Here is a 67,047-nt window from a genome sequence, read left to right on the forward strand (position 1 = left end):
AACGCCCCCACCTGCTCCCTCTCTGCTCCGCAGCCGGGATGCCCAATTCTACGATGCCTTGCAGTCGCTGCCCCTGTGACCCGGGAAGGGTCCCCCTACCCAGTCCTCGCTTGCTCCAGGGACTGAATGAGACACCTTGGTCCAGGCTTGGGTCGTGCTGGGTTGGTGGTGGGGGGGTGGGGTGCAAGACCCTGGCGGGAGTGTGGGTGAGCTGAGACACTGCTTGGGCGGAAATCCGTGGATGCCTTTATTGCTGTCGTTTGGCGCCCCCATCTGTTTTCCTCGCGGTTTCGTCTGCTGTGAGTTGGTTTTCAAGTCGGAGACGCAGTCATTGGAACTAAGGTGAGGACTGACGACGCCCTCCTCTATCACTCAGCCCAAGGGTCTCCCACATCTTCCCTTCCTCTGGGACATGACGCCTCTGGTCCCAAAGGCTGCGCCAAACCGGACCTCAGTCTGTTGAAAGGGAAAACACTGTTTCTCAGCAACACCTTCATTCATTAGTGGCTTTGAAAACTATTTTTGCACCTTTTAAATTACACTGATATTGCATTTCTAGCACGTTTATTACAAAAAAAACATGTCAGAGACCATGTCAGCGAAACTACTCACAGTAAAAGACACCTATAATGTTTCCACTAAACTGGGTGTAGCAGGCAATAATGTTTCATGGGGTACAGTGACCATTCCATTCCAATATTTAATGTCCGTTTATTTATTTAGAGATTCCACACCCACTAGTAGTAATATTGGCTAACTTATATGAAGCTCTTACTATGCAATTCCAAGTGCTTTTTACATGTTATCTCAGCTAAGGTTCACAGCAACTCTGTGAGATTTGAACTATTATCCCTTTTCCAGAGATTATGAGCCAGAGGGGTTCAGGGACTTGCTCGTGATTTAAACTTATATCCGATGACAAAGTCAAAAGGGTTGTTTAAAGCCTTGGGCAGCATTTTTTAGGTTAATACTCTCATTTTGCCTATGTCTTATGTAAATACAGGCCTACCTCAAAAACACTGAACCTATATAGAGGGTAGTAAGAAGAATGCAGTTCCCTTTATTTGTGTGTGTGTGTGTTTTGTTGGTGGTGGTGGTAGTGGTGGTGGTGGTTTTTGTTTGTTTGTTTTTAAGACAGAGTCTCACACTTGTTGCCCAGGCTGGAGTGCAGTGGCAAGATCTCTGCTCACCGCAACCTCTGCCTCCCGGGTTCAAGCGATTTTCCTGCCTCAGGCTCCTAAGCAACTGGGATTACAAGCATGAGCCACCATGCCAGGCTAATTTTTGTAGTTTTAGTAGAGACAGGGTTTCACCAAATTGTCCGGGCTGGTCTCGAACTCCTGACCTCAGGTGATCCGCCCGCCTCAGCCTTCCAAAGTGCTGGGATTACAAGCGTGAGCCACCGCGCCCCGCTCTATTGATGTTTTTTGATGAAATACCCAAACTTGCACCTCTCCCAGAATGTGAAGACCAAGGCTGGGAACAGGCCTGTCAAATGTTCCGGGTGGTTTGATGCAGCCTCTGTGACCGTCAAGGCCTCTTACCCACTACCAAGGTACAGAACCCACTAGATAAAACAAGACAAGAATCCAACCTAAGCGTGCATGCTTTGGCAGAAATTTTTAAGATGCTGTGGGGAGTACAGGAAGGACTTCCTTCGCATGGACTGAAAAGCCCTTTTTGTTCTAAAGGGGTAATGACTTTGAAGAGGCCTAATTTTTTGGTTCGGCTTCCAGACTAAATATTTGTTTCTTGAGCAGCAGCGGGTCCTCTGAGGTGAAGTGGTAAACACTTTTGGCCTATGACTGCGGGTAATAAAAATCTATCCAGGCCGCCCGAGGGGAGGGGCGCCGGTAAAGCCGGAGCTGCAGCGAAGCCCGGGGTCTGCCGCTGCCGAAGCCTGGCTCTCCTCTTACGCTGGGGGCTACGGGCAGTTGGGGCCGACAACCTGCGAGCCCGCCTTGGGACGCATGCTCGCTCGACAGCTGGGGCTGCAGGGTGCGATGGGACAGTAGGACCGCGAAAGCCTGGGCTTCGAGCCTCGGGCTCCCTGTCTTTAGGCAAAGTGCGGTTTCCACGGCTGCAGGTTTCGCTGCATAAGGGAAGACTTGGATTTGGCGACTCCAGTCCTCACTTCGCGGTGGCAACTTTATGCTCCCATCCCTCGGTAGGCCAGCTTCTAGCTCTCTGTCCCTTCCGCGTCTCTCCGGTTGCTTCTGTCTTTTCTCCTCCCTCTTCCGTCGCAATCCCGCGCCCCACGGAGGACGGTCGTGGTGCGGGAGTTGGGGGATACCTTCTTCCTGGGCTCTGGGGCTACGCAGACCCGTCGCCTGCCTGGAGCTCCTGTGCCCTCAGACGCCACGGGAAAACTTGCAGGGACATCTAGCGCCAAGCGTGGGGAACTGCGCGCCGCCGGGCTGGGAAGTGGAGCCGAACGCTGCCCCTCCGCCTCCCTCTCGGCTCCCCCTTCATACTTGGGTACTTTCCTCACCTTCAAGCCTTTGCCCTGCCGGTAAGGACAATGTGGATTCCCCATAGAGACAACGGACTCTGCGGAATGGAGATAGGTAGGTAGACAGACATTTTCTTTTATCTCAAGCGACGGACAGAGTGAGAATTTACTGGACTTAACAATGGTTTTGCTAGGGAAGTGTATTCCAGGGACAACCCCTCACCTTGAGACGTCGGATAAAACTACAGCAAATTAGGGTCCTAGCTTTTATTTTCCAAAAAAGGCAACAAGTTACTCTGGGCCTCCAGCTCCTGCCCCACCCTCCTGCGTCCCTTTCACAGTGAGATTAGTGCTTCTCTTCAAAGGAAAAAATCCTCACTGTGTTTGATTTTCTCCAAGGCTGGAGAAGTTCTCTCCATCCCAAAGAAGAGCCCACTGTCCTGCACGAGGCAAACCTGGTTCCAGCAAATAATGTTTCTGGTTTGGAGGGGGTTTGGGACTGTTGTTGCTGCAAATGATTTTCATTTGATAAAGCCTAATCGTGTTGTGAAACCCAAACGGAACATGTCTCCAAGGTAGAAAAGGTACTCAAATGTGGATTCCATTGTCTGGCTGTTGCTGGGGTCTCCTTTTTTCACACTAGGTTTTGTTTGTTGTTATTTCTTTTGATATTTCCAGGCTGAGTAAAACTCAGTGTTGCCTGGAGAGGGAAAATTAGCTCCAAAGTTGGCAGAACACAGATTTGGTTAAGGACACTCTCCAGCCATTTCTGCTAGACTTAAGATTTTACTTTGGAATTAAGACTCTATTTCTACACCAAATATTTGACTTCTTACAAGTTAATTAGGAGGGTGTCCTGCACTTCCTGATCTTGGCCATCAAGACAAATGCTTTCAAAGGAGTCCCCAGGACCCCACTCTGATAGAATCCTGTGATCCTGGCCTTAATGGCCACTGATTATGTGGTTAATTGAGCTCATTGCTGTCTTGGCAAGCAGAGCAACTTCAATAAATCTAAATCACAGCCTGTATCTGCCCGTTCCCCCAACCTAGGACAAGAGCAAAATTTGAAAGATCATATACTAGGATGAAAGGAGAGAATATGACCTCCAGAACAGCACTGATGCTTAAAAAGGATGCCTCTGGAGGAAAAGGAGGAAGAGGAGCAAGTGATGGGAGAGTACAATGGGACTTTGGGCACCAAAGGGCCATCCTGAGTTTTTCACCAAAATCAGGAACAGCAGCAAAACTGGTTTCACTGAAGAAGACATGGATGTTTGGAGACATGTGTAGTCTCCAAGGATTTTCACTTAACAAAGCCCATTTCTGTTGTTAAGACCCCTGCATAATGCACCCACGCACAAACACAAGGCTTGGTCTGTGCTCCTGGCCGGCTAAAGAAACTGATTCCCATTAAGTTTAAACCTGAATGAAATGTTTCTGCAAATTCAGTCTCAAAATTCCTCCCCTACCTGGCTTCCCCAGCTTGTAAACTATGTGTCTCATTAGTTCATAAACAAAGCAGCCCTGACTTTGCCTGGTACTCAGCCACAGCCCCAGTATCCAGTAGCATTTGCCCTGAGGTGCTGGGCTTGGGGGCCCAAGTGGACCAAGTCAGACCCCCTTTCCTCAGGGCAAAGCCCTCCCACAGGACTGGGACCCCAAAGGCTATGCTGGAAGCAGGTTCAGCAGCAGGATATCAAGGGGCAAAGCTCCTAATTAAAAATCTTCCTGGCTTCTGAACGTTCATTAGGATGGACCTAGAAACCTTTTGCCCTGCTCTGAGAGGGTCCCACAGGGCTTTTGGAAGCAGAGCCACCATTGAGAAATCCCTTTCAACCTGAGTAGTAATTCAGATTTTTCTCCCACTCCTGCACAATTTAGTTTGCTGAATAGAAAATTCAGCCAAAAGTGATGGGCTGCTTGAAATCAACAAAACTTGACACATTCTTCCCATTTTCATTTTACTTTATTTATTGTTAAACACATAATTGATCATTAAACTGCACTTATCAGTGAGAAAATGAAGCAGAAGCCCAAGGCACAAAACCACAAGGATATTTAATTTTAAGAGACTGTAAGTTTGTTGGTTCTAGTTATGTCTTAGAAATATTTCAACGAATTTGTTTTTTGGAGTCATAAAAAGTTAAAACTATCTTCATGTTTTCTCTGAGGAAGAAAAAATGAGACAAAGAGAAAATAAAAGCATTTCAGGGTGGCCCATGGTTGGTGGTTTGGTACCAAAATTTTTTCATAAAGACCCAGCCAAACCCTTTTTAAAAGTTAGCAATCCCGTCGCCTCGCCACGGTTAGCCTTTTTAAAATGTCGGTCGAACTTTCATTGCTGACTTTTGCCTTGTTTTCCCAAATAGTGAAAAAATAGTTCTCATCAGCAAACTTCTATTTCCTGTGATTTCCTGTAAAATTCAGGCCCCTCCCATCTCAGATTTGATCATGAAGATGTCAAGAACTTCAAAAACATGAAACGAATTTTCTTGCTTTTCCTTTCCAACACCCCTCTCATAACTTTCCCCTTTATTTGAGCCTTTTATGGTTACTGCGTTTTGCGTGTCAACACTCCTAACACCAGCAGCCCACCCTGAAATGCCAGGCCAGGCCAAGGAGGGCCTCCCTGGCTCTCTTCCTCATCTTACTCAGGGAGTCTTTGGTCGGGGGAACAGTGGTGCTGGGTGACAAGCTCTCACCAATCACAGGCTTAGGGGAGTGATTTTCTTGGAGATGGGCTGGCTTGGGGAGTGTGTGCCACAGAACCAAATGGGCTCTGAAGGATCCCATATCCACCCCCAGAATTCTGGGCTCATTGGATCTAATATTGTTCCTAAGGCAGAGCCCCACAGTCACAGCAGGACTCTCATTGGTGCCCCATTAGTTGCTGAGATTGAGGGATGGTGGGCTGGAGCTCTGAGGCTGAGGAGCAGCAGAAAGGGATGATGAGGGATAGGGCTGTAATCCCTAACACCCTGGCAGTATGGTTCCAGAGCTGGACCTAGCCCCACCAGCACTGCCGTGAGCCCACCTGACCCCTTGAAGTCAGACCGTTTGTCTGGGCTGCTCCTATCACAAACTCCAAATTTGCTTGGAACAAGCGCCCTCTTAATTTGCCCCTCTCAGTTCTCTGCAGTTGGCAGCTTGGAAAAGGAAGCGAAACAAAGGTCCCTGGGAAAGTGAAGTTTTCAATTAATTTGGTGTGAGGAACGGGCGGGAGTGGGTGGTGACTGCAAAATGCGAGGCCGGTCGGCTGCTGGAGAGACACAGAAGTTTCACGGCGGGCGGCTGAGTGGCTTTCTTCCCCGGCGCCCTTCTCAGGGTCTTTCTGCGGGTCGAAGAAGGACCCGTGGGATCTGAGGGGCCCAGGTCGGAAGTGACTCCCGGCTGGCCCAAGAGTAGAGGCCAGTAGCGTTGAGTAGGCATCCATGGACTTTTCTCTCTGGCACAGATTGTCAGGCTCACTGCGCCGATGCTTGTCTTTCATCAGTTTAAGTCTCTGCCGCCAGCCCCAAGGGCGCTTTGTGGGCATTTTCCAGACGGACAGCGTGTGTGTATAGGAAGGGTCTGCTCCAATGCTTCTTATCTGTGTGAAATGCCTTTGCCGGGTACCAGTGCGCAAGGTAGGGCAAATTAGCCACTCAGATTTGGGGTCTAGAGGTCGACTAACTGAGGGATTCAGCAACAGGATAAAAAATGGGCTGAGGGATTCAGCAACAGGATAAAAAATGGGCCTGTTTTCACATCATTCTGATCATCTCTGTCCTTCGTCTTCATTTTGCTGTGCAACTCGGGTAGCCGAGGAGAGGTGGCAAAAACAGCGGTTGCCGAGACAAGGCGCAGGCCTCGGCGCCCGCCTCAATCGCAGACAGGGCCTGGGATGGGCCGTCGCGCAATCAACTCGTGGGGGTGGCTGCAGCGCGTACGCCTGGGTCGGGGGGAGGGCGGGAATGGGAGGTGGACCCTGCAAGGGGCAGGAGAAGGGTGGGGACCGGAGTGGGTGGGTCCAGCCGGGAGCCAGGCTCCCCCGCGTCCCTACCCCCACGTGGCCGCACGCAGCCAATGGCACGCCCCCGGCGGGCGCCCTCGGGGCGGGAGGCGGCCCCCCGACCTGCCCAGGCCCCCTCCCAACCTGAACTTCGTTTTTATAAACGTCCCGCGATGAGCTAACCTGTTGGAGGGCGGGAGGGCCGGAGGCGGGAGGCTCACAGAGGGAGAGAGGGCTAGAGGAAGAGGGCGGGAGCGAGCGAACCAGAAAGAAAGGAGAAGAGGGAGGAGGCGCGCCGCGCCATGGTGTCCTGCGCGGGGCCAGGGCCAGGGCCGGGGCCAGGCCAGGCCGGGCCATGAGCCGCGCTGGGAGCTGGGACATGGACGGGCTGCGGGCGGACGGTGGGGGCGCCGGTGGCGCCCCGGCCTCTTCCTCCTCCTCCTCGGTGGCGGCGGCGGCGGCGTCAGGCCAGTGCCGCGGCTTTCTCTCCGCGCCTGTGTTTGCCGGGACACATTCCGGGCGGGCGGCGGCGGCAGCTGCGGCGGCGGCGGCGGCGGCAGCGGCAGCCTCCGGCTTTGCATACCCCGGGACCTCTGAGCGCACGGGCTCCTCCTCGTCTTCGTCGTCTTCTGCTGTTGTAGCGGCGCGCCCGGAGGCTCCCCCAGCCAAAGAGTGCCCAGCGCCCACGCCTGCTGCGGCCGCTGCAGCGCCCCCGAGCGCTCCAGCGCTGGGCTACGGGTACCACTTCGGCAACGGCTACTACAGCTGCCGCATGTCGCACGGCGTCGGCTTACAGCAGAATGCGCTCAAGTCATCGCCGCACGCCTCGCTGGGAGGCTTCCCCGTGGAGAAGTACATGGACGTGTCAGGCCTGGCGAGCAGCAGCGTACCAGCCAACGAGGTGCCAGCGCGAGCCAAGGAAGTATCCTTCTACCAGGGTTATACGAGCCCTTACCAGCATGTGCCCGGCTATATCGACATGGTGTCCACTTTCGGCTCCGGGGAGCCTCGGCACGAGGCCTACATCTCCATGGAGGGGTACCAGTCCTGGACGCTGGCTAACGGGTGGAACAGCCAGGTGTACTGCGCCAAGGACCAGCCACAGGGGTCCCACTTTTGGAAATCTTCCTTTCCAGGTAGGGGCGATGGAGAAAAGGGACCTACACGAGGGAGGGGGAAAGAGAAGAAGAAAAGAAAGGACTAAGAGTATTCGCCCCTACTTGGGAGTGGGTGCCTGTGCTCTACACCTGACCGGGGTTAACCCAGTGGAAGTTTGTCCAGTTCGTGTGAAATCTGTAAATTCCTCCTCTGATTTCAACTGCCTCCGTCACTGCCCTTTCTTTCCTTGTGTGCAGCGCAGACACGTTTTTCTCCTAAAATTGAGGGTCTCTGCGTGCCGTTTCTTCGGACCTCTCCCTTTTCTCCTAAAGAGGCCTTTTTCCTAAGAAGCCTCACAGAGTTGCAACCCCCCCTCCCATTTTCAAAGACATCACTGCTCCAAGATGACCACTAAAGCTTGTTAGATCAAGCCCACAAGCTCCAAAAACAGGAACGCAGGAAATCAAAATTTGAGCAAAAGACCTGAATTTGTATGTGTCTATGTATGTGTGTTTGTTTTTATACAACAGACATTTGCAGAAACTGTCCTCATGAACGTGCCCAATAACCATACCATAAAATTGCAGGCTTGTTAAGATGCCGGTTTGAGAAACTATGATAATCAATCGAATTAACTTTTGTTGTTAAGTGCAAATAATATTTCTTTAATAACGGGTAAGTAATATGTCTATGTATATAATAAAGACCAAACAGTGTGGCTTTTTTTTATTTCCTGCACCCCTGAAAACACACAGACACACACACAGACACACAGACACACACAGTCCTCAACTAGGTGCTCCAAATATCCCAGCCTAATTTTTCTTGTGCTTTTGTTTGTATCAGGGGATGTGGCTCTAAATCAGCCAGACATGTGCGTCTACCGAAGAGGGAGGAAGAAGAGAGTGCCTTACACCAAACTGCAGCTCAAAGAACTGGAGAATGAGTATGCCATTAACAAGTTCATTAACAAGGACAAGCGGCGGCGTATCTCGGCTGCTACGAACCTATCTGAGAGACAAGTGACCATTTGGTTTCAGAACCGAAGAGTGAAGGACAAGAAAATTGTCTCCAAGCTCAAAGATACTGTCTCCTGATGTGGTCCAGGTTGGCCACAGACAGTTTAGAAGCCATTCGGTTGTCTCCAAAAGGCCTTTGGAAAGACTTGAATATGTATTTAATTCCTCCCACCCCTGCCAATGGTGGCAAATTTTGTGAATTGTTTTTCTCTCTTCCCCTTATCTGGCTCTAAAACCTTCTGCTGCCCAGCCTGACTGTGTAGTTCTGATTTTTACTTGTTTATTATTGGTTTTGTTTTTGACTAGGATTTTTTTATATGTTTTAAATGTTCTGTTTCTCCCTCTAGGCCAGTATAAAGGGACTTGAAGTATTTTTTAATAATCCCCCCCAAAATGAATTTCAGAAGCGCCATTCTGATTTAAGGTTTCAGGTTTTTTAAAATTACTTTATTTGTTCGTTCCCAGCACTGATTATCTTCATAATCCATTAGGACAGAATGGTTTTCAGTCATTCATATCCTGTAATTAGTTAATTGAATCATTAGCTCTCAGCAGTTGCCCTGAGGCAAGTGGAAAGGCAGGCAGTGCTCTGGGGTCACCAGGAAAGTCTAAAAACAGGAGGCTGAAGGTACTGTGATGGCTTTAGATGTGGCCACCTTATCAAATAGGGTTTGTATCAATATTGAAATGAAGACGATCTTTCCAACTTTGGGTGTTTTGCTTGCTGTTTTAATTGTATATTTTTTAACATTTTGTAGGTTTGTGTTTTCATTTTAATTTGAAACTCATGTGTCCTCATGGATCGTGGATGCCTTCATTTCTTGAGCTCTCAATGCATATATTTAAATGGCTGCAATCAGTAGAGTGACCCACGGATGGCATAAATGCACCTCCTTCTCTTGGCCTTGAATCTATGGGTCTGGGATTGTGGCTATCTCCTCAATCCTCAAAAAGAGGCTGAATGAATGTGGCCATGGGTGGGAACTTACATACAGAACCCAGTGAAGAACCTGACTGTCTGAATAAATGCATTGGGCCTCTCATGGAGCTGTAAAGCGTCCAACAAATATGAAAAATGTGAAGTTCCAAGGTCCAAGAAGAAAAATAATGATGTTTCTGAAAGTGATGATAAATAATTACTTTTAAAGTGCTGCATATTTATACAATTGAGAGATTATTTTTGTAGATGTAATGTCTGTGAGCTGGGATACATAGGCAGTGCTTCAGGCATTTAAAAATCACTTTTTACTCCTAGGGAGATGCCAATAAACAGAACTCTCTTGTTTCTTCTGAGTCCTTATACATTTGTTTTATTTTTTCAAGTTTGTGTTTCCTCTTGAAATGATTCTTATTTATTACAAAATCTTGATATCTTGAACACAGTTATGTTCTCTGTGGATGAAGGAAACTCAACATTAATTCTGGTTTCTGGAACCTTCATGCTCTCCACTTTTGCCCCCTTCCCTCTCTTTTGCCCATGACTTTAACGTAAGTAGTGATGTTTAAAAATGAGGATATAATTTACAGTGTTTAAAATGATATTTTTTACCAGGCCAGCTCAAAAAACAATAAAATTTTACTTTTCTTTCACTATTGTCAATTTATTTATATAGTTCTATTTTTTGTTAATCCATATGTATTTGTATGCCTGTGCATAGAAAAACTTACTCACTTGAAAATTTTTAACCTAGAAAGACCATTATAAATATCTGGACTAGGAAGGTCTTGAAATTAGAAAGACATATCCATATTTGGCAATCGAAAAAGAAACATTTCAAGCTTATCCCATATCACCTTCTCCGGGCAGTCTGCACAGAGCAGTTGACAACTGAAAACATAATTATAAAATCTAAACTTTCAGACGCAATTTTTAGGCACTAGAATTTTCTGTTTGAGATCTTTTTGCCGCTCAGGGAAATGGCCGCTGAGGAACTGGATGACTCCTCAAGGTTAGCTCCCCACACAATCAACTCAGTTGTTGCTAACGTTTTCGTGTGTAAGTTAGTTACATACTGATATTTAAAACCTCAGTGAGTGTGAAAACTCTCCTGGTGGGAGGGCTCCCTCATGACTTTGAGAGAGAAAACGCAGAGACCTAAGACTTGGAGCTACTTTCGTTTTCTCTGTCCCAGCTTGATTTCTTTCATATCTTACTGCCGACAGTGGACAGCTAACTTCGTTTTTGAGGGGGAGGGACAGAGACGGAGAGACAGAGAGAGAGATTTGATGGCGATTCAATCTCTGCAGAAGAAATAACCCATGTACAATGGGCCATGCCATCCCCCACCTTACACTTCGGCAAGGGTCGTTAGCGTTTTTGTGGTTTTTCTCAAAATATATGTTTTCATGGGAAACGGGCACGTTTTTCCTTTCTCCTCATCGCCAACCTTCCCCTCCATTTTTTGTGAGTCCCACACTCCAGAGCGTCACTCCATTTCCAGGTCTATTTCTCGTTTCCCATCGTGGGTAGGGGAGATTGCCTCGAGGTTTTCCTTTCATCTCTAGTTTGCATGTCAGTACCCACACTCCCCCAGCCTTGGAGAAATAGTAGGTTTGCTGAAGATTAAAACTGTACTCAAACGCTCTCTGGAGGAATTTGGATTAAGAGCTAAATCAATAACAGAAGGAGGCTTTGTTATTTATATGCGTTTCCTTTATATTCCAAATTGCGGAGGGAGGGAAGGAACTGGAAAGTGACCCAAGCACCAGGAGGGAGGCCCTCGGGGAGCCCGGGAGGCTAAGAGGGCTTGGAGAGAGGCCTTTCCTTCTGTTGGAGACAGGCGGCAGGAGGGTGCCTCAGAAACTGGGCAGGTTTTTAGAGCCGCGGGTGGGGGAACAAGGCCCCCGTGTCGCGTGATTCAAGAGGCGAAGGAAGCACTGGAGCCGGGACCCACGGCCAGACAAAGGGCAACTGCAATGCTTCCCCGCCTCTGGCAGCCCCCTGGGTCCCTCTGGCTCCGCTGTCAGGGAGCCAGTGTCAGGGGCGGCCTTGTCGCCAAGATCTCCGACTTTCGGAGGCGCTCGGCTGCGTTTGAAAGCGCGCTGTGACCGCGCGGGCTGGCGACCCCAAGGCGGCCGCACCGCCCTTCACTGTTGATCTTGACCGTGCGGCTGCGCCTCGATAGGCATGGAGCGCGCTCGCCATCTCCTGGGCGTTGGGCGGCATTGGCAGAGCTCGCTATTAGCTCCTCAGCCAAATCCTTTCCCATTCTCTAAATCACCAGCCAAGCCGCCTCCCGCCACTACTTTCCACCCCGACCCTCCCTCGATCCGGGTCCACAGCTCGCATAAGACTTTGTCTGCCAGACCTCGAAAGTCATAAACCCGGGGAATGAAGTGGGAAGACTGGTCAAGGAGCAATGGAGGGAACCCTAGTTGTTCCTGTCTTTCCAGTTTTTCACTTAGTTCTTTTATGCCTTTAGTCCTGAGGCACAAACAGCTGTTGTAGGGTTGCCTAAAGGTCCGAAGGAGACACCCCTCGGCTTGCAAATAACGAGGAATCGTCTTGCACTGAAACGTGAGGAGCAGAGACTGCAAGGACCCCGGAGCTGGAGCTTTCGGGAGTAACGAAGCTGCAGCTCCTCGAAAATAGGATGGGTTCCCCAAAATAAGAGCTCTTAGGGATCTGAGGTTTGTGTTCCCTTAAGTGTCTAGGAACTGGGGTTGCAGGTTGTGCTTGCCCCCACCTCCCAAGAGAGGACGCGAGAGAGTGAGTCTGTGTGCCTGAGCTCCTAAGGAAACCCTCTGGCAGAGCCAAAGGAGCCTCAGACGTCCCCACCCCCACGTCCTCACTCCCTCTCCCCGCCCCCCCCCCCCCACCAGAGCAGGAGGAAGAGGCCGATTGCCTTCCCCAGAGCCACCCAATTGGTCGCCATAACTCACACAATAAAGTCGCAGCGCGGTGGTCAGTCTTGCCCTCCGGCGGCGCCTGTGTGGTCTCAGTGCGGGAGCCCGCGATCTAACCAATTCCAGCTTGGCTCGCAGACCGAGGGTCCTGCTGCAGGCTGAGACTGGCGCCGGTCACGGGGTCTCCAAGGGTCTTGGGATCGGAGGCAGGAGGGGGAGGACCCCTAGTCCGCTGACCGGACTAGGCAAGAGGGCCAGTGGCGGGGTCTGAGCACACCGCTCCCAGCTAAGAACTGCTGCCCTTCCCACTTCGATGTTTGTCAGACCTGTGAACTCCCTATCCCCGGCACCCCTGGGGGCGCTGAGGCGAGGAACTCTGCTAGCCAGCTGCCTCCGAACGCCCGCTCTTCCCCGGCCAGGTGACTCTGGCTCTTCTGCCTTTCCACACCCAGTCAGGGGAGTTCGTCCTGCTTTGCCCTCCACTTGGTGGATGGGGACACCACGGAGTTCTGGTTTGCAGTGTGTAGTCCCGGAGAGGACTCCTGACGATAAAAGGAATGTAGCCATTGGCCACGATTGGTGGATCAAACTGATGGGTTCCCTGGCGGACATTCTCCATGGACCTGTATGGCAACTTCCCTAGGATCAGAGTTCTTAGCCATGGGGACACAAACCAGGAGTAGTGCGGCCTCCTTCCTGGATCCCAAACTTGGGTAGTTTGTGATCCCTTTTTGTGTCTGCGGCCTGGGACTGAGGGCTCAAGCAGTGAATGGGTCTTTGCTGCCAGATCTCCAGGCAGAGGTCTCTGGAGAAAGCCTTACTGTGGGAGTGATTGGGGTAAGAGTGACATTGCTTAGGCCAAGGGACAGAGCTCCTGGTGCCGCCGGACCGCGCCCTCTTCGGACAAGTCGAGAGGCGCCGGTTAATGGAAAATGCCTCCGCTGGAACTTAAAGCCGGTAGAAGCAAGCCGGGCCCAGAAAGCCTGCGGAAAACGGATCGCAAAGCCAATCACAGCCAAGAAGAGTCCCAAGGGACACTTGGGCAGAAGCACCCTCTTGCCCGATGTCCCCAGCTGCCGAAGCCGGGCTTGGAAACCCTGAGAGAGTTAGTCTTCGCTCAACTTGATTTGGCTCTTCTGGCAGCCTCGTCTTTCGCCATCGAACATTGCGGGTGTTATCATAATACTCTGAAGGGGGGGAAAACGGGTCGGGGGGATGTAGGCGGTGCTGAAATGACCGGCTTTGAAGAACCTGCAGGCAAAGTTTCGTCCAATCGTCTGAGCCTGTCCTCTTATTCCCGGTTGTAACTAAATACTGTTGCGAGCGCAGCCGAAGCCCTTTGTTGGAGATGTGTGAGCGCAGTCTCTACAGAGCGGGCTATGTGGGCTCGCTTCTGAATTTGCAGTCGCCAGACTCTTTCTACTTCTCCAACCTGCGGCCGAATGGCGGCCAGTTGCCCGCGCTTCCCCCTATCTCCTACCCGCGCGGCGCGCTGCCCTGGGCCGCCACGCCGGCCTCCTGCGCCCCCGCGCAGCCTGCGGGCGCCACTGCCTTCGGCGGCTTCTCGCAGCCCTACCTAGCTGGCTCCGGGCCTCTCGGCCTGCAGCCCACAACAGCCAAGGACGGACCCGAAGAGCAGGCTAAGTTCTATGCGCCCGAAGCGGCCTCTGGGCCTGAGGAGCGCTGTCGTACCCGGCCTTCCTTCGTCCCCGAGTCTAGCCTGGCCCCTGCAGTGGCTGCTCTCAAAGCGGCCAAGTATGACTACGCGGGCGTGGGTCGTGCCACGCCGGGCTCCGCGACCCTGCTCCAGGGCGCTCCCTGCGCCCCTGGCTTCAAGGACGACACCAAGGGCTCGCTCAACTTGAACATGACAGTGCAGGCGGCGGGCGTTGCCTCCTGCCTGCGACCTTCACTGCCCGACGGTAAACGGTGCCCATGCTCCCCGGGCCGGTTTGGGCCGGGACGGGAGGTGGGGTTCCAGGGAGAGTGTAAGGGGAGGTGAACCGCCTGGGGGCGGGCAGTAGACAGAGAACGGGCTGGGCTGACGTGGGTTGGGGCTGTGTTGCAGGCCTGCCGTGGGGGGCGGCCCCGGGGAGGGCCCGCAAGAAGCGGAAACCCTACACGAAGCAGCAGATTGCGGAGTTGGAGAACGAATTCCTCGTCAACGAATTCATCAACCGGCAGAAACGCAAGGAATTGTCCAATAGGCTGAACCTCAGCGATCAGCAGGTCAAAATCTGGTTCCAGAACAGGCGTATGAAGAAGAAGCGCGTGGTGCTGAGGGAGCAGGCGCTGGCGCTCTATTAGCCGTGCGCGTGGCCAGGGCCCGGCTGGGTCTGCCCTTTTGGACAGAGGCCTTGTTTGGGGAGGGGAATCTGGGGCCAAGGCTAAGGCTTTTCCTTCGGCTCCTTCTCTGCTAGTCCCAGAAGCCACCAAGAGATTTAGAGACCAGGCCAGCTGGGCCTCCTTGCTTTCCTCAGTCCCTGAGAAGCCCGTGAGAAACGTGCGGCAGTACAGTGCAACTCTGGCTGGCCTTAAGGCTTCCACGTGGGGGCACTGAGGCCACCTCTCCTTGCTCCTGGCTGGGGCATTTTCACCCACCGCTCATTCTTGCTCCCTGGTACCTGGATTTTTCTGTTTCCACCCAATTCGTTCTACCTTTCCCCCTCTCTCCAGCCCCTTCAGCCTATAGCAGTTGCCTAGTTAGGGCTCAGAGTGGAAGGCCTCCTGAGGGAATGGAAAGGACGGTGGGTACAATTAGGTCTCTGCAGCAGAAGCCCTTTGTGGCAAGGCCAGTATCTTCACTCTGGAGAAAGGAAAGGGCACCATCTACCCTCCACCCTCCTGTCTGTCCTGGCTGATTTGAGAGGACAAAAGCCACACTAGATCTTCGGACTTTGGGAGGAAAAGGGAGAGAAGAGGAGGGGCTGGGTATTGGGGTAAACTTGGAGATATCTCGAAATGAGAAATGTGAAATAGGCTGGCCCCTCCAGCTGGGTAGAATAGAGTGGAACCTTCATTTCCTGAGATTGGATGAGAGAGACTGGGGCTCCAGACAAAGTGCCATCTCCAGACAAGACTGGCAAATATTGCCCTACTCCCACCTTCTCATACATGCCTAGGCCAGGCCCATGAACCCTGTAACTGGATACCCAGAGCCTACCTCTGGGGAAAGGAGCTGCTGGTCTGCTTGGAAGCTCTGTTGCACAGGGAGGAGGGAAAGATATCCAAGGGGAGGAGAAGGGAGTGAACAAGAGGAGGAGGGGTGCTACACTCCAGCTGTAAATATGGCTTTCCAGTTGAGGTGAGTAAAGGTGTCGGCGCATCTTTCTTTCTTGAATTACCTTAATGGACTCCCAAAAGGATAAGCAAAAGATCCTTCTCAAGAGTCAAGGGTTGGGGAAGGAAATCTCTTAGATTCTCCACCCAGCTAGCTGCTCTTGACAAAGCAAAGAGGACCAGAAGTTCCTCTCACCGTCTCCACCATCTGCCAACTCTACCAGAGGCCCAGCTACTGTGCCCCTTCTGAGGCATGTCTGGCCTGTCCCAGTGGAGACTTCAAGGCCCTGGACCCTGCCAGGCTTGCCTCAAGGAGGCTGGGGTTCCCAAATGCCAGGTGGAGTTGTTCTGGGTGTATTGGAGTGTCCCACCTTAATCTCAGTGAACAAAGCCTCCCTCTGGCCAGCTCATTCCACTATCCCTGCCTCTTTTCCCTCTCCTTCTGACATACAGCACTCCTCCTTCGCACCTCCTAGCATGATGCACAACAACCCAAGGATTCAGGATGCCTTCCCAAAGTCCAGTGGTTTCTTTTCAGTGGAGGACCTGGCCCTAAACCTGGAGTGGGCACCTCACAGAGAGCCCTGAGCCTTAGCCCAACTGACTTCAGTTGATGTTTAGACTAATTTCATTTTCTAGGCTATCTAATAGTTATCATGCATGTTTTGTTTTGATTTTGTCAAAAACAGTAGCTTGTATATATCAGACACAATATATACAAATGTTTTGAGTGAAAATAAATATTCAGGTCTGAGCCAAGCTGTCAAGGGGCTGAAGTCAATTTTTCAAAATGTTTTGGATTACCCCTTAATGTTTTTCAGGCCACCAAATTCGTTTTTCTTTTCTGACTGTTGTTTCACCGCGGGTGTTGACTGTTCGTTAAATGAGAAAATGGCTTCCGAGGCGGTCAGGAAATGGTGTGTAAAAGCCTCGAACCAAATATGTTTGGAATATCCAAAAGGGAAGGACCATGGCAAATGTGAGCGTGTCTCACACATTAAGGGGACTCTCAGCTTGTTGCAAGCTGGGACTTCTGCACTTAGCCTAAATTCTCAAATTTTAAAGCTTGCTGTTATTCAGGGTCTGTAAAGATTTGAGGTTCCTCAAATTTCAAAACAAAACGTCTGTCTCCACGGAGTTTTGGTCCGGCTTCTCTGGAACCGGCTAGGTCCTGCTAAATCCTTGATACCAGCAGGTTTACCAGGAGCCCAGCAGACTCCCTTGGGAAATGGGGCCTCAAAACTCCCTAGTCCATCTGAACCTCTAGCTCAGTCCAGGAAAGTCAGGGCCTGCTTGCTACTCATCTTCTTGCAAACACCAGCTCCTAGCTGGTGGAGGTATAAACTAGCTTCTAGCTACAGGAAGAATTAGCAAAACTACTAAATCGCTAATACTAAATATCCAACATTTCAACTCCCCTTCCCAGAAGCAAATTTTTTATTGTTCTTTATAATTAAATTTTTAATTGTTCTTTAATTGTATATACACACACAACTATATATACATATATGTATATATATTCAATAGGAGAGAAAGAAGCAAGAGCTGCCAAGGCCCTGTGGCTCAAAAGGATTCCCCACCTGGCTGGACACATAGAGGCTATGGTACCCAGAGCAGGATCTCCAAGTCTGACTCTGCATTCAGAGGTTTGCCTGCTCAAAAACAACTGAACAAAGGCAGAAGCCGCACTGAGCTCTTCGAAGGCTGGGGAAAGGAGGAGGAAAGCATACGTACTCAGATCCAGGCCTTAAGACAGACAACACGGAGGCCGTTTCTTTCCAAAATATATCATTAAATCATCGTGTTCTTTCCTTTAGCCTGGGATGAGTGGGGGGAGGGGATATTCATGGAGATCACTCCTCACAGAAAATTAAATTATTCTAAATATAAAAGCGTATCTCTTGGTTCAGCAGTTTTTTCCAAATCTATCCCGTTTGCTATTTGACACAAATACAAAGACTCTGGTGTCTCCTTCCATAGCCTGGGTTCCCGCAGAGATTTGGAACCACTAAGAAATTTGTAAGAAAAAAAAAATGCTGAAGAGAAAGGACGCTAAAATCTGAGTGCTCAACATTTCCTTCAGAAAGACAAATGCGTCCTCTGAAATGCTACAGTCCAAGCGGGCCTCTTGACTAAGAAAACGGTTTTAAAAAGAGAAAAAAACCAGCTTCGTCTGTCATTCAATCAGTTGCGAACTCAGAGGGCGGCGGGGGACGGGGGACGCTTTTAAGGCCTGGGGGTTCTCCCCCAGGGAGGCGGGCTGGGGAGGCTTCCGGGATGCCGGCGGGTGGAAGAGAAATCCGGAATCGTTGTAAATATTCATGTGGGGGGGATGCCCCTTTACCCGCCTCTCCCAGCTGCATTCCCCCCTCAGTGATAGTGGGGGAGGGCAAGGCGACTGCCCCACTGTCCTTAGACAAAGGTGATCTCCTCATATTTTTGTTCTCCCGTCGCTTGACTTAAGGAGTCCATTCCGAAGACTCTGCAGGGAAGGAACTGGCTCTGGGTGTTTTCCCTGCGTTTCTCTTCTTTCGTTTCTTAAAAGAGCATAAATAATTAAAGTTTGGCAGGGAGGAAAAGCTTTCTTGCAGAACTGTAGTGGCAATAAATGAAATGACTCAGAATCCCTTCCCCAGTCAGCTTTTACGAGAGCTGCCAGACAGTGTCTGTTCACGTTCTCCAGATACCAGGGGCGCCCTGACAAAGTTAAGGTCAAGTTAGTGTCTTATCTTGGGTGGCTCAAAATCACCGCATCGCGTCCCGTCGCTGTGCGGAAAGCTCTTCCTCGCAGAGCTGCTGGCTGCGCCCCGAAGGCCTGGTGCGCTCCCTGCGTTTCGGGTGGGGCCGCGCAGGCAAGGACAAGGCCACAGAGCCGGGGTCTTCACGGTAGGTTCTCGAGCGGGACGCGCGGGTCCGGAGGCTGCGGTTTTCCCTGGGTTTGGGGAATGGGGGCAGGAACTAGGAGGGAGTTGGGGCCAAAGAGCCAAGCGGGCTGGGACTGGAATGAAAGCGCTCTGGGTTGTGGAGTGGGTCGGGGGGCAAGGGTCCGCGCTAAGGAGCTGAAAGGGACCGGCCGCCCCCTTCCCCTGTGCACCGGCGCGCCACTGCAGTTGGCTCACCCTCCCCCGCCAAATCGCTGCTCCCGCCGGAGCTGCCGTCGCCATGTCGTTGAACTTGAGTGGTTCGTCCTCCCCATTTCCCTCTTTGGCGGTCAGCAGGCTCCACACTGGGGGCGCCGGGCTGCCTGCGCCCCACCCCGTGCTGCCAGCAGAGAGAAGGTGCGAGAATTTTTGCGAACCCCCAGACACATAAAGACCTGGATTGAAGTCATCGCCGCTGCCCTGGGTCCTGAGCTACCGCAGGGCCAGTGTGCAGCGTCCGGGGAGCCATTTTAGGAGAGAGATCCAGGGGCGTCGACCACGAGTCCTAAAGGGAGAGGCTTGGGCCTGGGATGGAGATGGGGAAGCAGATACGTGTGCTGGGGGTCTGGGTTGAGAAGAATATCAGCTGGAATCTGGGCAGGGGTGCCAGTTGTGGGGAAGGAGCACACAAGATGGGCAGTTCTAGTTGGAGGAGGCTCGGTGCCCTCCAGTCGCCACAGACCTATTTGCGCAGTGTTGGGGGAGGGAAGCAGACATGGGAAGGGGCGGAGGAAGGAGAGAGGAAGGGAGAAAGGGAGGGAGGAGAAAAAGAGGAAGGGGGGGACATCAGCCAGAAAATAGATATTAGCTCAGACCACCCGCCTTTTCTCTGTCTGTCCGCACGGTGGGCAGAGCGCACAGCACCGGCACTGCAGCAGCCCGGGCCAGGGAGGGAACCAGCATCACAGCCAGCGCCGCCTGCCCTGGGTATAGGACTGAGGCCCAGGCCCCAGCACTGGGATTGCCTGGGCGGAGGAATCTTGGGGAAAGGGGCAGCCTCATGCCCTCGGTTCTGGGATTTGGGTTTGGGAAGGGACGGTTTACCTTTGAAAAGCGTCTTCTCTCTCGGAGGTGGGAGCCCAGGCCTCGCCTGGACCCATGGGCTAGGAGAGGGTCGCGGCAGGCTGGGAGGAGAGTGAGGCCTCAGGGGAGTGCATGGGGTGCCCCGCGAAGAGTCTGCCTCAGAGCCAGGTGACACAGAGGGGCTTCAGTAGGAAGTCAGGCGCCGCTGAGAGCCCTCAGAGAGACAACCTATTTTGGGGGAGGGACTGAAGTGACCATGCCAGCCCAAGGGTGCCAGAAGAGCCTCGGGGAAACGCAACGTGGATGCGCAGGCCTTGGCGGGGCTTCGAAGCAGTGAAGGGTCTGGGTGTAAGGCGGACACCCAGGCCAGGCCTGAAAGCAGAGGGGTGAGGAGGACGAAGGTGCGAGTGTGAGGGGGTTGTCTCTTGTGGGGAGCCAGCGGGAAGCCAGGCACCCTGAGAGTAGGACTCCAGATCCTTTTGTTCACCAGACTCCCCAGATTCTAGGGAGGCCAGGGGCCACGGGCTGAGCTCGCTGCTGGCCTTAGTGCTAAAGGGGAAGGCAGAGAGGCAACAGGGAGAGAGACAGAGACAGTGACACACAGCTTAGGGGAAAGGAGGGGAGAGGATGAGAGGGCAGAGAGAGACAGGAAAAAGGAGACGGGAAAGCAAGAGGAAGGAAGAAGGAAAGCGGAAAAGAAGGGGAAGGAGAGAAGTGAAGACATGAGAGAGAAGGGAGAAGACTGAAGAGAGACCAAGCAAGGAGAAAGAGAGACAACAGAGAGGGAAACCAGAGAAGAGGAAAGAGAGCCGGGTGGGCACGAAGGCCCCGGCCTAGGTGAGTGCCTAGGCGGTGAGTGGCCTGGGTTTTTCCGAGGTCAGCCCTCGCACCCCTGGGGGCAGAACCGGAAAGAGCCAAGTCACTCCGCGCTGAACGCGCTGGGCAGAGAAATATGTAAATCAGGGCTCCCTGCGCCCTAGAGAGTGGCGAAATTACGCCCGCCCCGTGAACAAGAAGCAACAAGCTCCCAGGCGGGTGAGCTGCAGAGGGTGGCAGAGTCGCGGGGGAGGGAGCGGCTGCAGTAAGGGGGGTGGGGTTCGGAACCTCACACCCTCACACCTAGTTTCTAGCTTCTAGGGAGCCTGGAGCCGGGGCTCCCCCCCCCCCGCTCGCTGCTTCTCTCCCTTCCCCCTTCCTCCCCCTCTTCCCCCTCCTTCCTCCTCCCCACCGGCCTCGGTCCGCGTACTTAAAGCGGCGCGGGAGGGCGGACGCGGGCGGGCGGCCCGTTCGGGCGGTGGCAGATGCGCCCAGCGGTGGCAGCGGCCAGCGGCGCGCAGGTGACCGGCCTGAGGCGCAGCCTGGTCAGGGAGCGCCCTGGGAGAGCTGGCGGGAGAGGGCAGCCGATCCGCCCCCAGCGTCTCGGCGCCAGGAGCCGTCCCAGGGCGTGTTGGCGAGCGTTGATATAGATATAAGGACATTTCTCTTCATGGCGTCACGTGACATAATTACCACCAGAATCAATCAAGATGAATTGCACGTCAGCGCCCGGTGGGGATTTTTGCTTAGTTGATCCTGGCCCAAGCCTCTTGTGCAATCGATGGCTCAGGTTGGCTGCGCGGGGAGAGGCCAGGGGCTCGCTGGCGCGCACGCCGCTGAGCCATGAACGACTTTGACGAGTGCAGCCCGAGCGCAGCCAGCATGTACCTGCCGGGCTGCGCCTACTATGTGGCCCCGTCTGACTTCGCTAGCAAGCCGTCGTTCCTTTCCCAACCGTCGTCCTGCCAGATGACTTTCCCCTACTCTTCCAACCTGGCTCCGCACGTCCAGCCCGTGCGCGAAGTGGCCTTCCGCGACTACGGCCTGGAGCGCGCCAAGTGGCCGTACCGCGGCGGCGGTGGCGGCGGCAGCGCGGGGGGCGGCAGCAGCGGGGGCGGCCCCGGCGGGGGCGGCGGCGGCGCAGGGGGCTATGCTCCCTACTACGCGGCAGCCGCGGCGGCAGCCGCGGCGGCCGCGGCGGCCGAGGAGGCGGCCATGCAGCGCGAGCTGCTCCCGCCCGCGGGCCGCCGGCCGGACGTGCTCTTCAAGGCGCCTGAGCCGGTGTGCGCTGCGCCGGGGCCGCCGCACGGCCCCGCGGGCGCCGCCTCCAACTTCTACAGCGCGGTGGGCCGCAATGGCATCCTGCCACAGGGCTTCGACCAGTTCTACGAGGCGGCGCCCGGGCCCCCGTTCGCCGGGCCGCAGCCCCCGCCGCCTCCCGCGCCGCCACAGCCCGAGGGTGCAGCGGACAAGGGCGACCCCAAGACCGGGGCTGGTGGCAGCGGGGGCAGTCCCTGCGCCAAGGCGACCACTGGCTCAGAGCCCAAGGGGGCAGCGGAAGGCAGCGGTGGCGACGGCGAGGGTCCCCCGGTGGAGGCGGGGGCCGAGAAGAGCGGCGGCGCAGGTAGGCACCGGGTGCTGGGAGAGCGGTGGGCCCGGGGGCCGCGGGGGCGGGGGGGCGGCGGGGGCCTCCCTCTGCTTGCGCCGTTTTATGTGCTACTTTATAAGCATTCGAAGAGGTTTATACATCCTATAAGATTTCCCGGGCCGTTGTAAAGCGTGTTTATGGTAGGAAACCAATTTAGGTGGGCTTAAGGTAGACTTGGAGGAGGACATTAATCGCTGTAGAGAGCCTTTTCCCAGTTTTGGGCAAGGGGGTGCTAGAGACCATGGAGGGAGGGAGGGAGATTTCAAGCCAGTGTGAGTGCGTACACCCGAGCCTCCTGCTTTTAAGGGAGAGAGGCGGGGGGTGGGAAGGGGGGGGAGTTTGATCCTTGCACTGGACTTTATCCAAGCCGCTAGCTGACGCGCGCCGCTGGAGTCAAGCAGATGCCCCCGCGGGCCCGCTCTTGTCTCTCTTCCCTCAGGTTCCACTTTAGAGCCTGCCTGGCCCTCTGCTTCCCCACCTCCGTGCCAGGCTGTGTGTGTGTGTGTGTGTGTGTGTGTGTGTGTGTGTGTGTGTGTCCGGGCGTGAACACATGTCCACGCCCGCACTCTCTCCTGTGCCCGCCCATATATCATCCCCCACGACGCAGGCAGGGCCTTTCAGCCGCGGCAGAGAACGTCCCCAACGGGGCCAGGGTCTGGCCCTCGCTCAGTGGCCCGGGCGGGCGGATGGGGACTGGCAGGCAGCGGCCTCTCTCACCCCTTGGTCTCTTTGCCTTGCAGTGGCCCCCCAGCGGTCCCGGAAAAAGCGCTGTCCCTATACCAAGTACCAGATCCGCGAACTGGAACGCGAGTTTTTCTTTAACGTGTACATAAACAAAGAGAAAAGACTTCAACTCTCTCGGATGCTCAACCTCACTGACCGGCAAGTCAAAATCTGGTTCCAGAATCGCAGGATGAAAGAAAAGAAACTGAACAGAGACCGTCTGCAGTATTTCACTGGAAACCCCTTATTTTGAGAGCTCCAGGAAGCGACCCCTCCCCAGCCCCACTCACCCACCCTCCTTCCCACCAGCCTGCCCTCCGCAGGCCCAATGTCCTTGGGTTTAATGACGTCTCTTCTCTGTGGAACTTCACGATTCCTTCCCACGGTCAACTCGGGACCTCCCAGCGACCACTGCAGCCTGCGGACGAGGCCGGAACTTGGCCGAGCGGATCCTAATAAGGGGAAAATGGTAAATGCAAACGTCCCTTTACAATTTTACCGCCAATGTGCTGTCGTTCCTCCTCCCCCTCTCCGAGTCCTCGTGGGGACGCGGCGGGGTCTGTAGGAAGTTAGGCCGGGTTGGGTGTGCTAGAAGGCGCTGGTGTTTTGCTCTGAGTTTTAAGAGATCCCTTCCTTCCTCTTCGGTGAATGCAGATTATTTAAACTTTGGGAAATGTACCTTTAGTCTGTCATACCAAGGCATGAGTCACTGTCTTTTTTTTTTTTTTTTTTGTGCGAATAAATGGTTTCTAGTAAAATGGAGGTTACAGCTTCAATACACTGTATGAATTCTCCTCTTCGAGGTTTAGTGCCTCATTAGGATATTTTAGTGGCCAGAACCCATGCAACTGAAAATCGAATGAAATACTTTTTAGTCCCACTAAAATAGTAGTCATTCCCTCCCACCACCTCTAGGTTACTGGTTTTAAAAATCACGTTAGTGATGAATTTCTGAATTGATGATGTGACCAAGAAATGCTGGCGCTGCCTTCTCCAGACAGTAAGGCTGGGGCAGCAGAAACCTAAGAAGCAAACTCCCACCCCTACCCCTAGTCTATGTACTTGGGATTTCTGAAAAGACAACAACCATTTTTAAAAACTGGTTAGAAAATCCAAATGATCTCTTACAAGCTAACAAGGAGCCACAGTCCCTTAAAAGAAGAAACCAAAATTAGAACCTTCCATTGAAGGGAGAAGTTTTCGAAAAGGAAGTCATCAGTAGGTGAAGAGGGCTTGCTGGTATCATCAGTGGACCTGAAGCAGGGAAGGTAAACCCTCCCCGCCCCCACTGAAATAGGGCCAGGAGCTGCAGACCCTCTCGTGGCATTTATCGCTTCAAGTTAAAGAATGTGGTGAGGGCTGTACTGCACTTTATGTTGCAGGGCCAGGCAGGCTGTTTACAAAACCTTGAACTGTCTAGACAACACCATAAAAGCCAAAGTTCTAAACAGCTTAATTGGGTTATATTATACACCTTCTGGTGGACCCAAAAGAGATTTCCGCAATGTGCAATAAACTGGAGGAGTGAGAAAAGCTTCTCTCTCTCTGAAAAGAGTGAAGTGAATCTTATGACTCTTAACCTCTCCTAAGCCCAAAGACAAAATATAAATCTGTAAATGCACAGTATCCTATGCATCTTCCAAGGAGTCATGCATTTCAAAATGCAATTTTAAAAATTGCTAAGCCTTATTTGGGAAGGAAAAAATAAGTGCATAAATGTATGCCTTTGAACTTCCGAAATGTCAAGGTCATCACCTTTAACCTTTCTGAATAATTAGGCGCCTTAAGGTTCTTCTTGATTTTCAGCTGCCACCCACTCTCACACATACATGCTCACACATAGCCAGAGCCACACACACACTTATGACCACACAAAATCATACCAGGAGCTCACCATAAATCTAAGAAAATTCCTAATTTCAGGATCAATAACCTTAATTTCCCTGCAAACGTTTGTGTAATGCAATAGCAGTCAACTTCTTTTTAAAAATACTGATTAGATTAAAATGCCTGCTAGCTGCTTTCACTACAGCTAGGAAAGGCTGAGAATTTTGGCGGGGGGTCTTAAATAGTGATCCCCTTTGCTTTAATGAAGAACTGCAGTTTTAAAATCAAGCATTTGAAAGAGGGAGTTCTGTGCACCCTACACCTTCATTAAATTTGAAAGCAACTTGCCACCCTGTGAAATAAATTATTGCACTTTCTATAATAAGGAACAAAAGGAAATATAATTATGTTGCTTTTAAAAGCATCCTTTGGTGAAAGATGCAATGGAAACAAAGCCTACAATGGAAAAATTTCGTTAAGAAGGGGATTCCTTTGTTTGGGATTCTAGATATCGGTTAAAATGTCAGTGCCACAATAGTATGATCGTTACATGAGCTTAAAACTGTTTTTTTGTTTCTTTCTGTTTCCATCTATTTTTTAAAAACTTCATCTAAACACAGCAAGCTTGTGTGCCCACCACCCAAGGCAAGCCGAACCCGAGATACCATTTCCCGTTTGCAGGGGCCTGGAGATCCACACGAGGGCGCGCTCACGTTCCAGAAACCGCGTTTGACCAAGAGGCCGCGGTACCTTATCTGTCCAATACTGGATTCTCATAGGCGACCTCAACCCCTTACAAACAGGCGGCAGCTAAGGTGTTTGCTAGTTTATTTGTTCTAAGCAGCCATGAGGTGTGAGAAGCTGTATAGAGACAGAAAACGGAGCAACTAGATTCAAGAAACAGATAACCTAATCTTTGTCTTTTTAAAGATAAAGCTATTGCAAAAGAATAGCTTGGTATAACTTGATGGTGTGAAGGAGAGTTTTCAAAGATAAATGTATGCATTTTGAAATACACCATAGCCACTGCTAGTTAATTAAATTAGGGAAAATCAATTTTCTTGGTTTCAGTGTGGTGAGCCTTGTCTAGGGTTGGACACCCCCCACTTACATCCCCGTATCCCCCCCCCGCAAAAACAAAAATACAAAATACAAACAAACAAAAAAAAACTAAAAAAACCTTCGTCGGTTTTGCTCCCTCTCAGACCGCCTGGAATGATTAAAAGGCTTTTGTTTATAACAGATCAGGGCGCGGCCAACTTAACCAAATGTCTCTCAGAAAAAAATAAGACGAATGGGGGACTGGGAGAATCGTTCTGGTTTAGGGAGCCCGGGGCCGTGCCTGGCGTGCGCGGCTACCAGTGGCGACCGGGTGGCGCCGGCAGGACTGTGAGTTGGTGTGCCCAGGTCAGGCTGGGCTGATGCGGCCACGGGAGGCAGCAGGCACTGGGGGAAACGTTTATACTTCAAGGCGTTGTGCAACGGGGAATGTATTTGAAGCAAACGGGCTTTGCGTTTGACAGAACACGCCACCCTTCCAAACTGCACGCCGGTCTTGAGCAGAGTTGAATTTTGACTCTCAAAAGCAGTGCATTCGTTGTGTGCCCTCCCTCCTCCAGCAAAGCCCCTGACCTTGGAGAGGGCCTGTGTCCCCGTCCGGAGTTCACAAGAGAGGAGACAGGGCTGCCGGACATTGGCCTCTCTAAGGGAGGATGACTGCCCCCTTTCCCTCTCCGAAGTTCATTGTGAAGAGCCTGCAACCCCCAGAATTAGCGCCAGCCTTGTTGACCCTCCAAGCCCTGGACCAAAGGCCCTAGGGCCTGCCGCTCGCCCGTCTCCCGGAGCTGGCCTCAGCTTTGGTGGGGAGGCTGGGGCGCCAGTGAGCCCCCTGGCGAGGCTCCAACGAGTGGTGTGGGTGTTCCCCGCGGGCAACCTTGGCTCCACTAGTCTGACCGCCGGTCCAGCTTGGCCATAGTGAGGCAACCTTTCCCGAGGCTGAACGGGGTCCTCGGTCTACGTGGAGTGAGAACTGCCCTCCCTAAATGTCGTTGTGTTCCTCCCAAGGCGGCCCCAGCGGCTACACATCTGGCTGTGCGGGGGCCCCTTGTCCTTGGCTGGCAGCCGCCTGCGAAACACCGCTTCTCAGCGGTCTGCAGTTCCTTTCCTCCCTGCGCCCAAGATGGGCCTGACAAGGGCCGGGAATCAGACCAGGACCTCTGGGGGCTGAAGATCTCTCCCCACCCCCATCTTTCAGAGTGTGTGGGGCTTGCGGAGAGTGGCCTTGGATCCCGAGGCGCCAAGGTCTCAGACTCTGAAGTGGAAGGGAAATGCGCGAAGTAGGAGTCCTTTGTGTCTGTGAAGAAAGAGGCTCTCCGGCCGCCGGCCCTTGTTGCACGTCTCGATAGACCCCTTATTGCATTGGTGGTAGACTCCTCATTTGCCCACTAGATTTCCTTTCACCTTGGCTTGGAGGTGCACAGTGCAACCCGGAGCAGAGCCCTGGGAAGACAGCTTTTCATTGACTCCATCCGCTCTGTCCCCAAAGAGTGACACAGCCCAGAGGTGGCTCGGGACCCTAATCCGGGGTGACCCTAAGAGCCCACAGGTCCACTCAGGCCCAGGGCTTCAACTTTTCTTCCAGGAGACAAGAGTGCAGATGCAAGTCACTTTTTGATTACAAATGCTAATTTCTTGCTCAAGTTATTCTTTTAATTTTTCCCTGGAAAGAACTGTGGCAGGAAGACGGGCGTCTTGGTACAAATATGGGTATTCATCTCCTTTATGGTGCAATATTGATTTATTATTAATGGTAACTGCTCCAACTGATCTAAAGATGATCAAAACCATCAGCTACATTAAATACTCATAAGCAAAATAAAGGCTGGCCTTTAGAGCACTGCCTTTTTATTCCATTTGTCTCATCTCAGCCTTAGAGTCTTAGGCACACTTTCCATCCTTTGGGGCTCAGATCATTCTTTTGTATTATTTCTATCTTGCTCGATTTTTAAATGATAAAATATCTCAAAATATTGGCGGTCTCTAGTCTCAAGGAGAGGGTCTGAAGGCAGAAATTTTAAAGATAAACATAGAATTTTTTTAGAACAGATTCAGAACTACATCTGATATACACATTTTTGTCTGTGAGTAAAAACCTATGTAACTCTAATATGGGAGTGACTTAGAGCTCAAAGTCACTGAAAGCTGAAATGGAAAGGTCCCCAAATTCTGAAGACACATCCTGCCTATTCACTGCAGACCTACCCCTCCGCAAGGAATTGGTTGTTTTTAGCCTGTATGTTTTCGTCATGTATAAATAAAGATTATGAAAGGGCATTTGATGGGCATAAAATTCCCGATTAGATTAAGCAGTCTTGGCTTGCTTAGGATAGGGAAAATTGGGCAAACGAGTTCCCAGCAGCTCTCTTGGCCGAGAGGCAAAAGGGAGACACTCGATACTGCTGGAGCGCCAAGCTGGTGTCAGGACGCCTGCGGCAAGCGAGTGCAGCGGGCACTTTATCCAGCCTTGGGCACGCTTAGCCCTGGCTCAGAACAAGATCTCTACTATGTGAGAAAGCAAATTTCAGGGCGCTGATCAGTGGTTGTTAGCTTTGAACAGTACCTTAGCAACCTAGAGTCAAAAGTTACGTGTTTTTTTTTTTTCCCCCTGCGTCCTCAACCCCCACCCCCAAGCTCAAAAACAGCCACCCCTGTGGAAAGGTAATGTTTAAACCTCAGGCTATGCTGGGATGCCGCAGCCAAAGCAGTTAGAGGCGCCAGGCTTTTAACCTGACAATGATGTTGTATTTGAACAGCTGCATAAAGGTTTAAAAGGTCTGTCTCATTGCCACCGCGGAGTTTTTTAAAAGAGGTTATTGTTTGGGCGAGAACACTGAGAGGGAACAAGCGAAACGGTCCCAAGGCCGAAAATAATGTTCAACGCTTGTTTCCACCAGGCCAGGGGAGATTCCTTTTTGGGAAGAGGGACAAAGGATTTGTTGGGAAAGGGTTTTGTAAAGGAGCGGGCGGGCTACTAAGTCCCCCAGAATGCTGAGGCGCTTTAATGAACATCAGGCCCCAAAGAAACGTTCTGTTGAGGCGGAAACCCAATTTACCCACAAGTTCAGTCTCTGGGCCTGAAATCCAAGGCCAGCCCATGCCCCAGCGAGTGTGGGGAAAAGAGAACACAGATGCCCTCCCAGACTGAGAACTGGTTCACGGTCAGAGTTTCTGGGGCTGCTTTAGTTTCTCGGCTGGCAGGAAGGGAACCTGGCAGGCTGAAGGACGGCTGCAAGCCCTGGCCAGCCCCTTACTCAGGGCAAGTCTTTGGAAATCAAGGTTAAAGCTCCCCGCTGCTGCCCCGAGGCCCGGGCTTCCGCAGGGCGGCTCACCCGCCTGCAACCAGAGAGGCAGGGAGGAAGTTGTTGAAGTTTCTCATAAAACTCTGAGTTTCCATGGTGGTAGTGGTGGTAGTGGTGGTTCTTTAATGAGCTGGACCACAATATCAGACCATATCCTCTTTATAGAACTTTCCCTCACCAAAGGAAACAGAGAACTAAGATTCCCACCGCCTTCCCCTCCCTTACCCAAGTAAAGCCTTGTCAAATAATTTTAGGAATTGTCCAAAACTGTAAAACTCAACTTCTGACAAAAGTACAACTTTTAATATTTGACAATTTGTGTTAAAACAAAAATTGACCTTCTTGGTTAGCAGCGAAGGGAAAAAAATCAATAGTATAATTTTCAATAATTCATAAAGTGAACGCCATTATGCTAAATTTAACTATTAATCTTATCCTTTACAAAGTCTCGATTGATTTGTTAATAAAGTATCTTCCCGTGTGTGGCAACAGCGGGCATAACTCTTTAAAAACCTTCAGAAGCAAGAAAATTACCAAGTAGCCCAAGAATGTAGATGAGAATTTTATTGATCGCCCTGATTCTTCTTAATATGTATTAATAAATTCCACAACCTTTTGTACCTTGCACTTGTCAGAAACCAATGCTTTTACAAAATCCATAAAAGGAAAACATTTTTCTTTGCAGAAGAACCAAATGACACCTTTGCATTTCTCTCTGTCCTCCTTGGCCCAGTCAATTTTCTAAAACTTCTGGATTCTGAGGGTCAGACTTTCTCCTATTCTTACATTTTTTTTCCTTTCCTCCTTCCTTTCTGCCCTCCATTATCAGGGTGTGGGGAGAGAAACCTCGATTTAGTTCTCCTGCCCGGAGCCCGAGGGACGCTTTCGCGGATAGTGAACTGTTAGCAAAGAATTGTCTCTGGGCTGAAAGCTCCCAGATGTCCAGACCCGCAGAGGTCAGGGTGTGGTTCCTCTGAGAGCCGAAGGCTCGTGTAGCCCGCTGGGGCGCATAGAGACCGGGAGCCAGGCAGGAGGACCGAGGGGGAGGACAACGCCAGGACCCGACCCATCCATGGGGATCTGGGCCCGGCCAGCTGCTTGGCCTCCCGGCCCTCTCGGCCCTTTTTTGCCTCCAGCCTCCGAGAGACACCTTGGCCGCTTCTTTGCCCCGAGGGGTCTTTCCTTTGGACCCCTGAGGTGGGATGTCTCAGGACCCGCGGAATCCGACTCACCTTCCCCGCTGGGCTGCCCGGAACTAAATTAACCAGCCTGCGCCCCCACCCGCTTGTCCTGGACCCGGCCCTCTTAAGCGCGTTCTGCCTGGGTGTGTGTGGGGGGATGCTTCTGTGCGCTGGCGCCAGGGCACTCTGGCTTCCCTCCCCGTCCGTGTGTGTCCACTTGGAGGCCCCTAGAGCTGAGCCTTTCCTTCCGCCAGTTGGGTCCAGTGGCCGAAGCGGGGGACGCAAGTGGGGCGGGCTGGCCTGGCGTGCCCTGGAGAGGCGGACTGGAGGGCGGCGGAGAGCGCTGGGCCGGTTGTCTCCAGCGCGCACTATCGCGGGAGCGTAGTAGATGTCGCTGTTGTCCGTGCTTACGCAGCTGGCCAGCCAGGCTCTGGAGCACGTGACCTGAGAGGAGGCTGCGGCTCAAGGCCATTTTCAAATCTCATTGGCTTGGTTGTCATGTGGTCGGCAGAGGCATCCACAATTACACGGGGAATGTTTTCCTAGAGATGTCAGCCTACAAAGGACACAATCTCTCTTCTTCAAATTCTTCCCCAAAATGTCCTTTCCCAACAGCTCTCCTGCTGCTAATACTTTTTTAGTAGATTCCTTGATCAGTGCCTGCAGGAGTGACAGTTTTTATTCGAGCAGCGCCAGCATGTACATGCCACCACCTAGCGCAGACATGGGGACCTATGGAATGCAAACCTGTGGACTGCTCCCGTCTCTGGCCAAAAGAGAAGTGAACCACCAAAATATGGGTATGAATGTGCATCCTTATATACCTCAAGTAGACAGTTGGACAGATCCGAACAGATCTTGTCGAATAGAGCAACCTGTTACACAGCAAGTCCCCACTTGCTCCTTCACCACCAACATTAAGGAAGAATCCAATTGCTGCATGTATTCTGATAAGCGCAACAAACTCATTTCGGCCGAGGTCCCTTCGTACCAGAGGCTGGTCCCTGAGTCTTGTCCCGTTGAGAACCCTGAGGTTCCCGTCCCTGGATATTTTAGACTGAGTCAGACCTACGCCACCGGGAAAACCCAAGAGTACAATAACAGCCCCGAAGGCAGCTCCACTGTCATGCTCCAGCTCAACCCTCGTGGCGCGGCCAAGCCACAGCTCTCCGCTGCCCAGCTGCAGATGGAAAAGAAGATGAACGAGCCCGCGAGCGGCCAGGAGCCCACCAAAGTCTCCCAGGTGGAGAGCCCCGAGGCCAAAGGCGGCCTTCCCGAAGAGAGGAGCTGCCTGGCTGAGGTCTCCGTGTCCAGTCCCGAAGTGCAGGAGAAGGAAAGCAAAGGTCGGTATGAGCAGAGTTGCCACCCCAGCGGGGCGCGCAGCCCGGGAACCCGGCAGAGAGGGAGTGCCGGGGTGCCCAGCGCCGAGCCGGCGCCCGACTTGGCAGGTGCTGCTCCGCCTGGCTTTTAGAGGGCTGATCTCAGCCCTGAGAGAGTCCCCGCTTCTCCCCTGCTGCCCTGGCCCTCCCCGCCAGTCCTGGCCCCACACTGATGGCGCCCGGGCAGAGGAAAAGCTTGCGGGTTTTATTTTTCCTGAGCTAGACCTGAAACACAACAAAAGAGCGCAAAGGAGACCTGCGGCTCGTAAACACAACCCCAGAGCCTCCTTTCTCCTGCTCAGAGTTGCAGTTCCAGTTTTGCCTTGAGCCCAGTGATCATGTTAAGGTGACCCAGGGCACCGTGTTCGTGTTCACGTGTATGCACCCCGCATCCTGCGAGCTTGGGGATGGTGAGGGGAAAGAGATGGCTGGTCTGGTTGGTGCTTGAGTTGGGAAACAGGGCTTACTGCCTTTGCTGGGCTAGTTAACCTTGGCTTTGTTTAGGAAAAGTGCTGCAGGCTTTGCAATCCGTCGGCAAAGAGGGCAAAGGCGGAGGGGGAGAGTGGAACCCGCATTGCCCACCCTGCAAGGCCAGCCTTAGTGCTGGGCTAAGGAAAAGAGCCAGGGATCTGGCGTTTTGCGAAGGAACCCCGCTCCTCTCCCCCAGTGCTTAGAGGTGGGCCACGGTAGGGGGCTCCATTTCGGGGGGAATGCTTTTGTGTGGGGGCAAAAAGACATGAAAATTAAGGAAATTCTGGGGAATGCAACAATACCCAGGCAAGGTGGGAAAGGTGCTCTAGCTTCCCCATTTATCTTTTGAAAGAGAATGAGCACCTATAAGCCTGACTGTGGGGCTCCCTGACTGCCTAGGAGAGGTGGGGAAGAAGCGGCAGATTTGGGGACTTGAGGCAGCAGTGGGGTTGGTAGGCTTGTCCAGGTTGTGGCTTATTCCCCTCGGTCCCTGTTACGAGCTGAACCCTTAGAATGTTGCTGGGGTGATCTGGAAAGTTTACTATTGTACTAATGTTTTGTACAAGTCAGAAAGTTGAAAGAGAGAGAGAGAGAACCCAAATGCAGACTGTCCTGCCATCATGTCATTTACATAATGAGGCATCAGTGTAAGATTCCCTTCCAGGGCCCACTTCATGTGAGTAATGTTTAATACTAGCATTTTCCAAAGCGGCCTGGCTGCCAGCAGGGTCATGGCCAAGGGTACATTTGAACAGACTGAAGAAAAAAACCAAAACCAAAAAAAAACAAAAACTCTTGATTTTTTTTTCTTCTTCTCCCTTTAATTTTGTTAGAGGAAATCAAGTCTGATACACCAACCAGCAATTGGCTTACTGCAAAGAGTGGCAGAAAGAAGAGGTGCCCTTACACTAAGCACCAAACGCTGGAATTAGAAAAAGAGTTCTTGTTCAATATGTACCTCACCCGCGAGCGCCGCCTAGAGATCAGTAAGAGCGTTAACCTCACCGACAGGCAGGTCAAGATTTGGTTTCAAAACCGCCGAATGAAACTCAAGAAGATGAGCCGAGAGAATCGGATCCGAGAACTGACCGCCAACCTCACGTTTTCTTAGGTCTGAGGCCGGTCAGAGGCCAGGATTGGAGAGGGGGCACCGCGTTCCAGGGCCCAGTGCTGGAGGACTGGGAAAGCGGAAACAAAACCTTCACCGCTCTTTGTTTTTTGTTTTGTTGTATTTTGTTTTCCTGCTAGAATGTGACTTTGGGGTCATTATGTTCGTGCTGCAAGTGATCTGTAATCCCTATGAGTATATATATATATATATACATATATATATTAAAAAACTTAGCACGTGTAATTTATTATTTTTTCATCGTAATGCAGGGTAACTATTATTGCGCATTTTCATTTGGGTCTTAACTTATTGGAACTGTAGAGCATCCATCCATCCATCCAGCAATGTGACTTTTTCATGTCTTTCCTAACACAAAAAGTCTATGTGTGTGGTTAGTCCACGAACTCATGGCATTTTGAATACATCCAGTACTTTAAAAATGACATATATATTTAAAAAAAAAAAATTAAGAAAACCCACAAGCTTGGAGGGAGGGGGACTTAAAAAGCACATTACAATGTATCTTTTCACAAATGAATTTAGCAATTGTCCTTGGTGAGATGGGATATTGATGATTTATGCCTTGTAGCCTTTCCCTTGTGGTGCATCTGTGGTTTGGTAGAAGTACAACAGCAACCTGTCCTTTCTGTGCATGTTCTGGTCGCATGTATAATGCAATAAACTCTGGAAACGAGCTCGCTCCCTCTGCTTTCTCAAATGGAAATATGTTATGGTGGAAAAGAAAGCCTATGGTGAGATTATCTTCTGGTTACACTCCCTTTTGGGGGCATTTGGGCAAGGGAGTGATAGACTAGTAGGGAAAGGGAGATGGGGGAGAAAAGCTGGAGGAGGCCTAGGGTATTGGATTTTGGCAGTGGTTGGGGGAGAGGAATGATAAGCTAGCCTGAGAGTGAAGTTTTCATAACTGGGAGGAAGGGGAGTCTCCTCTTTCCTTTCCTAGTCCCCAGTGACAGTAATATAATTGCACTCTCAATGGGTGTGAGCTTTCCTCTGGCCTGAACCTGGTAAGTAAGCCTATACCCCAAGCCACTTTCTCCTTAAAGCTTCCCATTTGTGTGTTTTTCTCCTCTTTGGTTTTGGTTGTGTTGTTTTTAATGCTTTCAGTGGCATCTTGGTGATTTCTGGCTGGCGAGCAATCATCAGGGGCTAGGTTGAAGCTAGTCTTGCCCACCTGGAAGTTGCCGGCCTTCATTACAGGAGCAAGGACAAGCAGCAGTGTAGCACTGCAGCGGATCCAATTCTGTCCCCTTTCCCTCAGCCCTACCCCCATCCCAAGCGCAAGACAGCCAGACCCCAGAGAAGCCGAGGATGGGTGAGTTTTCCCATCCGACTTTGCCTTGATCTCCTTGTGGACGGGTTTCTTGCTCAGTCATTACCTTTTAGTGGCCCACATTAAAATTTTTTTAAAGGAAGAAATGAAAAGATTTCCCCCAGTCTTTCCTCTATTTAATTACAAAATGCTGGTGGCATCTGGGATGCAAGAAAATGCAGAAAGCGTGACTGAAAATTTTGCAAATGAACATAACTTCCTATGAAGTCTAATGTTCCATTCACTGCCATGGCCCGGGAGACTCCCACCAGCTTCCACCGGCTTCTACAGGATCCCACTAGAGAGCCCAGACTTATCTAGTCCTGTCGGGGAAAAGGGAGAAGAGGCCTTGCACGGGAAAGCTAACAGAAAATTCGTTACCCCAGGTCCTGCCTGCAGTTTCAAACAGCTTCCAGCAGTTTCACAAAACACATCCTTTCCATTTCTTCCTTTTAAATGTTTCCCTAAGAACGATCCATTTAGGTGCTGTAAGTCCTCATACAGGGAGTCTTCGGGACACTAGCATTCAGAATTTTAAACTTCCTCCTCCAAACCAGGAACATTCCAAGACAGAATTCTTTTAGGGGGTCATTTCCTGGGGGTGGGGGAGAGGGCTTGGAATGAATGCTAGATTGAAAACGTTGTAATAGATTTGCCCCAGACTTAACACCGGTTGGGCAGGAGGAGGGTAATTTTTATTTAGCCGTTTCTCCGATCATGTGGGGAGCGCCATTAGTTGTTGATAGTGGGCCATGTCTCTGAGGAAAGCCTGAGCTACAATGCAAAGGCATCCCCTCTGGAACAAAATCAGAAAGCTATTGGCAAAGGTAATCAATCAGGCCATAAGTAGCCATTTACCCTCTTCCTTTTCGGGGCTGGAGGTGGGCCGGGAGCCCTCCAAGGGTGAGCTGGGCAACTTGTAGAGCGAGGAATATGCCCACCGCCGCCAGCGCCCCGGCCGCTTTTGTCTCGGCTCCCAGCCGGGCTTCCGAGGCTTTGTACCATGGATTTGGGAGTGACAATGGGCATTTCCCTCAGATTCAAGGCTGCTCAACCTCACCTCTGTAAGGGGGAAAAAAAAATCAGAAGGGAGTGGCCCAAGGACTTAGCCATTCGGCCGAAATTTTTAGACATTTTGGGAGTCTACTCCGAGGCCTCTAAGTGCGAACTACGCGAAGCGGCCCTGCCCGGGGAGACTCACTGAGGCAGGGCTGGGGCGGCGAGCGGGAGCAAGCTGCTCTAGCATTTGGGTTCTGCCCTGTGGCGTGTTCTCTTCCAGGGCCTTTCCAGCAGCACCGGAGAAGATGAGGCACCCTGGCCGCCACTGTCTGTGCTGCGCCAACTCTCCCGGCCGCCCGCCCTTCCGAGGGCAGGCAGAAGCCCCTCTGTATCCTCCGCCGCTGCGCCGGGCCACCCTGGCTCGGCCCTCGGGCCGCGGCGTGTGTCCAGCCTCACGTCGGGGTGTGTGTGGCCGCGCGGGCGTGTGTGAGTGTGGCAGGGGGAGGGGGGCCCTCCGAGCTGCTCCATCCGTCCGTTTTATTAGGGACACATTAATCTATAATCAAATACACCTCATAAAATTTTTATTGAAAGGCATAATATCATTACAGAGGTCTTCCACCTGTTTTAAACAACACGACAAGCTGTGAGCAAGCGTGTGTGTGGGGAGGGATGGGTGTGGGTAGGAAGAGAGGCAAGGGGAGAACAGCTCCCCTAGGGCGCCAGGGGCCGCCCCCGAGGGCCCGCCTGCCTCGGGCGACACCGGCCTGGCGAGCCCTCGGCCGCTCCCTGTGCCCGGGATACGCCGCCCGGGCTCGGAAGCTGGAGAGTCATCGCCGGGGCCGGACTGCCGGACCGAGGGTTGCAAGAAGAAGCGAACAAATAGTCCCCAGCGCCTCCTCCGGCTGCGGTCGCGTCTGTGGTCCTGGCAGCACCTGGGCGGACCAGGACGGGCCGGGCCGGGCCGAGCCGGGCACATGGACCAGGCCTGCGGGCTCTAATTGCGGCGCTTATGTTGATGATTTTTTTTTTTTTTAATCACAGCAGCCCCCAGTTTAGCGGACTGATTTACTCCCGGTATTGGTAAATATGATCACGTGGGCCGCGCGACCAATGGTGGAGGCTGCAGCCTGCGAACTAGTCGGCGGCTCGGGCGCCGGCGGGGAGCGGCTCGGAGGCGGACAGTGTAACCTTGGGTGGGAGCGCGGGACGCCTCAAAATGTCTTCCAGTGGCACCCTCAGCAACTACTACGTGGACTCGCTTATAGGCCATGAGGGCGACGAGGTGTTCGCGGCGCGCTTCGGGCCGCCGGGGCCAGGCGCGCAGGGCCGGCCTGCAGGTGTGGCTGATAGCCCGGCCGCCGCCGCCGCCGAGTTCGCCTCGTGTAGTTTTGCCCCCAAATCGGCCGTGTTCTCTGCCTCGTGGTCCGCGGTGCCTGCCCAGCCCCCGGCGGCGGCGGCGATGAGCGGCCTTTACCACCCGTACGTTCCCCCGCCGCCCCTGGCCGCCTCTGCCTCAGAGCCCGGCCGCTACGTGCGCTCCTGGATGGAGCCGCTGCCCGGCTTCCCGGGCGGTGCGGGCAGTGGCGGTGGCGGTGGCGGTGGTGGTGGAGGCGGCGGCCCGGGCCCCGGTCCCAGCCCTGGCCCCAGCGGCCCAGCCAACGGGCGCCACTACGGGATTAAGCCTGAAACCCGAGCAGCCCCGGCCCCCGCCACGGCCGCCTCCACCACCTCCTCCTCCACTTCCTTATCCTCCTCCTCCAAACGGACTGAGTGCTCCGCGGCCCGGGAGTCCCAGGGGAGCAGCGGCCCCGAGTTCTCTTGCAACTCGTTCCTGCGGGACAAGGCGGCAGCGGCGACGGGGGGAACCGGGCCTGGGGCAGGGATTGGGGCCGCGACTGGGACGGGCGGCTCGTCAGAGCCCTCAGCTTGCAGCGACCACCCGAGTCCGGGCTGTCCGCTGAAGGAGGAGGAGAAGCAGCATTCGCAGCCGCAGCAACAGCAACTTGACCCAAGTAAGTGCAAAAGAAATTGCCCCCTGATTTATTGCTGAAACCTGTAAGGCTCGAATGTGCAAAACTGATAGTTTTACTAACCTATAAAAACGTCTAGACGCCTACCCAAGCCTAGGCGAGCAACATGCATCCATAAAAAGAGCTTCCCATAACCACCTACCCTGGGCGCTCGGTTTGTACGGTAAACAGAGCGCTGGCATTAAGGCTTTTTATGATAATTCCCCCCAAGTTGTGAAAAGCGACCATCCTTGGTGAAATTAATTTAATGACCTCTCTTCCCCACCCTGTCATCTCTCCCTGCCTCCCCTCCGCCCATCTCTACCCGTCTCCAAACCCCCCTCTTTGTAGACAACCCCGCAGCGAACTGGATCCACGCTCGCTCCACCCGGAAAAAGCGCTGTCCCTACACCAAATACCAGACGCTTGAGCTGGAGAAAGAATTCCTCTTCAACATGTACCTCACCCGGGACCGGCGTTACGAGGTGGCCAGGATTCTCAACCTAACAGAGAGACAGGTCAAAATCTGGTTTCAGAACCGTAGGATGAAAATGAAAAAGATGAGCAAGGAGAAATGCCCCAAAGGAGACTGACCCGGCGCGGTGCTGGCGGGAGCGCTCAAGGGCAGCGGTTTTTGTTGTTTTTTTCCTTTGTGGGTGCTTGGTGCTTGATTTCCAGAAACTCTCCAGCGACTTGGACTTTTTTTTTTCTTTTTTAGATAGAAGTGACTGTGTGGTTGGTCTCTGTGAGGTATTTGGGGGACTCTGTATTTGCTCGTTTATGTGTTGGAAAAACCAAGTGGCTTTGGGGTTTCGCCCTATCCCACTCCCTTTCCTGCTCCATTGGTTCCTTAGGAAATGCTATATTTTGTGAGTGCACGCTGGCTTGGGGAGCCCTCTCTTGTGTAAATGTCCCCCATGTTTCTGAAAAGTGCTGTAGTTTAGTCCCCTCACCCCTAGCGCTGCCCAAACAGGGGCCAAATGCGCCCTAATTCCAAGAATGAAGGCCGAGCGACAACAGTGCGGACACGCCGGCTGCTAGCCCACGCTGAAGCCCGGCCGGGTTGCCCACCAGTTGCGAAAGCCCCCTTTCCTCAGGGAGCCCGCGGGACCTCGGTGGAGATCTCCAGTGAGGCCTAGAAAGGAGCCCAGGGCCTCGGGCGGGTTGGGGTTTGTCCTCAGTGCATTGGACCCGCTACTCTTTCCCCCGAAGGCTGGGCTCGCGTGGGCGGCCATGGATGGTGGCCGTCCCGGTTCCTGCCCGAGGACCAGTTGTAAATGTTACTGCTTCCTACTAATAAATGCTGACCTGATCAAATGGAGCCCAGACGCTGGCCCTAAACGTTGTGTGCCTGCTTTTTCTGTCTCTCTGCAAAATTTCACACTCGGAATATTTCTCCTCTACCCCTGGGAGGGAGACACTGTTAAAAATTCAGGGCCCTTCCACCTGACAGATCTCTCTGATGTGTCTCTGCCTTCTCTGCCTCACATCCCTTTGTGCAGGCAGATGCGGCAGCACAGACCCTGGGGGGGGGACATTGGTGACTCCCCAAACCTGGTTCAAGCTCCTCCATGAACTCTGTGCTTGGGCCCAGTGTTAGCTTTGCAGCAGCGCCCAGAGGAGCCAGCAGGCCCCAGAAGCGAGGCACTTTCAGGCTAGGGCTTGGGTACACAGCACTCTAACCTTCCCTGGGCTCTTGGAGCCCCAGATGCCAAACCCCTCTCCAAACAAGGGAAAGGCCAACTCTGCACTCTGGAGCAACTGTCCGAGCTGGGGGCGGGGGGGCTGACTGGCTCCGGGAGGTCCCAGCTAGTCAGTCTGTAAGCTTCTGCCCCTCCCACCAAAGCCCCAAAGTGACCTTACCGATCAAAATGGTCAAGGCTTTCCTCCCCAGCCACCTCCATTTAACCGCCCCCTTCCCCCCACCCAGCTTCTGTGTATGTTTAGCCCCCAGCTTGGCCCTCTGAGGGCTACATTCAGGGGCTAAAATGAAGGTCATTGTAAGTGAGGGTTCGGGTGAGTACAGCCTTTGCAGGCCGAAGAGGCACCACCACCAGGTGGCCTGAGCTGGGTGGAAGGTGAGGGCAGTGGCAGAGATCTTGGGGGATTCCAATGAAAGAGGAGACTCGAAGAAAAAGCAGAGGGGGCTGGGAGGGAAAGCCAAGGAAGGCTCAGATCTGGCAGAAGGTGCTGCGTACCCCTGCCCCTGTGGCCAGCTCGGTACCTAGGGCTCTTTGAAAACAGGAAGAGCCAAGGTGTCATAAAGCCATCTAGCCGGCCAGACGTCTGGAGGTAATGAGTTTACGACGGGCCCGGCGCTTTGCTTTGAAACCATCTCATTTTGATGTTTGTGTTTGTGGGAGGAAAGGAAAAATGCAGACAAAACTAGGTCTTAAAATCTAGACAATAAAATATAAACAAGACTGCGTTGGACCAAGAAGGCAGGGGCATAGGAGCCCCCAGGTGAGGTGTGAGCACCTAGGAAATAAACATGAAAGAGGAAGGAAGAGGTGAATGAATTTCTGATTTTTGAAATGAATTGGATATTGGAAGTAGCCTAAGGCAATGGCATTTTATAATATTTTGACTATGACCACGGTTTAGCTGGTTCTTTAGAAATAAACAAAAATATTGGCCTGTTATCTGTGGGTAGGGCCGTTACTGAGCTTAGGTCATTTACCCAGTTGAGAGTCTCCCAGAAGTGTGGTTGGTGGGAAAAGATGAAGTTAGATGCCTATTCACAAGAATTTCTGACCCTCCACTCCAAACTTTGAAGCAAAATATTGTTTGAATTTATGTGTATTCACTTATTTAAAAATACAATTGTTACACCTAAACGGGAGAAAAGCAGTTTTGAAGATGAGTAAAAAGATTAATCTAACAGGAAACACTTAAGCCAATTGAATAATCATTGCTTTAAAAAAAAAATTCTAGTTGAATGCTTAGTTCAATGACTTTTGATAAATATTTTTAAAATCCCATTTACTGTCCATAGAAATTCAAACGAACCCAAGCCCAAAGGGACTTTCCAGACAGCCACTCAGAGATCCAGCAAAAAGCTTTTGATTTGGCTTCGATTCCCCAAAATTGCCACCTAAGTGGGCCCAAAGCATTACAGTGTTAAAATAGCAAATATTCATGATTTAATCCTAAAAGCAACAGCTGTAAGAGAAAAACAAAAAACATAACAATACCTGACTTCTGTAATTTCTTGGTTGCCAAAGTGTCTGGTTCCTCTGGAAAAGAAAAAGCCTCTTGGCAGTTGATATTTAGAAAGTTGAAGGTTTTGTTAAATCTAGCCTGTCGCTATAATTGTTTTAAAAGGCACAGCTGGGCGGTTACAGCATGGGGACTTTTGGTGTCTGGCAAAAGAAGGGCTGGAAGCTTTTGGAAAAGACACTACTGGAAGCTGTTGGGAGCACTGATTAGAATATTCTAGGCATACAGGAGCTCCTGCTTGCTGCTCTTGAGTTGTTGACAATCACAGGAATGAAGCATTATTAGTGTCAGCAGTCCAAGCCCCAAACTAAAGAACGAGATTAGAATTGGTTTGAGATGAATAAAAGGAAGTTAAATTCAACGGACTGGAGGTGGCATTTGGCCACTAGAGAGCGCTGTTGCTCCACTTTCTGATCTCGTAAAGCTGGAATTGCTGCGGAGAAAGGTTTTGATTAAAAATATTTACAATCCTATTTTTAATCCTAAATTAGGATAAATTTAACCAAAAACAAACAAGGTATACTATTAAGTTTTCCGGCAGTGTTTGCTGGGAATAAAATTTTGGCTCGGTCAGGGCTTCAGAAAATTTGGAGTATGGCACAGCTGAAAATATAAAACATTATGATAAATGAATGTGTTATATCAAAACAGAAACCTGTAAAAGGCATAGATCTTTGCTTACCAAGTTAATCGCGCTCTTTTTCTACTCATATTATAAACAGAATGCTTAAATAAATGTTAAAAACTGTTCTGTCCCAAGAGGAAATGTGTTGTAACGTTTTCTAAATTTGGCCTGAATAGCTATAAATGAATTTTCTAGTGTTCATTTTTCTTTTAGTCCCCCGAGGAATCACACAGTTCTAGAAGATACCTGGTATTGTTGAGATCCGGGCTCTTTCATTTTTTTCCCCCATTCCATTCCAAAATCCACTCATTTATCCAGGGTTCAAACATGGGCGCGCGCGCGCGCGCGCACACACACACACACACACACACACACGCCAAACTGAAAAAAGGGGCACAATTACAAAGGTAGCTCCAAGGCTTTATTGACAATAATAATCTTTTAATTGGGCATTTGCAAGATTGAAGGACAAATCCTTAACTGTCAGAATCAATTTGTTCGCCTTCGGATTTAAAGAAAGTCATTACACTTGGCAATCACCAGCAGAAAAAAGCCCCACAAAAACAAACAAACAAACAAACAAAAAAGACCCTTGCTTTCCACCACCCCAAGTCTGTACTCCTTACTAATTTAAAAATTAAATAAAGCACGCCTTTATCATCTCCAGGTTCATTAACGATTCCTTTACCTTTCAGTCATTCCCAGTAGAAATAATTGAGTCAGACATTATCACCTTGCTATGTCAGTCTATCTCGATCTCATTTTCTCCATTTGTAAAAATGATATTTCAGTCCACCCGGACACAAGTCAGGATCGCGCTCGCAGGCTGGGCCAACCCACAAGGAGCGAGGGGTAGCTGAAATCACTCGCCAGCCTGCGGCATCTCTGAGGCCGTCTGGGGCTTTCGGAAATTTGCATTTGGTGTGGAAAGCCGGCGTGGTGCGTTTAGCTTGAGCAGGGGCGCCTTGGAGGTCTGTTTCCAAGGCTGTGGGCCTGGCGCCCTCACGATATTGTACCTATCCCGAAGGAAACGTGGCTCCGTCACCCAAAGAACCCACGAAAAAGGCCGAGCAGGAGGGGAAAACACACACATAACAGAGAACCATTGCATTTATTGGACATTGAAACGGGAGCAGAGAGGGAAGGGAAGTGTGTGGGGAGGCGGCTGGTAGGTAGGGTAAAGCCAGACAGCTTTGGAGAGAGCTGCTAAAATCAGGAATATTTTGTCGATTCACACTCGACTGGGCCACATGACTCGGGCTACTTTTCTTCATCTCTGCTCACAAACTAGCCTGAGCCTTCCCTTTCTCTGCTTTGGGAAAAATTCGTAACTTTGAGGCCTGCGGCTCTCTCGGCAGTAATTTCACAGGCTTGGCGGAGGAACTAGGATCATTAGCAGAAGATGGGCCGCCTGCAGCTGCCTGGAACCGGCGCGATCTGAACGCCGGCCGGGAGGCTCCTGGGGGTATCTCGCTGGCGTCTGCCCCCAGCGCTCCTCCGGGAACCGCAGCCGGCCCTGGTTCGCTGCGCGCCAGGGCCGAGACCCGGGAGCCGCGTCCTGCCCGAGGAAATGTCACCCTCCCCAGCGCGAGCCCTTTTTCCCGCCTCAGAATGTTTGTCCGCTCTTCTATTTACTCGCTCAGCAAGCCTAATGCCCCCTCCTGCATTCTTCAGCCTCCCCCTGCGCCCATTGCTGACGTCTATCAAGGGTGAAATGATGGAAACTATATTCATGGGCATGATTTCCATTAAATATCAATTAACCTGAGAGCCTCGGCCAGGCTTGCGGTACGTCAAGGGTAAATGTACATCTCATTTCCACAGGGCCCACTCGGCTGGAAAAGAAGGGCTTTGATTTGCTTTGATAACGCCAGGATCTGGGGCCACACTCGCGGCTTTTAATCAAATCACTTTGATATGCCCCAAGTCAAATGCACGGTCTGGTCCTTCAACACCTCTTGTCCACGTTCCCTGGGCTGCACCCAAGTGTCAAGAGCTGCAAAAGCCACGGGCAACCTCTGCTGGGCTAAACCCAGGGGCTCGGGGAGGGAGTCATTTGCTCCGCAGCCTCCTGGGAGTGGCCTCCTTGCCTCCCCCAAGTCTAAGGCTCCGCTGCAGCCCCTCCCTGCCGGTTGCGGCCCGCGTTCCCGCGGCCCCGGGGCACACAGAGCCCTTGGCAGTGCGTCTTTATGGGCCCCCTTTAAGGCCGGCGGAGGCATCTCGGGCCGGGCGCGGCGCTCCGTCCGTCGGGAGTGTGGTTGAACTGCGCGCGGATCCCTCCGCGGGGCTCCTGGCCCCCGTCACGCTGCCTCTCCGTGCACTGCTGTGGTGCGAAAATGCCTCGTCGGTGCGCACCCGGGCGGCAGCCTCGGCGGCGGGGGCGAGAGCGGCGGGAGGGGGGCCCGGGGGGGGCGCGGTAAGAGGTGGCGGCGGACACAGGGTGTTTTTTTTTTCTCTCCAGAGCGGGGGTTTGTAAACCGAGGCCAGAGTGTCCCCGTGGGCCGGGCGCACTTTTTTCTTGTCCGGGTGCGCTCAAGCACTTTTGGTGCCTGAGAGGAAACAGTGGAGGCAGCGGGGCAGGTCGCCCGGGGCGTCGGCGATTATATTGCGGCCGAGCCGGGGCGCGCCGGGAAAGGCCGGGAGGGCGGCGGCGCGCGGGGGTTGGGCGAGGCCTTGCGACCCGCGAGGGAGGCGGCGCGAAGCCGAGTCTGGGGCGCAAGAGCCGGGCATGAGCGCCCAGTAGCTGAGCGCCCGCGGCTGCCCGGCCTCAGAAGCGACGGTCGAGCGCGGGCGGGCGGCAGCAGCGACGTAGCCCGGCGGCCCTGGCGGCGTGAGCAGCCGCCCCAGAGGCCCCCGCGGCAGTGCGGCCGAGTCGAGGCTCGCTCCCTGCCTGCTTAGCGCCGCCCGCCTGTCCCGGGCCGCCGCCGCTGCCGCCCCAATGAGTTCGTACTTCGTGAACCCGTTGTACTCCAAGTACAAGGCGGCCGCGGCGGCGGCGGCGGCGGCGGCGGCGGGCGAGGCCATCAATCCCACTTACTACGACTGTCACTTCGCGCCCGAGGTCGGCGGCCGTCATGCCGCCGCCGCAGCAGCCCTGCAGCTCTATGGCAACAGCGCAGCTGGCTTCCCGCACGCGCACCCGCAGGCGCACGCGCACCCGCACCCGTCCCCGCCGCCCTCCGGGCCGGGGTGCGGCGGTGGGGGCGGCCCGGGCCAGGACTACTTCCACCCCGGCAGGGGCAGCCCGGCCGCTGCCTACCAGGCTGCCCCCCCTCCTCCTCCGCATCCTCCGCCTCCACCGCCGCCTCCCCCCTGCGGCGGGATTGCCTGTCACGGGGAGCCCGCGAAGTTTTACGGATACGATAACTTACAGAGACAGCCGATTTTTACGACCCAGCAAGAGGCCGAGCTGGTACAATATCCTGACTGTAAATCGTCCAGTGGTAATATTGGCGAGGACCCAGACCACTTAAATCAGAGCTCGTCTCCTTCTCAAATGTTTCCGTGGATGAGACCACAAGGTTGGGATGCATTTTTTTTTTTTTTAAGAGGGGAGAGGGGGAGAAATCTGCTTTCATCTCACGGTCTGGCTTTAAAACTCCCCTTCCCTCTCCCCCTCCTTTTCCTTCTTGTGTAGCCACAGTGGCTCTTATTCATAAAGTAATACAGACCTTTTTTTTTTTTTTTTTTTTTTTTTTTTAAAGTAGAAACCATGTAAAGATGATGGGGACAGAATAATTGTGAAGACCTTCTCTCTGCCTCTCTTGCCTGCACACCCTATATATATTTGAGCTAAAAAGCGCTGTGTATATTTCACCCAGTAGGCCCCGTTCCACAAACCTCCAGCAACATGCAGAGGTACCATAACATTTTTAAAACGTTTATTCCTCCCCTCCCCTTTTTTTTTTTGTTTTAATCAGCAGCTCCTGGTAGACGAAGAGGAAGACAAACCTACAGTCGCTTCCAAACTCTAGAGTTGGAAAAGGAATTTCTTTTTAACCCCTATCTGACCAGAAAAAGAAGAATCGAGGTTTCCCACGCCCTAGCCCTCACCGAGAGACAGGTAAAAATCTGGTTCCAAAACAGGAGAATGAAATGGAAAAAGGAAAACAACAAGGACAAATTTCCCGTTTCCCGGCAGGAGGTAAAGGACGGGGAAACGAAAAAGGAAGCCCAAGAGCTGGAGGAAGACAGAGCAGAAGGCCCGACAAATTAACTTCCACCTTTAAAATTTTACCACAGACTATTAAAACTAATGATCACCATATGCTGTGGACACCACCTATTTTCTTTGTTGCAAAGGACCTTACCTGTGTTTCAAGCTACCTTCATGTCACTGCTCTTGAGGCTTCTGCGCTTTGAGAGGGATTTGGGTGTTTAAAAAAGTTTCTAGTGTCACATAGAAGCAGTCCTTGAGCTGTCCTATGGAAGGGTAATTTGATACCTTGTAGCTATATTTTTATAATGGTTTTTAATGTCTGAGCTGGTGATTTGCCTGAACAACGTAAACTTCCTAATGATTAGCACTTAATAATTGAATATAAAATGCTTTATTAATCAAACAAGTGCACTTGAACGTTTTAATCTTTGTGGTGAGTAAATTAAAAGGAGTCTATTAATTTGTTTAAAAAATTATGTCTGCAGAATACTTTATATTATTTGATTACAATGTATTATTTATGGATTTTTTTTCTTCTTTTATAATGAATGGTTCGGGTGCGTTTTGTTTACTCCTAAAAGGTTTCTGTGCGTATTTTCTAAATGTAGTATCTCGGGGAAAAGGCTGGGCTAAACATTCGAAAAGCACATATTAGCTGAAGAGAGTAACGGTATAGTCCAGCTCTGCAGCTTCCTTAAACTTAAGGAAAAGATTGGGCCAGTGACAAGAGTTTAAAGGCAATGTCCAAGTTGACAATTATTTTTCTATAGTCCATACAAATTAAATAATCTGGCAACTCTGGCAAATCGCCTTGTAAAATGTGTCTCATTTTTTAACTTGCTTTCGTTTTGAACCGCCCCTGTAATCGCCTGAAATCGCTAGTTCTTTATGCAGTGGCTGCCGCTGTGTTCCGTTATTTTCAGTAGGTGCCATATTTATTTGTATTGCCTTCGTTTTGTTTGCCGCTGGTTTTAAACCAGCTTGCTGTGCGCATCTCAGACGTCTGTTGGTACGTCCTCCGCTGTTCTTCAGGAAAGCGATAGCCTTACCTATTTGAAACAAGCCCTGAGAGGAAGAGCAGAAAAACCTGAGTGTAAACAACTCCAGAATGTCGCTAGCTCCTTAATAAATAAATGAATCTCTTTCTGGAGTTAGTGTCTTTGAGCGCGGCAAATACCCCTTTTCCGTGAATCACTAACAGTCGCCTCAGGACTCAAGGCTTCTGTTGAATAAGAAAGGGGTGGGGTTACACACATTCTGCGCTGTTTAAAAAAAAAAAAAAAAAAAAAAAAAAAAAAAAGCCGCAGGGGCCCCTTCTTTTTCCAGAGAGGACTGGCTAGTCTATCTTGCTCTAAATAATCTTGCTAAGATGCTCTGAGAGCTTTGATCCTCTTAAAGGACTCAAATTGTGGGCCCAGTGGGGGACAACCCAGAGTCCATGTTACACCACAGCTTATTTCACTGAGCCAGCGTTGATGCTGGGGTTTGGCATCTGTTATTAACAAGATATCCATTTCCATTGGAGGCTGCTCCTGCAGCTGCCATTTTACAGGGGAAAGTAGGGGGAAGAGGAGTGGGAGAAAAGAGGAAAATTCAAGTAAAGTAACATTCATTCCCGAAAAAGGAAAAGCACCTTTATTAGGTAGTCATCGAAGAGCTCTCTGCTTTCTCTAACCGTGTTTATTTTCAAAGGGATACGTTTTTATTTCCAGAGTTGCTTTTATTACATAGGTAAGAAAATGGAATCCTATAGTTTTGCACCAGGGTCACCTCATCGGGTTTTGTCAGGCTATTTGCCTGTGGCTTCACAGACCACAGAAATGGTGCCACTGGCCAGGTCAGAAGGAAAGCACCACCTGGCTTTACATGCTGGGAAGAAGTGATGGCTGTGACTTCTCCGACCTGAGCCAGGAAAGATAATTTTAAATCACAAGTGGCCCAGGACTTAAACATTTGCACTCCAAGAGACAGCTGCAAATGCCTATGCTGGATTTGAGAATGTTTTGCTCTGTGCGCTGCTTAAGACTGCTGTCGGCTGGTACAGAGTAAGGATGCCAAGGGCCAAGAGGCTGGGGAACAGCCTCCAGTGTAAACCATACAAAGACCAGTGCTGGCTGAAATCCAGCTGCCCTGGATTTAAGGGACTCAGGACTCCTTTGTATATTAGTAAAACTGGCTGTCTCCTGTTCAAGGATGCTCACAAATTCTTTTAGAACCCTGAAATAATGTTGGCAAGACTGTCAGGTGGGAGCACTGTGTATGGGTGGGTATGGAAATCAAGGAAGGAAGAGGAGGTAAAATGTCATTTCTTCAGCATTCTGTGCTGGTCTCGAAGTGTAACTTTTGGCCCCACTGGCCCCCTAAACCATAGTAAATTCATACCTCATGTACAGACAAAGACTGTTGCAATAGCTGGTGTATTTTAGAATATGAATTTGTATGTATACATAGCTTACATGCCCAGAGTGTTAATTATACATGTAGGTAAATGTTTCCTTTTGTAGCTGGGAAAGAGCATAGATTTGTGTTCAAATAAAGACCTTGGGGAATTACACATCACACACATTCACCACCTTCTTTCTTACACTGACTAGACATCCCCACCCCCCATCATGGTGTTTCATGCAGACAGACTGGCAGTGACTTGCGCACAAGATGCCCTTCTAATTGGCTCAAATGTTTCAACATCCAAGCATTGAGGCAACAAGCAAACATTTTTTTGCTGCAGAAATTTGCATAAACCTTCAGAGAATGCTTTGCCATCCCGGACAGTGCTTTTCAGCCCTGGACTGCAGCAGTCGGCTTAGAGAGGTCTGTAAACCATTTAGAGAAAAATAATACTCTCCAATGTTAACACTGAATGAAAGAACCAAGCCTTCTGAGTGATTTAGGCTCTCCATTTATAATGACCAGAAACACACAAAAGAGGATGTGGGTCTCAGTGGTTTTCAGAGAAGTCAGTTCAAGGATGCCATTTTGTGAGGTTCCACAAAGCCCAGTACATCGCTTACCTCTGGGCACAAGAGGAAAAAATGCAAATATGGCTGCTTTTTCTGTGCAAAGTCTCTTTGCAGCCCTCATTCCCCAAATTGAAAAGGAGGGTCATAAAGCTCTGCTTTTATCTGGGTAAGATGGGGACAGGATAATGAGGCAAACTGACTACTGATATTATTTCTCAGAAAACTTTGGAATTAAACAACTTCTTTGCTCAATTCCACATGTATATACCAGTATACCTGTGTGAAGTCTTCTGGGCTTGTGAGGGCCCAAAAACTTGCCCCATCTGCTTGTGTAATTTAAAATATTGTTTTATTCTGTAATACAGAAGGAAGTGCTATTTCACATCCAAGTTTCTTGTGTCCTCTGCTTCCCCAGTATTTGCTGAATCCTTGGGCATCTGGGGGTGGACAAGGGAGGAGAGAGAACATTTTAATGGGCCCTGGCTGCTGCTGTGGTTCCTTCCAGCAAAGTTAGGGCCCACTGGCTTTTTTCTAGAAAGAATATGACTTTTGCTGACAGATGGCAGCAAAAGTCCTTTAATCAAAAACATCCAAGGTCATCAGAACTTTTTCAAGGGATAACAAATGGCCTGCTCCAGAGGGTGCTGTGCTGCTTCCTGCTTCAGTCCACATCCACTTAGGTACTTACTGGGTGTGAAGATGTTAATAGCAGAGAACGTACACACAGATATCCAATGCAAATATTTGTAACATAGTATTGGAAGTTTAAAGACACTGTCTTTAAAAGGATGGGGGGTGGTGTTACCTCTTTCAGGAAGGTTCTGAAGGCTGCATGGCTATGCCCATGAGGGGAATGCTGGAGGCCAGCCAAGGACATTTACTTTCGGGAGATCACCAGAGCAGTTCCTGTGAAAAATATAAAGGGAATGTGACGCCGGCCTTTGAGGAAAAGGAATTATTCTTTTTTCTAGGCTGATCTGAGGAAGTCACTCTTTTCCTGAACAAATGTCTTTTCAGTATTGCGTTGAACACATTTTTCAATTGGGAAATATTTGGGGGCAAGAGGAGAGGGGAGAACTAGAATTAAACTCCATAAAAATGAAAATTGCTCTTAGTGGGGGACGTAGAGCAAGGAGTTTCAGAAGGGATCCAGGAACCATAACCCTGTCTGTCCAGAAAGATGTTTCTGTGGAGAAAGATCAGGTGATGGACTTTCAAACGGGTGTTTCGGAGAGGTTGACAAGTACCTAAAACCATTTCCAGCCTTTAGGCTGGTTGGTGATTATCCTACTGCAGAACCTCCCGGGAATGGGAGGGACCCCAATTTACGATGGAGCGGTGTGTGTGGGGGCACACTTCCTTGGCCTGCAGAGCCCGCATTTTCTTCCCAAGATAACTGGGACTGGCTTGCAAGGAGATGAGTGGGAGGAGGGGAAACCGAAAGTGGTTGGCTGCCTTTGGGGACAGGCCTTTTCCTGAGGGGAGAGGAGGAGAAGCCAAGTGACTGGCACAGGGTGAGAGATGGGGGGAGGTTGCTGTGGGGATCGCTTCCCCAGAGCGTGAGCAGTACATTGAGTTCATTTCCCTCCTTCACAATGGCCAACTGCGCAGAGGTTTTGAGCCAAACCAAAGAACACACACACACACACACACACACACATCCTAGAAAAAGAGAGAAACAGAGGTGGGGGTGAGGGAAGGAAGAACCACGAAGGGAAGAAAAAAGGGAAAGGTGAAGAGGTACAGAGAAAGAAAGAGGGAGGAAGGAGAGAGAATGGGGAGAGAGGAGTAGGAGAAGGAAGAGAGGAGGCGGGGGAGAGAGAAAGCAGAAGAGGAAAAAACATGGCGCTTGCGAGCTGTATGTGCAAAATCCGCAAGGAATTGCAGTAAATTCCTTTTTGTTTGAAGAAAATTTACAACTTGGTAATAGACCTTTTTATGACCTATTTGCGGTCGTCATTGGCTGCGGCTGGTCATGTGCAGGCGCCGCTCGCCTTCACGGCCTTTTTCCTGATTTCCCAGGCGAATTTCCCCCCGCATTCTGCTTTCCCAGAGCCTCACCCCCTCTTTTTCTAACCTTTGTCTCTGCAGAGGTGGGCTTCAGTCGCCGGCTGCGGGATTGCGGAGTCTGCCGCGGCCTCGGCTCCCGCCCGGCGCCCGGCCTGGTCCCACCGCCGCTCACTCGGTCCGCACAGCCGCCACCTCCGGAGCTGGTGGGGAGCCCGGCGAGGGAGGGCCTGGAAGGGGCCTTGGGCGCCAAGCCCCCCGCCGGCGCGGACACCGCCTGCCAGGAGCAGCCGGCCTGCTCGAGGTGACTGCAGCCGCGCGATTCCGGCGCGGTTTCTTCACCAACATGAGCGGGTATCTGCCGCCGAGAGCGCGCGCAGCCGGGCAGCGCCTAGTGGATTACGGCAGACGCCCGGACCGACCGCCGCCTGCAGCTCGGCAGCCTTCGGGTAAGAGTCGCCCCCTCCCCGCGCCCCAGCATGCCACCAAGAAGCCTGGGGCGCCGACCCCCTTGGTCAGCTCAGTTCGGCTGCTCGCCTACATTTCCCGGGGAACTGAGGGTCGCTGTCTAAGCCCCTTCCCCCCATTACTTGGTTCCTAGGGCGTCCCCTGCGGCCCGGGGCGGGGTCCGGCTGGGTTCAGAAGTCTAAGAGGGCAGTATTATTTCTTCCAGAAATTCTGAGAGATGGGTAGCCACAGACAGGATCCCAATGTCTAGATGGAGAGCCCCTCAATCCCACCCTGAGAAAGCGTGTAGACGGGTTACTACTGAACATCTCCACTTGCTGGGGGTCACTAAAGGCATTTTATACAGAGCTGTGGTTTTTGTGGTTTATCTGTGGTCGTGGCCAGAGGTTCCCGGGAGAATAACAGGTGTTTTTTGAGGGTTGGGGCTTGAGTGGGGGTGGGGTGAATTCTCTGTTCCTAGGATGTGCTTGGTGTTTGAATCTAGGCTTTAGTGACTGATGCTGGTTAATTTCTAGGGTTAATGGTTTATTGGGCCTTGTGTTGTATGAGATGGAATTTTAAATATTTTTAAATGTTTCTCTAGTTCTTAGAGAAATTTTTAAACAACTCAAGATAGGTTCTTCCCACATATGATAATCTGTCAGGTGAATTTGGATTATTTTATATCACAAAATGAATGCATGTTTTGGGAAGTAATGGTATCAGACTATATGGTCCAGGTCTTGGTAAAAACCCAATAAATCTTTGAGAAATACAAGACATCTCTGTGTTCAAACATCGTGTGTTTCTTATTTGCCAGAGTAGGAAAAGAGTAGATCTTTTTGCTCTCTAAATGTATTGATGGGTTGTGTGGGGTTTTTTTCCGCCTACTAATAAATATTACATTGTAACATTCTTCCCTCAACTTCAAAACTGCTGAAATGAAACAATATGCATAAAAGAAAATCCTTTGCAGAAGAATAAAAGCTGTTTTCTCCCTCTGATTTTGAATGGCACTTGAGGATGCAGTTCGTAAATCCTATTGCCTATTCCCGTCATGAACATTGTGAAATGAAACCTTTGGACAATCTGCCGCATTGCGCATGGGACTGGCCTGCGTGAGGCAAGGGTATGGTTCCCAAAGCACCCAGTGGTAAATCCTAACTTATTGTTCTCTTAAAATTCCAATGTAACAACGTTGGCCATAAAAGCGTTTCTGAACAAAACATGTCATCTTTGTGGAAAGGTGTTTTTCATAATTAATGATGGAATCGTGCTCATTTCAAAATGGAGATCCACGATTTGTGGCCAGCTGATGCCTGCAAATTCTCCTGGATCACTAATTCTGATCACTTACAAATAAGAAACTTGAGTGATTCTTTTTTTTACTTGGAGTGTTTGTATTTTGTAATTATTTCTCTACTACGGTACAATGGTCTTTGAGGTCATTGTTTGATGGGGTAAAAAATATTCCCCATTGAAAAGCAGGCACCTGGACAGTGGCTTCTAGGCCCTGCCGGGTAGATCAGGGGCAGGAAGAGTCCCTAGGTTGGATGGTACCCGGCTGGGGGTGGGGGTGTGGCCCTGATGGCCAAGCTCTATGTTAAGAGCTTCAGTGCTTTTCCCTGGGTTCTGTAGCCCAGCGCGCTTGGGTGACTAAAAACCTGGGTTGGGTGCAGGTCCGATTACGCAGCAGAGGTTGATGTCATGGGCAGATTTGGAAGACTGAGGGGTTCTTTGTAAGCCCCGTGGTAGCATTAATTCTTATTAGAACGAAATGGTCGATTGCATCTAAGGGAAATAATCCGCAAATCACAAAAACTTTCGGGCCATTAGTCCTCAAGGAGACTAGTTCGTGCTGTTGCCACTACCGGAAATAACCCCATTGTTTCTGTTAACGTAACAAAAAAAATGAAACGAAAATTTAAAACGCTGGGACCCTAAGAGCTGAGAAGCCCGGAAGTATAACTCCCGGTGTCCTTGGCCCAAACCTCTGTTCTCTCATAGAGCAGGGAGCTGGTAGCATGTCCTGACCTTGGTGACGACAGGTCAGGCCATGAACTGGGCTTGAGATCTCTGCGAGGATCAGGAGAAAGAGCGAAACTCGAAATTATAAATGTGGCCAAGCACGAGAGCTGAAAACAAAGCGTATTTTCTCGTCAGATGTTTCTACAAACAAGTACATTTTGCCAGAGTTCTGTTTTCTGAACCAGAAAGGCAAGGGAAATCGAACAAAGACAGTATTTCACCCTGGGCTGGCAGGCAGCTGTTAGAGGTATTTACGGCCTTGCCGCAGTGCGGCGGCCAGGCAGCCGGGCAGGGTATACGGGGGCACCGGAAGCTGGGGAGAAGCCACCAAAAACTCAGAATTCCAACTTAAATTCAATTTAGGGTCACGTTTTCGGAAATGGCGTGAACAGATGCCCTCTTTCTAGGGACTGGTCCTTTAGACTTGATAGTTTTGCAGAATGAGGGAGAAGTTGTGCTCTCTGAATGTAGGGTGGTTTTCCCCGCCTTGAAGAACGATTCAAGGAAAGCGGTGCCCTGTATGTGACATTTCTGATCCACATAACAACCTTCAGAGTGTTCATTGGCAACGAGGAGATGCTGCTTGTTCGGCGGAATAGGGCTTGCAAATCAGAAAGGACAGCTTAAGCTTTTAATACAGATTTTACTGAAAAACAAAAGTATGTTTCCTGCTTCTTGAGATGAGGTTCCCAAGCTCCTCTGCATCCAGGCATAGAAGCGGTGCGCGGTGCCTCATCCGTACTGCACGGTGCACGCCGGCGGCACAGCTCAGGGCCCCACAGTGCCCGCCAAACACGCGCGCCAGGCGTCCAGCGCATGTGCAGTTAAATTGTCCGGCCCGAGGATTCAATCGGCAAAGCACGGGTTGTGGGGGAGGGGACGAGTGGACTCGAGCAGGAAGATACACCCGATCTTTCCATTCTCCCTCCGTCAAGGCTCGCTACTCATCTTGTCTTTATCTCAGCCTTCCCTGTATAGCTGAACAGTTCTACCTTTGGCTACATTTCCAATCATTATGACTCATCACCCCAATTTAAATCTGTACGCTAGACATAGGCTGCAAATACGAGACAGGGGCCAAAGGAAACTTTCTTCTTTCCAGTATATATATAGCATATATTTGCCCCTCGGGGAAGGGTATAGATTTTTTTTTCGGCCTGGTGCTACTGCTTTGGGAAAAGGCCTTTCCTCCTGGCGCCTGTTCAAACAGCCAAACTTCGGGCCAATCCTTCAGCCCGATCATTCCCGGATCTTGTTATGCCAGCACAGCACATTCGAGGGCTCTGGGGCGCAGCAGCTTGGCGAAGAGTAGTCAAATAAATAAATAAACAAACGGACAAATAAGGGCTTTTCCCGCCTGGGTTCGCTTAATTAATGGGCCACGAGCTTGTTGTTTGTGCTGGGGTGGGGGGTAGGGGATGAGAGGTGGCCTCAGGTCCCTCTTGCTCCTTTCAGCCGCCCCAGGGGACACTGTAGAACCAGCCTCTGGTGCCGGGAGACCTCCGCCCGCTGGAGGAAGTCTCAGCCTCAGGTTTCCGGGGCTGGTGGTCGGCCTGCTCGGTTGTCTGGCGCCTCGTCCAGAAGGAGGCGCTGTAGGACAAGCGTCTCGCCGGCTGCTGCGGCCGGGAAGGGCGGGAGCGGAGGGATCGCTTTCCTCTCCTCCCTCACCGACTCCCTCTATCTCCGCGCGCAAAGTGTGTGGGGCCTAGAACAAGGGTCGACGGCGCTGCGCCCCACACCCCCAGGGGTTCCCTTCTCCAGACCCGCAGTGGAGGCAGCTCCGAGGCCTGGGAGCCTAGGGCCGTTCCGGGTTGGCAGGCCACCTCGCTTTCTCCGCCCTCCCGGAGGGGGCGCGATTTCCTCGTGCTGCGCTCCTGGGAGCAGCAAGTTGAATCCTGTGTGGGGCAAGCTGGGCCCAATCCGCGGATCCCAACCAGCCCCTCCCTCTGGGCCGCGGGTCCTGTCATTTACCTTGCCCAGGATTCCTGGTACCCAGAATGGACAGCCTTGAAAAGAACATCCTTTAGTACCCCCTCCAACAGGCTGATGGGCCTTGCCCTTGCTCACTTAGAACAGGGCCTGGGTCCTGGGACTCTCTGGAGACTCTTAGAGCTTAGGTAAATCCCATTTGCTCTGCAGCTTGAGAGAACTAGCCAGATGCGCATGTCTACTCCACACCACCCAACCACTCTTCTACCACCACTTCGCGCATTTCAGGCCTTTTGTGGGCTCCACTGGGTACTCCTCGCACCAGCTTCAAGAGCTAGCGACACCTTACTTAAATAATGCTCTGACCCAATCCCACTGATCCTCCATTATCTCTTGGCAATGCAGTCTTTTGTCCCCCTCTCCCCACTGCCTTCTCTAGGGTAAGGATTCTCAGTGGAGACCTGCATCAAATCTCCTGTTTATAATGCAGGTTTCTGGGTCCTATCCCAGATCTACTGAATCAGAATATCCAGATATGGTACCCAGAGACCTGCATTTTGTAAACATCCTCCCCCCAGGGCAGTTGAGAACCACTGGGCAATTATCTCTCCTGCTCCTTTTATGATCCTTTGTTCTCCAAAGATCAAGTTCCCTCTACCCCTACAACTAGGCATCCCCCAGAGCTCCTAGGCTTCCATCCAGGGTTGTGTTTTTTAAGGTCGCCACCCTATAGGCTGAGTACTTTCATTTTAGGGAAGGGGCCATGGATCCCGTACTTTTGGCTTGGAGATTTCAAAGACAATGGGTTGTGGGTTCAGACTGCCATGGTCCCACTTACCTGTTGTGTGACCTTAGGTGAGTACTGCAACTCTCTAGACGTGTTAATTTCTTTGAAAAGGAGGGATAAGAGTACCTTCAAGGGTTGCTATGAGAATTTTTACTTACTTGCAATACTATATGTCAGGCACTATTCTAACTGCTTTACGTACTTTAACTCACTGGTTAAGTACTTAAACCAGTGTTTTGCCACATACCAAGTATTCAATACATACATGTTTCTTATTATCCCCCTCTTACTGAGTAATCAGGCCTAGACCTTTAGAGCAAAAGACCCCTGGTTCACTCACCAAATTTTTAAATTCTATGGAGGACAAGACAGGTTTGAACACACAGGAAGTAGCAGACTCAGGAGAACATAGTTCTGGGACCTAACCTATTGCTGTTATGGGCCACATAGTCCTGGCCCACTGGGTCTGAATGTCTGGCACCTAAATGTATCAGCATTACACCAGGCAGAAAGTGGCCCTAACTCCTCAGTGGGCAGGTGTCAGGTAGGGGAGGCCTCACACTCACACAGACACATCTTCCACTCCCACAGATGGCTTCAGGTCTTTCCTGAGAGCAGGCCCGTTTATCCAGCTCCTGCAATCACTGTCTCCATCACCGCCCTGTCCTGTCAGTCACACCCACTGGGCTGGTTGTTCCTCCTGTTCTCCTATAGCCCCAGGGCAAGGACCCTCCTTGTCTCTTAAAATCTAGGGCAGGGTAGGAAAGCAAAAGACCAAAAACAGCCAAGGAAGCTGAGGAGCCCCACCTCCACTTCCCCCAACCCTCCTCACCCCTTCAACTGCTTGTGCCCCAGGATCTGGGCTCCAGGGCAGCAGCTGAGCCTCTCCCCCCAACATGTGTAGGGGCTGTAGCCAGAAAGGGTATTTTTATAATTCTTCATAAAAGATGTATGGAATTTCAAAGAATTGGAAGAGTCAGTGGAGAATTGAGGGTTAAGTCCTCACCCTTAGTTCTGGGTCCATGACTTCTGTCTACAGACTTTTTTCATAAGAGCCTTAGTAGCTCTTGGCCAAGCTGCTTTGCTTGGTTTAACCAGGAAGTCCTCCTGGGTCAGATTTTTCTCTCAAGACATACAGTTTCTTCTGCTACCAAGCTTGTCAGGCAGTGTTCTGCCTACAGCCTAGGGCAGCACCTCCTGTTCAAACAAATCTTGGTTCTCCTAGTACTTAGATGGCCACCTCAGCCTCTTCTGCCCTTCTTGGGACCACTGGAACCTTATTTCTTGCCTCCCTGCTCTCAGACATCTTGCCCCAAGCCCCCTCCCCTTTTGTTTTGGTCTCTTCTCTCACTATTGGCCTTTTTGTGTGGGGTCACCTCTGCCTCCCTGGGTCCTCAAGCCAGAGCTCCAATGAGTGACTCCACTAGGGCGGGGGGAGGTGGGCAGGGAGAGAAATGTTTCTGTTTTGGTGATAGAGTATAGCGCCAGGAATTTAGAGTTACATTTCTCTCATGCTTAGGACTCCCTGTTCAATCCTTCTCTGGCTATACCCCCAGACTATGTCCTTAAATACCAGCCCTGGGCAGTCTTCTTTCTCCACATGCAGGTGGCCAGGGAGCGTATTCAAAGCCCCACCTATCTCTTCTGGTTGTACAAACATTGAGTTTAAGAGGAAAGCTCCACCCTCTTCAGGCAAAAGGCCTCTTAAGAGCCAAAATGAGACTATTCTTTCCTGGAGCCACCTAGCAGGGGCCCTTAGGGTGGGCAGAGGGGTGACTTTCATTACTTTTGGAATAGAGCTGCTCCCTCCCGGGACCCCTTCACTCTCTCCTCCTTCCTGCGAGCTACTTTGACTCCCAGGTGTTGGAGGAGCCCTACAAGGTGCCCTATCTCATGGGAGCTTGCTAGGCTCTTTTTAGCCACATGGGGAAGGACAGTACCCACAGTCCCACATTACCTATAAATTAATTCCTTCCAGATTTTTAAGAAGGCTCAACTTGTCCTTCCCCACTGCCTCTTCCATTATCACCACAGCCATTGCAAGCTCTTGGGAAACTCCCCAACAAACTGGCACACGCTAGCTCTGCTTTTCCCACCACTCAGATTCTCTCTCCATTCCACTCTTTCTTTCAACTACAAAAGACCAGGAGGAGGGGAGGAGAAAAGGAAGAGGGGGAGGAGAAGACAAGAGAAGATTATGGGAAGGTGGACACTTTCTCTTAAATCACTTTGCCTCGCTTTCCTAAGATCATAAGACATAAATGATGTCTGCCTCAATATATTCCTTTCGTCTCTCCTTTTCTTTACTCACAGCTACTTTTCTGTTATTGTCTAAATATACAGAGTAGGCTGTGTAATTTTGTCTTTTTGTGTAGGCCACAGTAAAGGTTGCAGGCATGTTTCAGTCACCAGGCTTCATCACCATTTGTTCAAAGAATGTCTACCGAGCCCTGGCTAGGTACCCATCACTGTTTCAAACACTGTTTCTCCTCAATCTTGTCTTCTCCTTACCCCATTCTCATAAAAAGCTCATCACAATTGCCTGGAAACTAATATGTACTGTGGTCTCCTCTGTCCTTCCCTCCCCTCCCCTCCCCTCCCCTCTCCTTCCCTCCCCTCCCCTCTTCCTTCCTTCTTTCTTTCTTTTCTTCTTTCTTTCTTTCTTTTCTTCTTTCTTTCTTTCTTTCTTTCTTTCTCTCTCTCCTTCCTTCCTTCCTTCGTTTCCCTCCCTCCCTCCGTCCGTCCCTCCCTCCCTCCCTCCCTCCCTCCCTTCCTTCCTTCCTTCCTTCCTTCCTTCCTTCCTTCCTTCCTTCCTTCCTTCCTTCCTTCCTTCCTTCCTTCCTTCCTTCCTTCCGTCCTTCTCTCCTGACAGAATCTAGCTCTGTTGCCCAAGCTGGAGTGCAGTGGTGCGATCTTGGCTTACTGCAACATCTGCCTCCTGGGTTCAAGCGATTCTCCTGCCTCAGCCTCCTGAGTAGCTGGGATTTCAGGTGCACCACCACGCCCAGCTAATTTTTGTATTTTTAGTAGAGATGGGGTTTCACAATGTTGGTCTGGCTGGTCTCAAACTCCTGACCTTGTGATCTGCCTGCCTCAGTCTCCCAAAGTGCTGGGGTTAGAGGCAAATAAAGATAGCTCTTCTCAACCCCTCAAACTATTATTATTATTATTATTTTACAGCTGCTCATCTGGTGCTAACCAGAATCAGAAACTATGTTTTGAAGAGTTTATCCATTTTTAAAAACAGATGCCATCAACCATAAAAGAAAAATATCTTTCTACATGGCTAATGAAACAGAAAAAGGAGAAATGGATGCCTTACAATCCAGGCTAATAACCCCCTGCTTTCTAGCTAATGACAGTCAAATCAGGAAATGGGTTTGGAAATGCATGTAGAATGGGTGGAAATTGGGATGCAAAGAGATCTTTGCATGAAGGGATCTCTTTTATGGGTTTCATGGGCCTTTCTGATGGGAACAGTTGCAACTGAATTTGATTTAGAAATCATATGTGTGTGTGCTCTACAAATCTCCACAGAACATCCATTATTTTCATCAGAATAGTCAAAACCACACATGTTTTTACACTGTTTGGTGGCAACTCTGGTGGGCTATTGAAGGGTGCTAGGGGGTCAGTTCTCTTTTTATTTATGCTCCTTGGTGGGAGCTGAGGGCATCTTTCCCTCTCTCTTATCCCCACCCCAGCCTCTCCCAAGCAGAGAATGCCACATTCTCCTAGAGAGCGGCTTCAGGCCCAAGCTGTTTCCTTGGCTTTCTCAGCAGGACAGCGGCAGTGTACTACTCCCTCTTCCTCTCTTAGGCTCTCTCCCTGGTGGGGGCAGCAGTGTGGGTGTGGAGGTAGGCCTCCTAAAACTCCCACCCAGTTTTGAGACCCCAGAGCTCCTGAGCCTTAATCCCTGTGCTTGGAGACACTATGGGAGTGGGGACATCTGACTTCCTAGGTTTGAGAGTCTCATTTGCTTCCTCACACCCTTTCTCCTTCACACCAGGGCTGTTTTATTGTTTTATTGTTTTACTTCTTTGGAGTTTTAGTTGCCAAAGATTCTAATGAGGCTATTCTCCACTTTCTCACTTTACCAAACCCCAAGTCTTGCTGTTTTAAGCAGTTTGGTCACTTGCAAAGGCTTCCCTTTCAGATCTAAGCAAATTATAGAAACCTCTAGGCATGTGGCTACCTTTGACTTTCTCCAAGCCCATCCACAACAATACCGAGGGAGCCAAGTGTTAATTCCAACTGCCACTCCCACCCCCAAACCCACCGAGCCTCTCCCTAACCACCCTTTCTCTATTGAAACTTGAACAAAATCTCAAATAACTTCCAACTTCTGTCATAAGCAAATAAGAAGTGGCTTTTGACCTTTCTATCACATCTAGAGCTAGAAAATTATTGAAATAAAGGGGTTAATGGTACTCACAGTGAATGCAGCCAAAGAATCATAAGACATGCCCACCAACCAGCCTTATCCAAATAACAGTATCTCCCAACTTAAACAGTTTCTCTGAAAAGATGCTATTTGAAAAGTCTGGGGTATTGATATGAATATGACCTCCCTTGCATCTTGGATATTTGGAACTATTTAAATCTGAGGAAACAGTTGCAGCAAACCTTTATTTAGTGAATAAAAGTTTAAAGTCAAAGATTATTTATGGTTCTGTAGAGATGGGACCTGAGTGGCTATTTACGAGCACGTGATTCCAATAAACTTTGTTTTATGGCTTGAGAGTTGACAAGCCAAAATATAATTCCCACCATAAATTAGGTTAAGAGCATACAAGTGCAGATGCTGGGTTCCTGGAGCAGCAATAGGAACGTGAGAGGCTCCAGCCAGCGCCGGGCTAAGAAGGAGACAGTTCTACTCCCAGCTCCCCTGCCCACTAGGAAAGAAAAACAGTAAGTCACTTATTACTTTTTCCACAACAACTTCAGAGGTGGGAGATTTCTCTATTCCTGACTTTTCTGCCTAGGATGGGGATAAGTCTCACCGAAGTTAATTCTAATTTTAGCCTAAACCTAAATTAACAAATAGAATAAGCATCTCGATGTCCTATGCCCTCCCTTCTGGATAGGGACAGTTAGGAATTGAGGGCTCTCACCTCACAAGAAGGACTTATTGCCCCTCTCCTCCCCATAAGAGCATCTCCTTCAGAAGTGGAATAAAACAGTGGTATTCTGGGTGGGGAAAGAAAGAGAGGATGAGGGTGAAGATGCTTTGTCCCTGAGATTTCTGATATTGCCTTCCTATAATAATATCAGGAAAGACTGAAAACTTGAAACTGGACACCAGCCTCTGGGAGGACCACTGCATATTAAGATTGTCTTCTGGGCTCTCAGCAGCAATCCTGAAAAATTGATGTCACACCCTAAGAGCTGGATAACAATCTAAAGCATTACCATTCACCTTTAAACTCATTGATTTTCCTCCTCCTTGGTTATCATTTGGGTCCTCATTTTTCCCCCTGGAAATTGCTCTTTGTTTTGAATTGAAATAGAAGTGGCAAGTCCCAGCCATGCCTGATTCTTCTTTGAGGAGGAGAAGACAGGTTTGGGGGGCACTGGTTGGGGCTGAGGAATTTGAAACCAACCTGAAGCTGGAATGGGAGGCTGAATTGCTCCCAGGGTGGGAGAGATAGGAAGCTGGGGTGAGGGGCAGATGGAGCGGCTACCCCTCCCCAGAGTACCTGCACCAACCCAGCCCGATTGCGAGGAAGGAAATACACAAAGGCCCATTTTCTCTTCGCTTCTCGTTTTCCCACTGGGAAAACCCTGTTACGGGCGACCTGACTCGGACCAAGTAACCAGTGAGGTTTTGCCCAAGGGTGCGTGGAGTGGGGGAGGCGATGGAGACGCGGCTCTCCTCTTGAGCGACTGCGGTCTTCGGCTCCGCGGAGAACTTTGCGCAGTTCCCGGGGGCGGGGACCTGAAGCAGGGAGGTCTGGGTATTGGTGGGGTATCTGGGCCTTGTCATTTTTCTGTGTGTTATGTTTCTGCTTTATTATCCTGTGGAAGTTAAGTGATCCCCGTTTTCATTGCAACAGGTTCAGGACCATGAGAGAGCGCCGCTGTAAGTACCTTCCCGCTTCTTCCGAATCGCGAAGAGGCGGTACTGATCGCGGGGAAGTGGTGGGCTAAGGGCCGAGCCAGTGGAGTGGGCGGATTTGGAAGAAAGGCCCTGCCTCCACCACCCCACCCCCACCCCACCCTCCATCCCCGGCCTCGCTCTGCGAGGTCAGTCCGCTTCGGGAGGTGGAGGCGCTAAATCGAGGTCCTGGAAAGCTCTTCTGGGGCCTGGTTCACAGACACCTGCCTGAGGCAACGGTCCGCGGGGTCTCGCCCTTGTCTCCTTGAGCCTTCCTGGACCTTCGCGGCCTTTCCCTGCTCTGCACAGGTGCAGCTCCGCCAAGGCGCTCGCTTCTGTTAAGAGCTTGCTAATTAGCAGCCCGTCTTATTAGCGGCATCAAACCAACGCAGTAAACACCAAGGCAATGCAATCCCCTCCGCAGCCCAACCCTTCTTAACCTGTTCTAGCCTGGCCAACCTTCTGTTTTTAAAAAAATTCACTGAAAACAAAAACTCAATCCTCTATGGCATGGGTGTGTTGAGCTACCCGCTTCTGAGCTTTACGTGGACATTCCTTCCCCGCCCCTCCCCCGTTCTGTTTGCAGCGGTGTGGGCCCTGGGCTTGGGACACTGGCTCAGCAAGGAGGGATACGGACCTTCTTTTCACCTCTGCTTCTCTGTAACTGCAGCTGGAGAATTTCTGCCCCAGAGGCGCTGGTGCTGCAAGGAGGCATAGGACGGTGGAGTGGGGTGGGTGCGGAGGGGTGGCGCCAGAGACTCGTGGGGTCCTTGGCTTGGATGTTTGGATCTTTCTGAGCTGCCTGTGCCGCGAAAGACAGGTACATTTCTGATTAGGCCTGTGAAGCCTCCTGGAGGACCATCTCATTAAGACAATGGTATTGGAGGGAGAGTCACAGAAAGAACTGTGGCCCCTCCCTCACTGCAAAACGGAGGTGATTTTATTTTAATGAGAGTTGGAATATGCGAGGGCTGCAGGAACCGGGCTCCCTCCTTCATGGTTGGAAAAGCTACGGCTGGACTCAGGGACAGGTTTTTTGGCCCCGCTGGACTGGGCAGTCTAGTCGACCCTTCGTAGGCTGTACACACCCTAGAAGAGCAGTTACCCCTATACACCAGGCTGGCTCAAGTGAAAGGGGCTCTGGGCTCCAGTCTGGAAAATCTGGTGTCCTGGGGACCTCCTGGTCTTGCTTCTCTCCTCCCCTCCACTGGCTCTGGGTGCTTATCTCTGCAGAACCTGCTCGCTAGCAAACCCACATTCGGCGTCCTGTAGCTGAACACAGCACAAAAAGCCCGAGAGATCAAAAGCATTAGTATGGGCAGTTGAGCGGGAGGTGAATATTTAACGCTTTTGTTCATCAATAACTCGTTGGCTTTGACCTGTCTGAACAAGTCGAGCAATAAGGTGAAATGCAGGTCACAGCGTCTAACAAATATGAAAATGTGTACATTCACCCCAGTCCCCAGCCGGCTCAGCAGGCTCCCTCAATTTGTCTGGATAGAGCCTAGGCCCAGTGTCCCAGGAAGATGGATACTTGGGAGTCCTTGGCATTCAGGGAAACTGGGGGGACTCTCCCGGGATAAACAGATTCTGCAGCCTTATAGCCCTTGTTAGAACCGGCACCCCCAAAATCCCTACGAAATAGGTAAAGTGGTGGAAGCAAAGGATGGGGGGATGTAGTGCCAGGCTTGAAGGGGAAGTATCCCTGCCCCACCCCACCAGGCCCAGGCCCAGGCTTGAAACTAATTTTTGAATTATGTTGGAGGTAGGAAGGGCAATCAAGACAGTAAAAAACAAAAAACTAACACCTTCAGCCTACAGTTAGGCAACCAAAAGCCCCATTCGAGCCAGGGCATCCCTGTTCCCCTGAAATCCATCCAGGCTCTGAGTGAGTCTGCGCTCTCCATGCCCTGAACTGAGGAGCAAGCACTGCACAGGGCCGAGGCGCTGGGGCGGGTGAAATTTGTGAACTTTTGTACTCTTGTGTGCTGCTGTCGGCAAAGCAAAAATAATGAAAGTTTGTGGTATGTTTGTAAATGATTTCGAATGACCCCTCGCCCTGCCCTTCACCATTAGCGCGCCGGCCTCAGCCCAAGGCGGCTCGGTGCCTGTGAGCAGCGCCTGCCTCGGGGTCTGCAGCAGCAGCCAGCAGCGGAACGGAGAGGCCAGCCCGGATCAGGACCCATGAAGGTAAATGTGCGACTTCTTGGAGAAGTAGCTTTGGCAGACAACCTGGCTTGGTCAGGCAGTAGGAAAAGGAGTGGACAGAGGACATTCCCCTGTCGCTTCTTTTTCTTCTGCCGCCAAGGACATTTGTTCTTTTCTGGAAAATACCACTTGATAAGGAGGGGGGCGGTATTTGGATCCTGGGGGAGGGGGTTAATAAAGCTGCTATCCTTGGGATGGATTATTTTTCTTTCTTTCTTTCTTTTTTTCTTTCTTAAGAAGAATATTCTGGTTGATCCCGTTCTTGGTAACCCTGACCCTGGCCAAAGAATGAGGAAACTCATTGCTTCAAATTGTCGCCAAGCCCATCAGGCTACCTGAACTGTTTCAGAAAGTACGGGTGGCTGCGTCCAACGGTGGTGGCTCAGAGGCAGAGGCTAGGGCCGGCAGCAGCCTAGGTACCTCACTCTGGGTGGGACCAGAGGTTGTAACGTTGTCTATATATACCCTGTAGAACCGAATTTGTGTGGTATCCATATAGTCACAGATTCGATTCTAGGGGAATATATGGTCGATGCAAAAACTTCATGTTTCTTCGGAATAGCCAGAGACCGAAGTGCGAAGTGGAGACTAGAAGCAGCCGGCGCTGGTCAGCCTCCTCTGTTTTATTACCTTGGACTCCAGGAGGATCAGCTGCGCCTAGTGACATAGAGCAGCCTTTTCCTCTCCGGAAGCTCCTCACCTTTAAACAGAGGATCCTCTGGGTGCTGAAAAGACTGAAAGAGAAAGAGAAAGAAAAGAAAAGAAAAGAGAAAAGCAAGCCTAATTGGTTGCATGGATGCAGGGCCAAAGGGCTAGGTTTTGGGGTACTAGGGAGTGAGGTGCAAGGCCAGCTTGCCCAGTCCCAGCTCTGCCCTCCAGGAACATGAGGTGCAAAGGTACCCAAATAGGGGCTTGCTTGTATTTGGGGCCCTCCTGTGGGAAGAAAGCAAGCTTCGAAGAAGCCCAGTGGGGAGCTCTAGCGTGCAATTTGGCAAGGTGGGGGTGCCCTTGCCACCATCCCAGCCCACCCCCAGCTACATGGGCAAGGGCAGCGAGGGCCCCCTGCTATTTTGGCAGGGCCCAGCTTTGGCTGGGAACCCCTGGGCCTGGGCACTGGTAGAAAGGATGGCGGTTACTCATTGCCTAATTTGATTCAAGCTGGCCAGATTCTGGTAACTTTTGGGTGACCCTGATGAAAACAAAGCCAGGACGGCGGCCTTTGTATGGCAGAGTCCCGGCTCCCGCCGGCTGCAGGCAGGGCAGGCAGGCAGGAACCCTCCCTGCCTGGGGCACTCTGCCCAACTCAAAGGCGACTTCGCCCACCCACCTTTTATTGCTCTGTACCCCAATAGGAGGATTCATTCTTCCTTGAGCTGTGCCTACTTGGTGTAGGTGGTGGGGGGGTTGCATTCAGCTGGGGGTGAGTGGAAGGGGTACGGAAGGTTGGCAAAATCAGTGGCAGACAAAGCTGGGATTACCTGAGGGGAATGGGGTGCTGGGGACTGGAACTACATTAATATCTGGCAGGGCTCTCAAATGTGCTACAGCTAGCTATTTGATTCTATGTATGTTATTTAGTTAAATTTGTGAAAATTATGAGATGCTCACCAACCCGGTGATAAACTTGCTCCCTCGCCATTGGCTGGCCTGGTCACATGGCTGCCCAACTTTATTCAGTTGACAGCAAGTAGGAGGGCCCTATGGAGGGAGAAAAAAAGACAACACGAGAAAAATTAGTATTTTCTACCTTCTGAAATTAATGGTCATGAGTTCGTATATGGTGAACTCCAAGTATGTGGACCCCAAGTTCCCTCCGTGCGAGGAGTATTTGCAGGGCGGCTACCTAGGCGACCAGGGCGCCGACTACTACGGCGGCGGTGCACAGGGCGCAGACTTCCAGCCCCCGGGGCTCTACCCACGGCCCGACTTCAGTGAGCAGCCTTTCGGAGGCGGCGGCCCCGGGCCTGGCTCAGCGCTGCCTGCGCGGAGTCACGGACAAGAGCCAAACGGCCCCGGCGGTCACTACGCCGCCCCGGGAGAGCCTTGCCCAGCGCCCCCGGCGCCTCCGCCGGCGCCCCTGCCTGGCGCCCGGGCCTGCAGTCAGTCCGACCCCAAGCAGCCGCCCCCCGGGACAGCACTCAAGCAGCCGGCTGTGGTCTACCCCTGGATGAAGAAGGTGCACGTGAATTCGGGTAAGGCTCGGATCCAGGAACCTCTCTATCTACATCCCAGCCCGTTGGCCTGGGTCCCCTGGAAGGGGTTGCGTGTAGGTGGGGGCGTGTGTAGCTTCCGTGGGCGCCACAATTACTCTCCCCATAAATTTTTATAGCTGAGGGAGCAGGTCAGGACCATGTGGCTGGCTGCTCGGCTGTGGGCGCAAAAGGGGGTGGGGATGGGGGTGGGGTGGGGGAGGACTCCATTTTCAGAGCAGGGGGAAGGCTGTGGAGGAGCGGGGGATTTCCAAAATGCTTGAGGGTTCCGGACCTGGTGGTGGGCCTTAAGGAGGAGCACATCTGGGGATCCCGCAAGCCTGGGGTATGTGGGTGTGTTTGAGGAGGTGGGTGGGAGTGAGCGTGTGCGCCGGGGAGAGGGCGGGAGGGAGGAAGCAAGCGAGCTTGGGAGCGCGGGGAGGGCCGCGGGCCTCGGGGCGCGCCAGGAAGTGAGCCGCGCAGGCGAGGGGCCTAACTAGTGGCCAGGCTCTGACCTGCCTGTCCTGTCTGTTTTGTCTCGCAGTGAACCCCAACTACACCGGTGGGGAACCCAAGCGGTCCCGGACGGCCTACACCCGGCAGCAAGTCCTAGAACTGGAAAAAGAATTTCATTTTAACAGGTATCTGACAAGGCGCCGTCGGATTGAAATCGCTCATACCCTGTGTCTGTCGGAGCGCCAGATCAAGATCTGGTTCCAGAACCGGAGGATGAAGTGGAAAAAAGATCATAAGCTGCCCAACACCAAAGGCAGGTCATCGTCCTCATCTTCCTCCTCATCTTGCTCCTCCTCAGTCACCCCCGGCCAGCATTTACAGCCGATGGCCAAAGACCACCACACGGACCTGACGACCTTATAGAAGTGGGGACCCTGGGCCCATCTCTCC

At 51.5% G+C, this 67,047-nt stretch overlaps 7 protein-coding genes, 2 long non-coding RNA genes and 2 other non-coding genes across 16 annotated transcripts in view; 9 read left to right on the forward strand and 2 right to left on the reverse strand.

The window, feature by feature from the left end:
• Positions 1-6,590: 6,590 nt before the first annotated feature.
• Positions 6,591-10,146, forward strand: HOXD13 (homeobox D13). The gene is made up of 2 exons (XM_028831389.2): positions 6,591-7,581; positions 8,390-10,146. The coding sequence occupies exons 1-2, from the start codon at positions 6,801-6,803 to the stop codon at positions 8,638-8,640; spliced, it is 1,032 nt and encodes a 343-aa protein (XP_028687222.1). The 5' UTR covers positions 6,591-6,800; the 3' UTR covers positions 8,641-10,146.
• A 3,610-nt stretch (positions 10,147-13,756) lies between these two features.
• Positions 13,757-14,715, forward strand: HOXD12 (homeobox D12). Its single transcript, NM_001194772.1, is given in 2 exon segments — positions 13,757-14,330; positions 14,477-14,715. Coding segments are annotated over 2 exon segments (813 nt in total).
• A 2,405-nt stretch (positions 14,716-17,120) lies between these two features.
• LOC144333313 (uncharacterized) lies at positions 17,121-21,014 on the reverse strand. Of its 4 annotated transcripts, none has more exons than XR_013401877.1 (3): positions 19,653-20,468; positions 18,807-18,948; positions 17,121-18,619 (listed from the first exon to the last, which is right to left on the reverse strand). It is a non-coding gene; the product is annotated as an uncharacterized LOC144333313 (long non-coding RNA). The 4 variants fall into 4 exon arrangements; XR_013401880.1 differs by adding an exon at positions 20,878-21,014 and having other exon boundaries at positions 18,580-18,948; positions 19,653-19,859; XR_013401879.1 differs by having other exon boundaries at positions 17,121-19,290; positions 19,653-20,706.
• Positions 20,901-32,826, forward strand: HOXD11 (homeobox D11). Of its 2 annotated transcripts, XR_013401875.1 has the most exons (3): positions 20,901-22,071; positions 22,836-23,287; positions 25,266-32,826. XR_013401875.1 is itself a non-coding variant. In XM_028830867.2 (2 exons), the coding sequence occupies exons 1-2, from the start codon at positions 21,291-21,293 to the stop codon at positions 23,069-23,071; spliced, it is 1,017 nt and encodes a 338-aa protein (XP_028686700.1). In that variant the 5' UTR covers positions 20,901-21,290; the 3' UTR covers positions 23,072-23,576. The 2 variants fall into 2 exon arrangements, 1 of the variants encoding a protein (XP_028686700.1); XM_028830867.2 differs by lacking the exon at positions 25,266-32,826 and having other exon boundaries at positions 22,836-23,576.
• On the forward strand, positions 30,783-33,153 carry HOXD10 (homeobox D10). Its single transcript, XM_015110413.3, has 2 exons — positions 30,783-31,527; positions 32,868-33,153. Exons 1-2 carry the CDS (start codon positions 30,783-30,785, stop codon positions 33,143-33,145), a joined length of 1,023 nt encoding a protein of 340 aa, XP_014965899.1. The 3' UTR covers positions 33,146-33,153.
• Positions 33,154-36,058: 2,905 nt separating this feature from the next.
• Positions 36,059-38,827, forward strand: HOXD9 (homeobox D9). Its single transcript, XM_015110412.3, has 2 exons — positions 36,059-37,489; positions 37,838-38,827. Exons 1-2 carry the CDS (start codon positions 36,694-36,696, stop codon positions 38,077-38,079), a joined length of 1,038 nt encoding a protein of 345 aa, XP_014965898.1. The 5' UTR covers positions 36,059-36,693; the 3' UTR covers positions 38,080-38,827.
• Positions 38,828-43,557: 4,730 nt separating this feature from the next.
• On the forward strand, positions 43,558-46,632 carry HOXD8 (homeobox D8). Of its 2 annotated transcripts, none has more exons than XM_077956602.1 (2): positions 43,558-44,851; positions 45,254-46,632. In XM_077956602.1, the coding sequence occupies exons 1-2, from the start codon at positions 44,269-44,271 to the stop codon at positions 45,544-45,546; spliced, it is 876 nt and encodes a 291-aa protein (XP_077812728.1). In that variant the 5' UTR covers positions 43,558-44,268; the 3' UTR covers positions 45,547-46,632. The 2 variants fall into 2 exon arrangements, with proteins under 2 accessions (XP_077812728.1, XP_077812727.1); XM_077956601.1 differs by having other exon boundaries at positions 43,565-44,851; positions 45,251-46,632.
• A 1,256-nt stretch (positions 46,633-47,888) lies between these two features.
• On the reverse strand, positions 47,889-51,067 carry LOC106992626 (uncharacterized). The gene is made up of 3 exons (XR_003721318.2): positions 50,527-51,067; positions 49,255-49,355; positions 47,889-48,886 (listed from the first exon to the last, which is right to left on the reverse strand). It is a non-coding gene; the product is annotated as an uncharacterized LOC106992626 (long non-coding RNA).
• A 12,865-nt stretch (positions 51,068-63,932) lies between these two features.
• Positions 63,933-67,047, forward strand: part of HOXD4 (homeobox D4) — a 6,184-nt gene continuing 3,069 nt past the window's right edge. The window contains exons 1-2 of the mRNA XM_077956603.1: positions 63,933-66,144; positions 66,686-67,047. The exon at positions 66,686-67,047 is cut by the window's right edge and continues 3,069 nt beyond it. Of these exons, the coding sequence (XP_077812729.1) occupies positions 65,712-66,144; positions 66,686-67,020 (768 nt within the window). The 5' untranslated portion in view covers positions 63,933-65,711 and the 3' untranslated portion in view covers positions 67,021-67,047. The remainder of the gene's footprint in view (positions 66,145-66,685) is intronic.
• Positions 63,994-64,043, forward strand: MIR7164 (microRNA mir-7164). The gene has a single exon (NR_128336.1). It is a non-coding gene; the product is annotated as a microRNA mir-7164 (primary transcript).
• On the forward strand, positions 64,389-64,498 carry MIR10B (microRNA mir-10b). Its single transcript, NR_032370.1, has one exon. It is a non-coding gene; the product is annotated as a microRNA mir-10b (primary transcript).

The sequence above is a fragment of the Macaca mulatta genome, chromosome 12 (genome assembly GCF_049350105.2).
Source record: "Macaca mulatta isolate MMU2019108-1 chromosome 12, T2T-MMU8v2.0, whole genome shotgun sequence".
NCBI classification, from domain to species: Eukaryota; Metazoa; Chordata; class Mammalia; order Primates; family Cercopithecidae; genus Macaca; species Macaca mulatta.

Coding starts and splice junctions, on each gene's coding strand:
- HOXD13 (XM_028831389.2), top strand. CDS start 6,801: ATGAGCCGCGCTGGGAGCTGGGACATGGACGGGCTGCGGGCGGACGGT. Junction 7,582..8,389: donor TTGGAAATCTTCCTTTCCAG/GTAGGGGCGATG, acceptor TGTTTGTATCAG/GGGATGTGGCTCTAAATCAG.
- HOXD11 (XM_028830867.2), top strand. CDS start 21,291: ATGAACGACTTTGACGAGTGCAGCCCGAGCGCAGCCAGCATGTACCTG. Junction 22,072..22,835: donor CGAGAAGAGCGGCGGCGCAG/GTAGGCACCGGG, acceptor TTTGCCTTGCAG/TGGCCCCCCAGCGGTCCCGG.
- HOXD10 (XM_015110413.3), top strand. CDS start 30,783: ATGTCCTTTCCCAACAGCTCTCCTGCTGCTAATACTTTTTTAGTAGAT. Junction 31,528..32,867: donor GCAGGAGAAGGAAAGCAAAG/GTCGGTATGAGC, acceptor TAATTTTGTTAG/AGGAAATCAAGTCTGATACA.
- HOXD9 (XM_015110412.3), top strand. CDS start 36,694: ATGTCTTCCAGTGGCACCCTCAGCAACTACTACGTGGACTCGCTTATA. Junction 37,490..37,837: donor GCAACAGCAACTTGACCCAA/GTAAGTGCAAAA, acceptor CCCTCTTTGTAG/ACAACCCCGCAGCGAACTGG.
- HOXD8 (XM_077956601.1), top strand. CDS start 44,269: ATGAGTTCGTACTTCGTGAACCCGTTGTACTCCAAGTACAAGGCGGCC. Junction 44,852..45,250: donor TCCGTGGATGAGACCACAAG/GTTGGGATGCAT, acceptor TGTTTTAATCAG/CAGCTCCTGGTAGACGAAGA.